The sequence below is a fragment of the Gymnogyps californianus genome, chromosome 28 (assembly GCF_018139145.2).
Source record: "Gymnogyps californianus isolate 813 chromosome 28, ASM1813914v2, whole genome shotgun sequence".
NCBI classification, from domain to species: Eukaryota; Metazoa; Chordata; class Aves; order Accipitriformes; family Cathartidae; genus Gymnogyps; species Gymnogyps californianus.
In genome coordinates, this window is record NC_059498.1 from 1,266,031 (window position 1) to 1,337,901 (window position 71,871).

The 71,871-nt window shown below is 44.6% G+C and overlaps 4 protein-coding genes across 4 annotated transcripts; 2 read left to right on the forward strand and 2 right to left on the reverse strand.

Moving 5' to 3' along the window:
• Positions 1-1,565: 1,565 nt before the first annotated feature.
• Positions 1,566-20,346, reverse strand: PLA2G4C (phospholipase A2 group IVC). The gene is made up of 9 exons (XM_050912017.1): positions 20,308-20,346; positions 18,890-19,032; positions 16,990-17,188; positions 16,602-16,719; positions 14,991-15,131; positions 14,384-14,437; positions 6,244-6,398; positions 2,449-2,617; positions 1,566-1,735 (listed from the first exon to the last, which is right to left on the reverse strand). The coding sequence occupies exons 1-9, from the start codon at positions 20,344-20,346 to the stop codon at positions 1,566-1,568; spliced, it is 1,188 nt and encodes a 395-aa protein (XP_050767974.1).
• A 15,037-nt stretch (positions 20,347-35,383) lies between these two features.
• LOC127026698 (olfactory receptor 13G1-like) lies at positions 35,384-36,319 on the forward strand. The gene has a single exon (XM_050912018.1). It carries the CDS (start codon positions 35,384-35,386, stop codon positions 36,317-36,319), a length of 936 nt encoding a protein of 311 aa, XP_050767975.1.
• Positions 36,320-36,454: 135 nt separating this feature from the next.
• Positions 36,455-50,043, forward strand: LOC127026710 (cathepsin G-like). Its single transcript, XM_050912022.1, is given in 8 exon segments — positions 36,455-36,504; positions 45,932-46,002; positions 46,407-46,560; positions 47,049-47,154; positions 47,157-47,192; positions 47,310-47,570; positions 49,866-49,957; positions 49,959-50,043. Coding segments are annotated over 8 exon segments (855 nt in total).
• Positions 50,044-53,087: 3,044 nt separating this feature from the next.
• LOC127026711 (olfactory receptor 6C75-like) lies at positions 53,088-54,022 on the reverse strand. Its single transcript, XM_050912023.1, is given in 4 exon segments — positions 53,088-53,315; positions 53,318-53,678; positions 53,680-53,764; positions 53,767-54,022. Coding segments are annotated over 4 exon segments (930 nt in total).
• Between the last annotated feature and the right edge of the window lie 17,849 nt (positions 54,023-71,871).

Consider the following 71,871-nt stretch of genomic DNA (forward strand, 5'->3'; position numbering starts at 1 on the left):
CAGATGTTTAGCCCTTTCCCGGAAAACAGAGCTTCATTATGCATAATGGTTACTTGGGAAGACAAACACCATAACTCTGAACAGCCTCCCCTTCCTCCTTCTTTCCCCCAGCTTTTATTGCTGAGCATGACATCATATGGTATGGAATATCCCTTTGGGCAGTTGGGGTCAGCTGTCCCGGATGTGTCCCCTCCTAGCTTCTTGTGCACCCCCAGCCTACTCCCTGGCAGGGCAGTGTGAGAAGCAGAAAAGACTTTGATCCTGTGGAAGCACTGCTCAGCAACAGCTAAAACATCGGTGTGTTACCAACACTGTTTTGGTCACAAATCCACAACAGCACCATGCAAACTACTATGAAGAAAATTAATTCTCTCCTAGGCAAAAGCAGTACACAAGGTCAGCTCAAACAGGTTGCCCAGGACCTTGTCCAAGAGGGATTTTAATATCTCCACAGATGGAGACTCCACAGCTTCTCTGGGTGGCCTGTTCTAGTGTCTGACCACCATCACAGTAAAAACAGAAAGTGTTTTCCTGTGTTTACACTGAATTACCTGGGGTTTAATTCAGTCTGAACACAAGAAAACACAAGAAAAAACTTGCAAGTTAAAGATTTCCAGGACAACTCAGAGGAGGTTGTTTTTTTTTTTTCAGTATCACTTTGATACACAACAAGTGTATCACAGATACACTTGTTCAATGCCAGGTTATTACAGACACATTCTTTGACTGGGATTGTGCAGTGCACTGTGGGACAAAGCCAAATATGGCTGCCGTTAGGAACCAGCTATAGCTCATGTATTTAATAAACAATCAGGTTTAAATATGACACAGAGAAAAAGCAGAAAAATGAACAAGCAAGAAATACAGAAAAAGAAAGAAGTTTGAAAAGCCAGTGTCATGAGCAAGCCAGAGCCTAGCATTTGGTTCATACAGACAGGCATCCTCCCCTTGTGCAGAGAGAGGCCAGTTTTACCAGCATTGTTTGTAAGTCTCTGACCAACAGACTTTTCTTCATCTCTTTCATGGTTCGTCTTCCACTGTCAAAAGCAAAAATTATAGCGGTTCTTTTTTTCCCTTTTAATGTGTTCATTTAGTACTTATCTGTCTAGTTCTTTATCATCTGGCACGCTGCCTGGTTAGCAATTCTCCTGTGGAAAGCCTCTCTCTCTCTTTCTCCTTCATCCCTTATTCTTCCTCTTTGTTATTTTTAGAGTTTTGGTTATTTTTAGGATTTCTTTGCCAAACACCAAGGCCTCCGTCTCAGCCAATTTTAAAGGGAACCTCTTCAGCCTTTCAGAAACTCAGGCCATCTTATTCTCACAAATATGTTTAAAATGTGCCAAATGATTCACTCCCTAAGAGCACCTTTTTGGTTCTTTGGACTATAGAGGAACTTAGAGAGGTAGCTGAGATGGAGAAATCTACATTACAGTTGTCCAGAGCGTGGTATGAAGACTAACACCAAATGGCCAAAATGAAAAGTGCGGTGGGGTAAAGCATACCGTTTATAGCGACTCACTCATAAATTCATTATCTTGTACTGAAGGAAAAATAAACCCTTGCATTCAGAACTGCTTTGTATGAGAGGAAGACCCAAGCCGTTTTATCTCTTGCAGAATCTTCCCACTATTGTTGGATACATTCAGCCCTGCTTTCTCAAGGAGATCTTCGATGTTTCCCTTGCAGAAGGACATGCAAAAGGTGGGAAACCGTTCTCTGTATTCTTCTATTTTATCTAGAAAAAGGTAGACAAAATATGTAAGTAAATGCCAAATGGAAAACTACAAGATCATTCAAGAAAAGCATGGACCTGAGGAAAAGGTTAATCCCTGAAGATCCCTGAATACGTGGCAGAGGTAAGAACAGGAGTCAGCCCGTCAGTACCTCAGCACTCCTGTTTCCAACCAATTAAAAAAAAAAAAAAGCCACAAGACTTTGCTGCCAGCCAGGATCACATTATGATCCTGCTGTAGCCAGTGAAGAGAGACGAGGAGATCAGTCAGAGTCTGGGGGTGCCTCTTTCATCACCTGCTTAATCAGTTGTCTGAGAGGGGGGGATAAATCTCTCTCCAGACCCGCCTGTTCTCACCAATAACTATAAAGGGATGCAGTGGTAGATATCCCAGAGGTGGATACTCTGGCTTCTAAATGTGATGCCTCTCCAACTCCTTTTTAGTAGGACCACAATTTAATTACACTGATTTACAGAACAAACCAAGAAGAGTGTAAAATCCTTATAGCTGAGGACATACATCCGAGAGGGTTGAGTGCATTAATGGCCATGCAAGCTTCTATCCATTATACATAGAGCCTGCCCTGTTCCTTTTCTTCTGTGTCCATTTGCGGCAGCAGCGCTGAGTAAAGAAGGACTCTGAAATGCATGGCACTGGAAGCTGAGAATATGAAATGCAAATATACAGAGACAAAGCTGCATAGAGTACGTGTTACCAGAACAATTCATGTTGTTGAAGAGCGGAAAGTGCATGACTGTAGGGCATGACTTGTCTCCTCGGAAGATATAGCAATCAGAAGGGTTGTTCTCATCCATTTCCTGATCCTCTATCTTGGGAAATGGGATACTGTTTTTCTGGCAGTATGTAGCTGTTTTCTTGATAGTCTGAGACACAGAGAAATTGTATGCATTTTTTAGTTTGTTTGCTTGTTTCCAAACTCCTAGAATAAAACAATCCTACCTCCAGTAATAAAATTGATTGCTACAAAACAATGATGGTTAGTTTCTTAGACTATACTTGATTGTAATGTACAATTTATTTAAAAGTCTAAGTTTTCCTCAAGCATTCTCTGAGGAACAGACTAAGTCTAGAATATAAATGAAAATCAAGCACTCACTTCTGGGGTCACTTCTAGCAAGAACCTTTGTTTAACAAATTACAGCTACGCCCAGAAAGGCAATGTGGCTGACGCTGAAAAATGTCAAAATTACAGGGATTTGGCCTCTATAAAACGGTCTGAAGACATCACCAGGTTCACAGACTTTCAGAACAAATTTACTTTCCAAAGCAACCCCTCCTGTTGCTCTACCACTCTAGCAAAATTCAACGCTCTGCCACTCTAACAGAATTAAAAACTCGCTATGTGTCGCTTATGGGGATCTGACCATCAAAGGGAGACAATAACCCACTTGATTCGAGGCACACATTAACTTTAATGTTGGCTTGATTTTGCGTGAAAGCGTTGACTGGGGTAGGCGTTGTGTTGGGAGCTTGCACAAACCGAGATTTTCTGTGGTGTCCCTGAGAAACATTACTCCCAACTGTTCAGGAGTTCAGAAGAAACAACCTTTGAGTCTTTTTCACTCTTCTCTGAATGGGTTTGCAATATTCTGCTCTAGATGGCACAAGGGTTGTGAACAGCAGCCACTTTATGTAAGCTTCCCAGAGTAACTGGGATCTCACACAATTCATTCCAACAACCCCTCCACAAAGAATGCACTTCACAACCAAAGATGGGGCCTTACGCACTAAGAACACGACTGGCCTCTCCCATAGACAGGCACTTACTGACACCTTGGTATTTCTGTCACCCCACCCAATTGCCTCGGGGGTTAGATTCTACAGATTTATCGCTTTTCCTTAACCACTACTGGGAAAAGGTGGAGTTGTAGCTAAAGACATGATGACTCTTGGAGTCACAAAAGACAATCAAGCTTCTCACAACATCTTCCTGGAATGATATGAAATAGCATTATAATAAGCAATTATAATATTAATAGTATAATTATTATTATTTTAATATTAATATTAATAATATAACAATATTATTATATTATAATTATTACTATAATTCTAATAATAATTATAATAAGCATTATAATTATTACAATAACATTGTGAAAGCCTAGCAAGTTCTTTCTTAATTCAAGCTCCCCAGATTCATCCCTTAGGCATATATCTTTAAATGGAAGCAATTACAGAAACAGTATTGTGCATTTGCCCTCATTTGTAATGAAATGTGTTTATGAAAGGAGAAAGCAAATGGAGTATATTAGGAGGAAAAAGCCTCCACAAAGGGAAACTGAGCAAAATTCTTACAGATACTGATATGAGATCTCCTCAAAGGTAAAAGGTCTATCTTGCTGTAAATACTGTCTGTCAAAAAGTGTTCTGCCATCTGATAGGGGCTTCTCTTACTTCTAATAAGGGTTTCTGCTCTTCTTCCTTGGAAAATTACATTTTCTAAACCCCTTTCGCTTTGTCCTTGTTGAAGTGTGAATTGGTAAGGACCAGATCCTTCCCATGGGCCCATGAACTCCATTTAATCTCAGGCCTCGTCATTCAACCCTTACATGAGCTATGTCCTAGGTGCGCTGGTCTCCTGCTCAGCCATAGTCATGCCCATGCCTTAGCCCTCCTGATCTGGGCCCTGACCCAAAGGCTGACTTCGAGCTTGACCTTGGAATGGTGTCATCACTATGGACCTGCCCAGTGATCACTGGACTGGTTACCCTCAGCAGACCTGATCCTTACCTGCCACCAATCCTGATCCGTACTGACTTCCCGAATGGACCTTGGACCCGCCTCATCACAGCAAACTTGCTTGATGATTCCAACCCTTGGTTGAACCTGACTGCCATCTCCAAGCCTACCCTGTTTGACTCGCTTGGATCCTGTGAAACTGGGCACTGGCCGGCAAGGCCCTGCCCTGCCTGCTCTGTTACCACGCCTGGCTCCCTTTCCCTTAGGAGCGGATGGCCCTTGGCAGTTAGCTCAGGCCTTCCTGAGCCCTGTGCCAAGCACCATGCAGCCTGGCCGACACCTGTGCAGGACCTTGCCACTATGACTCCTCCTGAGGGCTGAGCCTGGCCCTGGGCTCTGATAACCCCACGCTGCCAACCTCCTACCCATTCCCAGGCTCCTGAGCGATGTCCTTCCTCAAGCCTGCCAATCCTCCAAGGCTTGCCAGGGGCAGCTCAGAGAACCCCCTGCCCCACTCTCTTCACTCTCAATCCAGCCTGGACCCTGGCCTGAACACCCCTATCCAACCCCAAATCTCTCGTGCCATGTTCCCTTTCCAGTTGCCAGTCCCTGCCCTGGCTCTGTGTCCCCTGAAATAGCCCACCGACAACTACAGCAATGAAATTGCTCTACAGCAAGGCCCTTCTGAACCCAGACCTCCCAAGCATGAGGACACACTTTGCTGGAGTGGAAGGCTACTGTCAGGGTCCTGAATGCACTAATAGGCCTTAATGGTCCTGGGGCCTCCACCCGTACCCTTCCCATTGGCCCAGGGGCCTCTTTGATGTAGTACAAGTAGCAGTGTTCAGCTCAGCCACAGATGTGCCTGCCCATGGACTCCATTGATCCACACCCCGACCTTTGGACTGACTTCCCAGCTTGACTCTGGACCTGCCTTTTCACCATGGACTTGCCTGATAATCTGGACTCCCCATTGACCTTGTCTGGTACCCTCGGACCTGCCCTGCTTGTCTCTCTCAGGTGCTGCAGGGCTGGACCCTGGCTGGTGAGGCCCCCGCCCTGCTGGTCATGTTTTCAACGCTTACTGTAAGATGCCCAAAGGAGCCAGAGCCTCCAGATGCAGCTGCCTCCGCTGTCCCTGAAGTGACCACACCGAAAATACCCAGAGAAGCAGCAATTTGAAATATCCCAGCACATTTTAAATTCTTATGAGACACTAAACTTCATCAACTTGACTCAACCTCCAAAAGAAATTCCAAATCAAACACTATGTTTGGAAAGAACACAATCTACAGCAAGGACCAGTGATACTTTTGTGTAGTGTCCTTCCCCCACCTAATTCCTCCAACAATATGGAAGAATTCAATGTCAACACCATGTTTCCTCATCCTGCTCACCAGGATGAGGTTCTCTTTGATGAATGTCACCAACTGCCCTTAAGGAAGGAGTGATATCACTTACAGGCAGAAAAATTCTAGTCAGCCCGAAGGCAAAAAGGGAGGATAAGAAATTTGTGAGCTTTCCCCCTGATGTACCCTTGCTAGCCTGACAGCTTGATAACCTTGGTAGGTTACCATACAATACCTGTGAGCAAGACAGACAAAATGGCTCACGTTCTACAAGTATCTGTTTCTGCTAACTGCCTAGAAAAGAAGCCCAAACAATGTGATGATCAGCGTACCAACCTGTCAGAATCTCTTCAGACATTTCTTTGAAGATTGCTTTGACAATGATTGTAATGCATTTCTGCAGTCCCCAACCCAATGACCCCAAAGGACGTTCTCCAAAGCCACAGCCACACATGTACCTCAAAAGGATCTCCAGAGCTGAAATCAAAGGAAATGATCAGGTCTGTTCGCCGCTCTGCTCGAAGGACCAGAGGATAGGCGGAATTTATTGCCAGGCCAGCATCAATCAAAGAGATGATTTTGGTTTTGACCAGGTAAGAGGGCTGAATGTTAGCTAATCAAATGAAAAAAAGCAATGAGATTTCATAAAGACATATATGAGTATATATATATACACACATGACCAGCCCCCAAAGAGTACATTGGTCTTCACTGATGACGCACCCCAAAAACGTATTGAAACTTGCCTCTCCTTGCCTCTCCTGCCCAACCAGATGTCCAGCTGTATTCTGACAAGAGGAATCCACATCCCTCTGACCTACCTCTCTCTCCGACTGTGGTCAGAGAGAATCCCTGATGGGCTTTTCAAAGGTCAAGAGATCACACCCCTAGAACTAGGCACCCATAGTTTTAAGATAAGATCTTTGAGAGGAAAATGAATGCATGAGCCAGCTAGAGATCATGACACCTAACTGCAGTTGTCTAAATGCAGGTTTCTACTTATGCGCTAGGTGCCAAAGCTTCCATTATCATAAGTGAACCTCCAGCTAGGGCAGGCAAGGGAATCCAGAGGCCAATGTTACTGCTCCTCCATCAGGAGCACAACTGAATTTCATGAACTGAACTGTCCAGTTCCAACTCCTTAGGTTACTTCTTGCGTCCCCCAGGTTCTCCTCCAAAAGGGCACAGGGGTCCTATAGGTCTTCCAACTTAATGTTGTTGTCCTTTCTACGCAAGGGCCGTTTGTGTGACATCAGAGGCCTGTGTTTATGTGACAGAATTGAGCTTATATATCTGCAACGATGTTGCAGATCTGGATTCCAGTAGTGTGAAATAATTCTGTTTATGACTAGTCTATTTGCTGCCCATAATGGGATGCTGTTAAGAGAGGGTGGATCCTGGAAAGGAAAGCTATCTAACTAGCCGTTTTAAGAAGCTAAATGGCAAAGGCAGTTTTCTTGGTTTAGCATCACACAAACACAGCATAAAAGCTCTGCTAAACCCCATGCATTCTGCCCCATAGATCTGGTTGGATAGCGTAACCACTCCGTACTTTCTGAATATAAACAAATCCTGATATCATTGGATTTTCTTACAGCAGTTGTAAAGGAAGTTATTAGTCGTTCCCCATTTCCAGGTCGTCGCACAGCAGATTGTTTTAAACACCATCTTACTGACATCCCACACGGTGCCTGTGAAGAAGCAATAAATTCAGAACACAGTTGAATCTAGAGAACTTCACTTTTTGACTGGTGTGACAAAATCTGGGGGAGATGTGTGGTGGTAGAAGAACATATGTGCAGATAGTGTACAGACAGCCTGAGGGCCAAAGCCTCAGTGCTTCAGAAGAGAAAGAACCATACTCTCCACTAGTTCAAATAATTGACATTAAGCAATGGAATCTTACTACAGCTGAAACAGATTTGAATAAGCCACTCAAGGCACAAACTATACAGGACTTGGGCCCTACACCAGCTGGCACATTCACCATGCTTGAGGCTCGCAGGCTCTGGAGTGGACTGGTTACACCAGTGCTGTACAAGAGGCCTGATCTTTTCTGGGCCTCTTACAACATTCTTGTGGCTCAGAGGGATTGTTATTTCTCTTCGTCTTCTTTCCAGCTGAAAGTGCCCTGAATAAAGTGAGAGCCATGCTGCAGCCCAGTAGAATGACCTGTACGAGGTGGGGGATATTAGCTGAAAGCCATGAGAGCATCAAGAGGCCATGTGAGAGAACGTGAGGAGACCAGCCCAGTGAAAGAGTCTGGAGGGCTGTACTGCGCAGACAGAGACAATCCAGGCTTTATCTGTGAACACACTCCTTGGAACAGGCATTGGAGAGAAAAAAGACCTGTCTGCAACGTCGGATTATCTCAGAGCACCAGTCAGTTCACTCCAGAAGGAACTGGCCAAAACCTGCCCATACACCGTGGTTGATGGAACTAGCAGAGCCCTGGATCTAAACAGGTAATGTACCAGCTAAACATGAAAACGAGCTTCAGTTTAGATAACAGGGCAGAAATGCTGATTAGCTGCCAAGAAAAAAACACAGTAAGAATGGAGTTGCCTGTTAAAGAAAACCCAGTTTTGCTTTAGGATGTCTTGGTTCATGACTTTTTATTTCAAGATTTCTCTAGTGATGGAAGTTCCAAATGACACTTGAGATCAGGGCACGCTAGGTGTCCAACAGCAATCCACTCAGTAATCCACTACTTGCAGCTGCCGAGATCCTATACTTCATCAGTTTGGCATGTCTGAGAAGTCTCACTGACAACACAGACTCACTGAGGAGCAAAGATAGATGGGAAACAGTGATTGTTCAGGATTAGGCCTCTTATTCTATTGACTTAGGTAGGCAGATTCTAAGTGCTTTCATGCGACCAGAAAGCTTTGTGAATATTGAAAACTAGTCCCTGGATGAGAATATCACTGGCACGTATTCTGCAATACGGTTTTCACCAGATCTTCCTACAGTGTCCGTACCCAAGATTTCCCCTGGAATTTAAGTTCCCAATACTCCAACGCTGGAATTTTACAAAGCACATACAGTACAAAGAGTAATAAAAGATATTAAAAATGAGATAAACTTGCCTAGGAGGTTTTCATGGGATGGTTGTAACTCTCCTTCTAGAGTACCTTCTTCTCCAAGATACACTGAGGAAGATCAAGTGGAGAAAAAGCACAAAACCCAGTCACATGAAAGAAACAGATACATGGCAACCTACAGGGCAACTTTTTACTACAAATGCAGGTGGGCATTTCTACCTGGGCTGGAGAGGGCATCATCGTTATGATAAGCATTAATGTACAATACTTGCCTCCAAATTCCTTTTCTATCTCTTTGCCCAGTTCAGCACAGCTCTCCATTCTTTCCTCCTTTGTTTTCCTCGCCCAAGTATTACACATTTCAATGCACAGTTGGTAGGATGCACTTTTTTCCTTGTCTTCTTAGAAAGAGAAAAGAAGAAAATGAAAATATGAGAATGCACAACAAAGGAATCACCATTTGTAAAACCAGATTACTGAGAATGCAAGTGCTTGGAAATCTCAGCATCATTCACTTGCCTGACAATACATTCAACAATTTCTCGAAGACTTCCTTAGGATCACTCCCACTTACAGCACACAACTGAAGGTCTAGTAGAAGAAGAGCGGGCTGATAAGCCATGAAGGTATCTGAATTACTCTCTAAGAAAGATGAGACAAAAGTTACATCCAAGTGGAATTTATCTTACCAAACATCTGATTAGACAGTAACTGACACGTGAATTAGTGAAGATGCAGTGCCTGCATTCAGTGGAATCGTCCTAAAGAAGTTGTTTAAGCTGGTGAGAGGAATCATGTGCCAAAGTGAGTATTTCTCTCTGTGGACAATAAAAACACCTAACACTGAGCATTCACATCTGAACAGCTGCACAACCATACCAGGATTCAGATGGCCTTCGTGTTCATCTCGGAAGAAAAGTTCCGTGGAACAAAGTAGCAGGAGGAGGAGCAGAAACACAGTTTGGAGCAAATGGGAATTTTCTAATATGCGTCAAATACTTCATTCCCATTTTGAATTTAAAAATACATAAATAAACACATACATAAAGGAATAAGAAATGTAATGATGATTTGAGTGAAGCCTGGTGTGATTTCTTCCCGTATTACCAAGAGAATACTGTGGGAATGCATTTTGTATTTCACAGTCATTAAAATCTAAATTTTCCCTGTGAACATTTCATAGAATCACAGAATCATAGAACATCTCAAGTTGGAAGGGACCCATAAGGATCATCGAGTCCAACTTCCTGCTCCTCGCAGGACTACCTAAAACTAAACCATACGACTAAGAGCATCATCCAGACGCTCCTTCAACTCTGACAGGCTTGGTGCAGTGACCACTTCCCTGGGGAGCCTGTTCCAGTGACCGACCACCCTCTCAGTGAGGAACTTTTCCTAATGTCCAATCTGAACTTCCCCTGACGCAGCTTCATTCCACTTCCTTGTGTCCTATTGCTGGTCACCAGCTGGTCACCAACGTGAAACACATTATCTGGTATTTCATGCTGTGTGTGTGCGTGCATATATGTGTCAATATGGAAGAAGAACCAAAAAACCCAAACCAAAGCAAAAAAATTCTGTGGGAAATTTGTATGTTACAAAGGCAGAAAGAGAACAGAATAACAGGTCCATGAAAGGTGCCATATTATAATTTACTTTGTTTTCCTTGAAGTCTATTGTCAACCAGCAATGATGGTTAGCACCATATGATTTATCTTCTGCTAAATTTATGTTTGGAAGAACATATGTGCTGACTTGCACTTACTTCAGGAACTGGAGCTGAGCTGTTCCTGATCTGGATTTTAATGTCTAAATTTTAGGTCTAGGTTCTCACACCAAAAGAGCCACAGACAGTGGCATACAGACTGCCTGTAGCGGCAGACATGAGGCTGAGCCAGATCTGCTCTTTCACCCGCTCGGCCATCCCTGCTGTCCCCGAGTTTCCCAGGTGGAAAGCTCAGCTGGCGTATTGCAATCTAGAGCCAGCGCTAACTCACAGTCAGTGTGGACAAGGAGGAAGTTTGGACCTGAATGTGAGCGGGAGCCTTGCATCTGCGTGGTGCAGGCTTCACTTGTACTCCTCGGCCACAGCATCTACACAAGAGTGCGGTAACACCACCCTCCCAGAAGCCCGTTAGTAAAGTGCATCTGACATGAGTGAATCCCTCCAAATTGTCAGGGTGGTTATTTCAGTTACATGTTCAAGATCTCACAAATCATTATGTCTATGAGAGACAAGGAGGCCTAGATTTCCTTGTGCCTCGCTGACACTCCTGTCAGTCCCCTAAGGAAAACATGAGGCAAGCAGAAAAGAATGTTAAATTTTAAAAAATCATTTAAAAAGTAAAGAGCAAAGAAACACAGTAACCCACCAGGTGCACATGAGGAGATGCCTTCCTGTAATTGAAATATGTGTTGCAGACTGTCTGTGAAGAAATAAAAGGATAATTAAAATAAGAATACCCCTTCCAATAAAATAGTCATTGTCTGCCAATGAAAGACATCAGGAAAGCTAGCCATGCACCTAAACATAGATGTACAGTGCTATTTCAGATTCCTTGGAGGATCTCACCTGCCTTGTGGCTGACACTCCAGAAGAGTACTAATCTCCTGCTGGTTCTGTTCATCACTCATAGCTCTGTGTTCAATGCCTCAGATACTTGATGGCATCTCAGTCACCTCTATTATTCCCCCAGCAGTTTTGATAGCCTCCTACCTCAGAGTTTAAGGTATCATCTCTGATGCTTCCACATCACAAGGAATCTAATGTGAAGAAGATCAGTCCACATTCACTGACATGATATTTAAACTTTCCCCTGTGGTACTGGCAGAGATTCACCTGACCAAAATTCATCTTCTACAGTCCACGCTCATGCTGCCATAGATTTAGACTCAATGGAGAAGCATTTCTAGACAAAGTTTCACCACATCTTTAAGCAGGTATCTAAGTGTATCTGTGAAGAGCACCTGTGAAGTTCTTCTTTCTCACTTACAAAGAGACCTTAAGGTGAGTAACTCAAATGTTCATACCGATGTTGTAAATGTCTAAAATGACATGCAAGAAGCAGTGTTTTATTTTGGCCATTTTCAGAGGAATTCAGTTGAGGTTGGACGGGGCCTCTGGAGATCACCTAGTCCACCTCCTGTGCTCAAAGCAGGGTCAGACACAGCAAGTTGCTCAGGGCCATATCCAGCTGGGTTTTCAAATTGTTCCAAGAATGCAGACTCCACAGTCTCTCTGGGAAACCTGCTCCAGTGTTCAACCATCCTCACAGTAAAAATGTTTTTTCTTATGTTTAAATTGAATTTCTTGTATTTGAGTTTGTGTTCGTTGCCTCTTGTCCTTTCAGTAGATATTACTGAGAAGAGTCTGATTCCATCTTCTTTGAATCCTCTCATCAGGTATTTATACAAATTGACAGGATCCCCCTGAGCCTTCTCTTCTCCAGGCTAAACAGTCCCAGCTCTCTTAGTCTCTCCTCATATGAAAGATGCTCCAGTCCCTGACTCATCTTTATGGCCCCTTTCTGGACTCCCTCGATTATGGCCACATCTTTCTCGTACTGGGGAGCCCAGAACCGGACACAGTACTCCAGGCGTGGCATCGCCAGTGCTGAGTAGAAGGGAAGGATCACCTCCCTTGACCTGCTGGTGGTGCTCTTCCTAATGCAGCCCAGGATACCATTAGCTGCCTTTGCCACAGGGGAATACTGCTCGCTCATGTTCAACTTGGTGTTCACCAGGACCCCCCTGTCCTGGTGCCTGGGGTTATTCCTCTCCACATGCAGGACTTTGCATTTCCCTTTGTTGAACTTCATGAGGTTCCTGCTGGTCCATTTCTCCAACCTGTCAAGACTGCTCTGGATTACCAGCCAGTCCTCCCAGTTTCGTATTATCTGCAAACTTGCTGAGGGTGCACTTTGTCCCATCACCTGAGTCGTTAATGACGATAAAAGTACCAGACCTACAATTCAGTCCTGTAATACACCACTAGTGCCTGGCCTCCAGCTGAACTTCTTGCCACTGAACACAACTCTCTGGGCCCACAAGTTCAGGCAGTTTTTCAATCCACCCCACTGTCCAGTTAGTTAGACTGTAATTCCTCAGTTTGTCCATGAGGACGTGATGGGAGACAGCGTCAAAAGCCTAAGAGGACAGTAAACAGCATCTGCTGCTCTCTGTTCATCTACCAAGACAGTCATCTCATTGTAGAAGGCTTTCATGCTGGCTAAGCGTGATTTGCCCTTCATAAATCCATGCTGACTAGTCCTCATCGGCTTCTGATCCTTAATGTGTTTGGAAAGGTCTTCCAGGAGGATTTGTTCAATCACCTTCCCAGGGACTGAGGTGTGGCTGGCTGACCTGAGACTTCCCAGATCCTCCTTCCTGCTCTTTCTGAAGACAGGAACGGCATCTTTCTTCCAGTCATCAGAAACCTCCCTCTATCGCCATGAATTTTCAAAGATGATTGAGAGTGGCCTTGCAATGACATCAGCCAGCTCCACCAGCAATTCTGGGTGTATCCCGTCAGGTCCCATGGACTTGCATATGTCCAACTTGTCTGCATGTTCCTTGACCTGATGCAATTTGTTTACATGTTCCCAAGGATAAGGGACTTCCTTGCTGCAGACTTTCCCACTGGTCTCAGGGACCAGGGGTTCCTGAAGGCCAGTTGAAACAGTAAAGAGTGAGGCAAAGGTGGCACTGAGTACCTCAGCCTTTTCCATGTCCTTTGTCACCAGGACTCCTGCCCCATTCAGCAGCAGGCCCACATTTTACCTAGTCCTCCTTTTGCTGCCAATATACCTATGGAAGCCCTTCTTGTTGCCCTTCACACCCCTCACCAAATGTAGTCATGCTTGACACTTCGGGTCTCATTTGGCAGTTACCTTAGTGCTCACGATGAGGAGCAGTGGGGGGTGATATGCTGAGGGCCACACAAGCAACAGCTGCCTCTCCACAAGGTCTCCCGAATCCAAGCCCCCGAGCAGCAAACCTCCCTGGACAAGAGATCAGATCTGCAGATGGGGGTGTCCGTCCACTCCAGCATGGGCCTCTCACTACTATCACTCACCACTTCCTTCTGTTGGTGGTCAGGCTCATCTGGCTCTCACGCTTCATTTGACAGAGCTCTTAGTCCCTCATGCTTGCAGTCCCTCAACTTTTCTGAGTGTACTAAACATAGTCCTTAACTGGAAATCTTCAGGTAGAGCAGGAGCCTTCCTCCTGGTGCCAGAAGTCACCAGCTTCCCGCTTTTGCAATTGTGAGTCTCGACTTTCCAATCAGATACCCACAGAGTGCTCCTCCTTTGGTACAGTTGGAATTTTGGCTTGTCAAGCTGGACAGTCCTGGACAAGATCTGGACAATCTCTGTCTTGTCATCTCTGATGATGACAAATGGGGTACCAGTGGAGCTTCTGTTAGGCACAGCTGTATTTCTGTTTGGAACTAGAGGACTGCGGGGATTACTCGAGGATAATGTGAAGTATGTGCTCAGTTTCAGCAGGTGCAACGACTGATTTGACCGTACTGGCAACAGAAAAAATGTCATACCTCGTATAAACTTCAGATTTTCTTCCATGCTTCCAAGAGCACTCCCCCATAAGCCTGAAACAAAAATAGAAAATGTGCCTGAAGTGCTTGCTTTATAATACTCTCGCTAAGAATTCAATCCAAGTTTGCCTTTCAGTAGTACCCTTCTCTTACTTAACTTTCAAAATCTGTAAGACAGATGTCTAAATCGAAACTCCTTGCCTAGTCTTCCCTTATTGTCTACTGAAAGGATTATACACCTCCTGAGATTATTTACTCCCTCTTCCTCGTGCTAGGTCTACACATTTTTGTGGACCAGCTTTTTATGTTCCTGGAGGCCAGAATCCCGTGGAAAACATTGGTACTCTCACACTGCAGAACCCTTGTTCAAGCATGTCCCTGGGCCAGCCTCACACATGAGCCTGGAGGCATAAGTGGACAGTGGAGTGTAGAGAGGCATTCAGATGTTCCAGTTTGAACATTTAAAGTGAGACAAACTGCTCTCCAGAATTCATATACTATTATGCATGCATTCATGGAATAACAGATGCTGCCTTGTTACCTACAGAAAGATACAGAACAGCTAAACCCGTATTTTTTTCTACAAAGCAGAATTAGGAAGATTCACCTTGCATGTAACAAATGTGTTTCTTCTTCTTCTTTTTCTTCAGCTTACCCTTCTCAAATTCACTTCCAAAGTGTTTGGTACTGACAAAAGCACCCAAGGCAGTATATCCAACCTCATGTGGAGTGAATTCAAACCAGGTCCCTGATAAAAAACAAACAGCTTTGTCACTCAATATTTGGAAGCATAGCTGACCTCACTGTCCCAAAGTAGCATTTTGGTTGTTTTTCTCTTCCTTTCTAAAACCACCTGACATTAGCTGACAAAGATGAATGGGGAACAAACTAAGCTGTAAGCATGCTACCACCTGCTCTTTGATATGCTCTTGGTATCCTTCCTACCCTGGCCTCCCGCTGCCACACCAGAAAGGTCTTGGTTTCCCACAGATCATGTGTCATATCGTACAGCTCTGTGCAGATCTCTCAGATGTGTTAGATATCCCAAGGGCCTCTCGATGCTTATGCATAGGTGACAGAGTCTGCCTGCCGTAACATTCTTTAGAGTCAATGAAGAGAAGAGACTGGGCTTGAAACAAGTACCCACAGATATGTAACTAGGAACCCATGGTACCTAGGGACCTATGGTGAACTGAGTCATCTGCATGGGGCCAACAGTTATGACACAGGACTGAAATAACACTCGGACTCTTTTAGAAAAGTAGGTGAAGTACGCAGAGTATGGTAAGGCATCGCAAATGGAACCCTAGGCCTCTGTGTGGACAACTGAATGAAGTCTATTTGCTCCAGAGAGAGACCAATTATTTTAACAGGTATGGAAAATAAAATTTGATAGCAATGGTGAAACTTTTTCTTGGTTGTGACTATTATCCCGCACCCAGCCGCCTTAAGTGCAAAGCCACCTACTCTTCATTTCATAATCCTTTCCTTGATCACATTTCCTTTCCAAAATGAAGTTCCTAGTTCTCACTCAGACCTTCCAGGTTTATCACAATTCCAGGCCAGCTCGTGCTTTATAAATCAAGTCCCATTGCCTTAAATCAAAGCCTACCGTTGGGAAGTGGAAGGAGATGATCTGTCCTCTGTGCAAGGAGGGGTAGGAGAGACAGTCAGAGTTTTAAATTGCCGTGAGGGAAAAGTCAGTGTAATGGGACAGGGTAGAACTAGTTGTTTGAAAGCACACTCCTCCATGTGGAGGCCTTCTCCCTAACTACTGAAAAAGGATATAGTTGCCTAGCTCAGTCTTAGAAGCACTGGATTATTTTGGAGCTCCACATAGGGCTGACGGATATGACAGAGCATTTACAGGAGATCTGCACCCTGCTGAATGCTCAGATGGAGGCCAAGGAGATCTATGGTGGCACTAAATGCCTATATTCAGGCTTCTACATTTTGAAGATCTATTTTATTGATGTTTCATTTAATCTGTTTAGCCCATTCTATTCTAGGGATGCCTCACCTTATCCTAACAGGAAAGCCACTTTTACAGAATGTGATTCAGCCCCTGGAAGTGCATGTTTTTCTCCATTATCTATAAACAAAGACACAGGCTGACAAACTGCGATTGGATGTCTGCACAGTTAATGCGTGCCATTAAGTTAAAGGAACCTAATGCATGGTATTTAAGATACAGTTAGACTAGGAGCCCGCGTTTTACCTGGAAAGTTTCTGTCGTCTTCACTCAGTTTTTCCTTATCCACTGCTGCATAAATCGGGTAAGGGTTTATTCCATTCTCTGAGGCCTCCTTGTGGTCAGCCAGCTCATTCTCATCAAACTGGAGGTAAGTATGGACTTCTGAAGGAACATAAAATGCCCCTCCCCTCTGCTAATAGCACTGAGGACACCCCCACTTGGGAGACTGGATTAACCAAGGAGTTGGATTAACCGCTTCTACCTTTCCATATCTAGAGATAAGATGTCATGCTCTAAAATATTGCTTCAATTTATACAACTCCTCAGAAAAACACCCACTGAGGTCAAATTTAGTTGCAGTTACTCTGAGATCTTCAAAACACTCCCAAGGTGTTCACAGCTAGTTTCTTACCTGCTGCAGTATTTGGTATACAAGACAGGAGGCCCAGAAGTCAGTGAGTGAGTAATGTTCATCTTTTGATGACTCCTCTAAGAATTTTATTGCCTTTCTAATATGCCAGGAGAAATTACTGAGGTTTTCACACAGTTTCTTTTCCAAGGACATCAAATTTTCTGACCATTTTCCATCTCCATACAGGAGGGACATGCACCTTTTAAAGAGAAAGAAAAGTCCTATCTCTAGCAAGGCACTTTACATCATAGAAAGGTGTCCTTATTCCCTGATCACTTACTTCCCAGCTGCATACTGATAATGTCATTTCATTAGTTAGATGACCTGAAGCTGGATTTCAGCTGGCAACGTGCCATATATTAAGGGTGAACTGCTGCAGGAATACAGATTTTGCAGAAAGCTTTAGTGGGAAAGATGTGAAATCTGTCAAGACACAGATAATCCATCAAAGAACTCGGAACAAACTTAAACACGTAGAATGATTTACATCACGTCATCATTTTGCACTAGAGACTTGTGACTTTTTTTTGTCTTTTATTAGGACCAATAAAGCTGGTACACTTGCCGAGTGACATCCTCTCCTACTAAACTTACAGCTCTCAGCTAGCTACCTGCAGAGATGTAAAGGCTCGCTCTGTTCCAAGACCAACTCCACAGCCTAACTCAGGTATAAATTAAGGTGTGCAGCATTACCGTCTTCATCTAGAGCAGCATGTGTCTTGACTCCGTGCAAGGAAGGAGATGTTCTGAATTACTGCAGACACCACATACGGTATGTAACCATAGACAGCGACAGTTGAGGTGGCCTAAAGTGTTCAAGACTTCCACCTTCATTTGACCGACAATAACAGAAGATCTGTGGAAGACCTGTGTCCTCTTGAACCAGCTGCTGAAAACCAGACAGGATTTCCTCCTAGGGCATCTGAACTGTCACTGGAAGTCTGTCTTTAGAGAACATAAACCTATCCCCTTCTAGTAAAATGGAAGGAGAGGTGTGTATGTTGCATACAGATACACGTACTGAGACATCTACATTTAGGAATGCTAGATTCAGACAGAGTTCTGTCCTTACAGGGCAGATGTCTGTATGTGACCTATAAGCTAGACTCCCTTCACAGTCACTTCAGTGTAACAAACAATCCTGGCATGACATTGACATGCTGCACATGGGCCTTAAGGTAAAATGGCTCATGTTCCTGAATGTCATTTCTTTTCAGTGCATATAAGGTAAGCCTAAAAAAGTAAATGAGGTATAAACATTCAAGACCATAACCATACATAGATAATGCCATTTAACCTGCCACAAGGATGAGTGACATCACCACAGATTTGGTAGATTTGATGCAGTATGTGCAGGAGGCCCAGTGCTCTTCAAAACTGGCAGGGGGCCGGCAAAGTAAGTACCTGAAATGGCAGCAGGTATTTACATTTAGGCACCTGACTCATTCCCATACACTTGAGAGATGTAGCTTAGTGGCGTGGGCCCCTCTTAAATATACCACAGCCTCTATTTAAACAAGCCCTTGTGCTTCCGAGTAGTATGTTACCTAGAAGTTTGCAATGCTTTCCTGGCTGCTCCTCATGGCCTGTGAACAGGGGGAATTGTCTCCTCCAGAAGGTAAGACTGAATGGCCAAGTGAGCTCTTTATTTGAAGCACCACTGAGAGGCACTAATTTCTTCCTTTCTGGACATGAAAAGTCAGTCTTGCTGGACTGTAGTTAATGTCACAAATATTCCCTGTGCCTCCCACCATTGCACAGGCAAATACCTCACCTGCCGCTCGGTTCATCCGTTGTGAGCCCAACAGAGAGTTCCGAACGGTGATGAAAGTGTCAAATTGCTATTGAATCTATGGAGCAGGAAAAACTTTCACGATCATACCAGACAACAGGAACCTACCAAGTGGATCCCGACACCCCACACAGATACATGACAGCATCCAAGAAATTCTGTTTCTTCAGCTCAACCAAGGTTCCCAGCAGAGCTATCATGGCACGCAGGCCTCCGCCTGATCCCAGAACAACAATATTAGGCACATTATTCTGGGGAGTGGAAGACAGAAAACACATTTCTTTTAGAGCAAAGGCTTAACAAACAGACAGGGGTAAAGGCTATTGCAATTCTCACCTGACCTGCTTCCTTGCTTTAAGACACATTCCATAATCTGCCTCTCTCCCCCTATTTCTCTTTTTCCTTTACAGTACAGGCACAGGATGGGTTCTCCTTTGTACTGTGCTATCACATGTCTTCCTGGTACCGAAATTTGTTGTGACTGTGTTTCTGTGCTGTAGCTTCAAAATACAACCTTGAGCAGTACTCATTGTGTTTCTCTAGATGTCACCCCCGTTCCCTTTTTGTCACCAAGAACTTTTTTTCCTCCCAAAAGATGAAGGTAGAACTATTACAGCCAGCCACAGAAATTTCTCAAGAAATGTGTTGTACTGGATCTGGCTGGAACAGAGTCAGCTTTCTTCACAGCAGCCCATATGGTGCTGTGGTTTGGATTTGTGGCTAAAAAGGTATTGACAACACACCAATGTTTTGACTGTTGCTGAACAGTATTTTCTCCCTGTCCCATGGGAGAGGGGAGTGAGCAAGCAGCTGTGTGGGTGTTTGGCTGTTGGCCAGTGTGCATGCCATAAGGACAAAATGAGCACGGAGTCAAAGAAAGATGTGTGCAGAGTTATACTGTATGCCTGTGTCCACAACAGATGAAAAAACATAGTGGCAGGTATTCCTGTATCATTGTACGTGACGGTGTGCATCTGAGGATGAAAGGGTTCAAAGGTAGAGATGAATGTGTGCACAAGAACGCACAGAGAGATGAGAGAGAGGTGTGTGTGCGCGCTTATTAGGATACAAACACATTCGGGTGGTTAACTGTGCGTGTCTTCTGAATGGTGCATTCATATATACACATACATACAGATTTATAAAAATATGCATGTATATAAATATATGCAAAAGCAAATAGATTAACTAATTACTTAGCTGATAGATACAGGAATTGCAGCTGGGAATTCCACTGAAAATTCTGTGTCCTGCTCCCTTTTTTCTCCTTGGAAATTCTGGAAAGCCTGAATCTTTTTCCCAGCAGTGGACAGAAGGCCTGCACTGGAAAACTTGTGATGACAGATGATGCTTCCTAGGGACTGGACCTCACTTCCAATGGCACTCTGTGTGCCTTTCACATCACTGGAGTCTTATCCTTCTTTCCTTAATAGGACTGTCAGTGCTTACCTGGTCACAATGAATCCCAAGGTTTTTCAGACACATCAGTACTTTTTCTCTTCTCTTGTGAGTGGCTTTTATCTCACCTTCTGAGAGATCATGAGACAGACGGACTTCATCGCCATGCTGGCATGCAAAGTGAAACACATTCAGGGTAAGAATATTTCTCACTGCAAGAAAATCAATATATGGGATCCATACAGATGACCCAGCTTTCTGCAGACTAGCCAGTGTTCACTCCGAGTCAATACCTAACAGCATTGTAGAGAAGATCAGGGAACTCATTTTTGTAGTACACTTTAAATACCGGATGAAAGAGGCAGTATTTATGAACCTAATAAAGCAAAGAGGAAGGAACACAAACAAAGATTTCAGTTCTTCCAGTTTAAAAAGTCCTCAAACTCCTGAGTGAACAAAACAGTCCATTTTCTAAAAAGACATGTTGGTTTGCTTGTTAGCATTTTTTCACAATAGTAACCGCAAATCTGAAATATTTTTTCTCGTTAAAGCGATTTATCAAATTCAGCGAAATTCTCTAGTTGATATCCTTGAGCCAATGGCATATTTTTCATTAAAAACGATTGTCTAACTTGCACTAATGTTCACCATAGCCTAAAGAAATACAACTTTCCCAGGTTTCTATTATAGATCAGGTATATGCCTGTGGTAGCATTCATCTCATTCTCATTCTCTTTAACTCCAGCCTGAAATCTGCAGTCCCCTGAACATCCTTAAACATCAGTGGAGAGCAAGAAGCACTTCTGGAGTACCACTCCTAAACCATATTTCAGACACCCCAGAGGTGCCTGTTTAACTCCACTATGAAACGCATTCACAACTAGCTCATATGTAGAAATCTATAACGCAGATGTTTAAAGTCAGGTGAGACGAATCCTACCCTCGTTCTGATTCATGTCCTGGAGGATCCTCTTTAGCTATCATCTAGAGGGGAAGTCTCAAAAAATACTGTAAGGACAAGCAAGTCCTTACAAATACTTTGCAGAGTAATATTAACATGAAGCACATAGAACATCTGTTTTATAAAACAATCATGACACAAGTGTCATAGGCAATGAAGCAGCCAGAAGAGGGATTAGGAAATAGAGGGGAAACCCAGGGCAGAAAGAGCATACCTTGGTAGCCATTGAGATGTCTGTCTGCTTCCTGGAGACCCAGTGAAAAGGGAATGTACAGCAATGTCTTAGCTCAGAGTAACTTTCAAACTGCAAAGGAGCTGAATTTATTTTCCTACTACCCTGTTCCAAGGTAAAAAAAAGAACCAAAACAAGCAAGTATTTAAAAGAAGGACTGAGTAATTATCATATTGCATCATACTAGTCATCACCTAGGTTTAATGATTTGCAGCCTAAGGGCTTTGACTGCTCCACCTTGTCAATATTGCCAAGACCTTCTTGCATCCATTCAATACATAAAGGTGGCTTCTAAGAAAGATGGAGAGAGACTTTTTACCAAGGCCTGTAGTGACAGGACAAGGGGCAACAGTTTTAAACTGAAAGAGGGTAGATGTAGATTGAACACAAGGGAGAATATTTTTATGACGAGGGTGAGACACTGGAACAGGTTGCCCAGAGATGTTGTGGATGCCCCATCCCTGGAAGTGTTCAAGGTCAGGTTGGACGGGGCTTTGAGCAACCTGATCTAGTGAAAAATGTCCCTGTCCATGGCAGGAGGGTTGGACTAGATGATCTTTAAAAGTCTCTTCCAACCCAAACCATTCTTTGATTCTATGAGTACTTTGCCAAGCAGTATATATCATATTCACAGAGAACTCCTGGGATGGCAGCAGTGTAAAACAACATCCACTTAATTCCTCCTTCCACCCTTAGACATGAGCTTAGGACAGAGGTTAACTGCTTCCCAGTTATATAGTTGTATAGTCTAAAGCACTAGACAGTTATGCAAGTGTCTCCTGTTTTATGCCCACAGTCTCAGAAAACGCCTATGCAGACTGCATCCTGAGTGCCCAGCACAGTGCTCAGCACAGTCAATAACTATAGTAAGTGGAAAACAGCAGATGCATAATTTAGATAAAGTGAGATTTCCTTTGGGAGATCGTAAATAAAAACATGCTTGTTTTCCTCCTTTGATTATGTAAGGAACATAAATATCTCAACGATTCTATGTGAACAAAATAATTTTCTTGGGGTCAGACACTTAATGAAAAAGTAACCAAAACGGACATATAGGAAGGACAATTAGATGGCAGAGTCAATGGTTATGTGAATTTGTGCCTTATTTCTGTGTACTAAAAATTCTCCCTAAGATGAAGTCTATCTATTTCATCTTTACTATTCTTTCAAATGTTGCCAAGCTTTAAATGTTGTGGTATAAACTTTAAATGTTGTGATATAAACTTTAAATGTCGTGATGAAAATCACCCTCTTTCTCAGATTCACGTTGGTTTTCAAAGTTTTTCGCTATTTCCAGAATCTACAATGGTGAGAAATAGGTCATATGGACAACACAGATAATTTTCCAGTAGGAGATGGGAGACTATCCTAGAGCTAGCTAAGAACACAAATACGTGGCATTACCTCTCCTGACCGGAAGCTTTTGTCCACAGTCTAGGATGTGGGAAATAATATTTATGTCACCTCAACAGAGTGCCCTTGATGCCCTTAATTAACTGCATGGATTTCAGAGAATGTTGGCTGAATTAGCTAAAGAGATTCCCTTGGAGCTGTCCCTGTTGAGCTGGAAGGAGAGACATTAAACAGTTACATAGCATTGCTTTTTCCATGATATCACATATTAAACAGATTTTCCTCATTAACGAGTATGTGCATACCAGACTATTAACAGAGAGCTGGTGAACAGAGATGTCTATCCTACCTTTTAAGCAATTTATTGCTGCTAATTCTTCCACATTGGAATAGTAATAATTCAACAGAAGGGCCGGTGTGCACTTCAATCTTTGGGTTTTTTTCCCCTGCCTACATGAGTTTCTTCAACAAAGTATCTTGCATGTCACAAGAAAAAAAATTCCTCAAAAATCACTCTGAACATTTCCAAAACAGTACTACTGAACAAAGCTTCAGATGTCCGTTGTAAAAAAGGGTCATGCGTCCACTTCTCTATTTCACAAAATCAGGTTCTACTGAATAACACAAACCATTTGTACCACTGTAACGTGGACCTTGGACCTTAGGCCAGTTTGTACCAGCTGGGATCTGGTCAGGAATAGAAGCCCTGCTTCTACCAGGCCATGGAAGGGACAGTGCCTGATGCAAAATCTCTGGCCAACGAGGATTATAACCAGAGAACATCATGTTCAACCTGCCTGCCTTTCAGTAATTCAGTGAGACACCTGTGTGGGGGCTGAATGACCCCAGGATTTCTCTAGGTCTACCTGGAAGAGGAAGAAACCTTCTTAGGAATCTCACCCCAGCTCTCTCAGGCAGGGTGCCAAGCAAGTGATAAGATGCTTATCGCCCTCCCTTAAATACATATTAACCTACCAGTCCCAAGGAAGCTGGTGTAATTGTATCAGAGAACCATGTTGCACAGAGGTACTAGGTGGACCTTATAATCGAAAAAGATACCTCGCTGAGACTACTCAAGGACCAGCAGAGAAGAACAAGGGTATGGCTAACACTGAAACATAAATGATGATACGTTGAGGTACCGTTGATCTTAAATTGAGTATTTAAGAGAGAACATTTATAAACCTATTGCAGAAGCCATAAGGAAACTCATCCGGAAAATACAAAAAAACCCAGAGAAGTCACCACATACCAATTAATACCAAGCTCCTGCCCAGTCTCAGCTTGACTTGTTAATGAAGAGCAGCAGCATGACATTGAGTTGAGTTGCTACCATTTTACTCATAAGTGACAGCAACCCTCTGGTGGGTGCCCATTTTTATTAATTAGCTGCAAAGCAAGTGGCTGCAATGCAGAGAACTGTGAACGGCCGGAGGAGAATGGGGCAAATGAATCCTAACTCCAGTGCCCTCACAACATTATCCTGCCGTGGCTTGTTGAGCCAGGACTCCTCCCACATTTCATGTGTCCTCCAAGCAGATGTCTGCACAAGAGCTGGAAAGGCTCCCCTCCTAGTCAATGGAGAGATTTAGGCATTTTAGTGCAATTAATTGGAGCTAATTCCAGTTCCACATGAGAGTAACCATTCAACCACTGCAGTGCTCTTGGAACAACAGGCTTCCAGCTTCAATAGCAGAGAGGGGTGCATTTCATCTATGGCATGCGTCAGCCACACGTGAATGGCTCAGATACCTTAGAGTTCTTAGAAGGACACTGTACATTTGACATGCAGCCTTAACGTTTAGCCAGAAGAACCTCAACCTTTATGCAAGCATCAATAAAATAAATGAGAAACAACGGCTTTTGTTTGTTTTACCAAGGAGATGTTTTAAATGCAGGTTTTTTTCCTCTGCACTCATCTGCTCACTGTCACTTATAGGTTCATTACCCACAAGCCAAACAAAACCACATTCAAATGAAGAAGATCGTGCCTTCCTAAGACCAGTAGGGGTTAATCTTTGTGGGTCTTAGGAAAGCATGAGCTTTTTCCTTTCTGCCATAAGCTTCTGGTTTTTTCTGATGTGTTCATCTTTCATGCATTCCTCTGAAATCCCATCCATCATAAGAGATCAGGTTCGAGAGCACCTGAGGAACATGAACGTACACAAGTCCATGGGATCCAACGAGGTACATCGCAGGGTCCTGAGGTAATTGGCTGACCTAGTTGCCAAGCCACTCTGCATCACATTTGAAAGCCATGGTAGTCAGGAGAAGTCCCCAGTGACTGGCAAAAGGGAAACACCACACACACTTTTAAAAAGGGTAAAAAGGAGGACCCTGGGAAATATCAGCCAGTCAGCCTCATCTCTGTGCCCTGTCAGATCATGGAACAGATCCTCCTGGAAGCTATGTCAAGGCATATGGAAGACAGGGAGGTTACTACAGTCAGCCAACATAGCTTCACGAAGGGCAAATCATGCCTGACTAATCTGGTGGCCTTTTACGAGGGAGTCACTGCACCAGTGGAAAAGGGAAGAGCTATGGATGTCATCCTCCTGGACTTCCGACACAGTCCTGGGCCTTTGACACAGTTCCATACAACATCCTTGTCACTAAATTAGAGAGATTTGGGTTTGATGGATGGAATATTTGAAGGATAAGGAATTGGCTGGATGGCTGCGTCCAAATGGAAACCAGTAACAAGTGCTGTCTCTCAGGGGTATGTATTGGGACCGATACTGTTCGATACCTTTATTAATGACATAGACAGTGGAATCGAGTGCACCCTCAGCAAGTTTGCAGATGACACCCAGCTGAGTGGTGCAGTTGATTCGCTAGAGGGAAGGGATGCCATCCAGAGGGACCTTGACAGGCTGGAGCAGTGGGTTCATGTGAACCTCATGACGTTCAAGAAGACCAAGTGCAAGGTCCTGCACCTGGGTTGGGGCAACCACCAGAATCAGTACAGGCTGGGAATGAATGGATTGAAAGCAGCCCTGTGGAGAAGGACTCAGGGATACTGGTGGACGAGAAATTGGACATGAGCCGGTAATGTGTGCTCACAGCCCAGAAAGCCAAGCATATCCTGGGCTGCTTCAAAAGAAGCATGGCCAGCAGATCGAGGGAGGTGATTCTCCCCCTCTACTCCACTCTCGTGAGACCCCACCTGTTAGAGCAGGTCCAAAGGAGGGCCACGGAAATGATCTGAGGGGTGGAACACCTCTCCTATGAAGAAAGGCTGAGAGATTTGGAGTTGTTCAGCCTGAAGAAGAGAAGGATCCGGGGAGACCTTATTGCAGCCTTGCGATACTTAAAGGGGGCTATTAAGAAAGGTGGAGAAAGACTTTTCACCAGGGAACTGTAGTGACAGGACAAGAGGCACTGGTCTTAAACCAAAAGAGGGTAGATTCAGATTAGGCAGAAGGAAGAAATTTTTTATGAGGAGGGTGTTGAGACACTGGAACAGGTTGCCCAGAGAAGGTGTGGAGTTCAAGGTCAGGCTGGATGGGGCTTTGAGCAACTTGACCTAGTGGATCTTTAAAAGTGTCTTCCAACCTAAACCATTCTATGATTCTATGATGTTCTGTATTATATTTAAGGAGGCTTACTGCGGTTCATTTGTGTGGTCAATGGAGATAGGTGGAGAATGATGTGAGTATGGACCAGCTCTATGGAATCTGTTGAAACTGATGTCCTTTGTGTGGGTTTCATCTTACTAGAGAATGAATACCCTCAATCCTGTTCAAAATCACAACTGGTTCTGAACACTACATTATTTCAGCCTAACAGGGATTCGGGTCCAGCATACATTGGGTCTGATCTGACCAAGCATAATCACATGAGTTATTGTGATTCACACAAGAAATCACATTGTTTGCACCAGGAACTAAAACTTTTGCAAGGAGTGTCTCAGGTTTACTAGCAAATTTCTCTGGAAGGGCACAAAGAATTACTTTTCACTTAACTTAGGAGGGGTAGTGCAACCTTCATTCATCTAAGTGGTAAGTAACCCTGACATGCAGAGCCTGAAGAGCCATGGAACCAATTATTACATGAGACATTATTCAAATTAAGATTTTTCATGTGTTTATTCTTATTTTCTACTTCTTGGATACAGCCCACCTCAAGGAAGGGAATTGAAACAGAGAATACCAGGCAAGTTCACAGGGTTTTTTAATTGAATTCTGTGAGATACCCTTAGACACACGCTTTGATAGTTAGAGGACTCTATGGAGACATTGAGAAGAAGAATTTTTGTACTCTGACTGGATAAGAAATCTTTGTTTTCTCAAAGAACAGCCGTACTTTTCAGCTGTTTCGTTGGGTTTTTTTGAGCTGAGCTGTCACACTTACAGTACCGTAGTGTTGCTTCTGTTCAACAGTACTTGAACCATGATCTTTCCGTTAAAGACCTACAAGGAGGGGGATCTCAAAGGGAAACAGCAACAACCAGTTTGGAACTGGAAAAACATGCACAAGTCCCTGTGTTTGAAGGCTGAAAGAATGTTCCATCTTCTTTTCCATTTCCTCTCTGCCTGATTGACAGGATCTTTAAATTGTAGTCTGAAAGAGTGATTTGAAAGACAGAAAGAAAGTAAAACCTATGTCACAGAATTGTGACCTTTCTCAAGTTAACTGCTTATATGTAAGATAGTTATTTGTAGTCTATAAAGCCACGAGAAATAGGAATCTGCAGAGAATGATTCATCACATAGCAAGACAGTCATCAATTAAAACTAGGACAAAGCATCCTCGTTCTATGAGCTTAATAAAGATATTAGGATAACTATGCTTATACATTAGAGTTTTCACTTAAATATACTCGAGCTATGGGACAAAAAAAAAAAGAAGATGCCAGATGCCTGTATGCAATAACTTTCCCTTAACTTCTTTATATTACTATTTGTCCAGCTCATACAAAATGACTGAAAGTCTTTGCAGATTGGGTGTACTCTCTGAGTTCACATCGTCTTGGCCTATGTTTGAAATCCTGGGTGAATCCTGAGCAGTTGCCAGGGCCTGAGTGCACCAGAAGGTTCTGCAACCTCTTCCTCCTCCTGCCCATGCCCCAAGGCTTCGCTGCCTGTACCTAAGGTGAGCTCTGACCTGGCACCTTGAATCAGACTAGTAAACAGCTATGCTGTGAGAGACCTCATCAGGGACCATCATCCTTTGGCCTGAGAGCTGCTTTTAAGATCAAACTCTTGCTTTGGTTCCTTGTCTGAACTATATTGTAGGTGTGCCTGTGCCCAGCCGCATGCCTTGCTGATCCTGAGGCAAAAAAAGGCATTGACTACCTCTGCTTTTCCCAAGTCCTATGTCACTATCTGCCCTGCACTACTGAGCAGCAGGCCAACATTTTTCATAGAATCACTTAGGTTGGAAAAGACCCTTAAGATCATCGAGTCCAACCGTTAACCTAGCACTACCAAGTCCACCACTAAACCATGTCCCTAAGCGCCACATCTACATGTCTTTTAAATCCCTCCAGGGATGGCGACTCCACGTCCCTGGGCAGCCTGTCCCAATGCTTGACAACCCTTTCGGTGAAGAATTTTTTCCTAGTATCCAATCTAAACCTCCCCTGGCACAACTTGAGGCCATTTCCTCTCATCCTGTCACTTGTTACCTGGGAAAAGAGACCGACACCCACCTCCCTACAACCTCCTTTCAGGTAGGTGTAGAGAGTGATAAGGTCTCCCCTGAGCCTCCTTTTCTCCAGGCTAAACAACCTCAGTTCCCTCAGCCGCTCCTCATAAGACTTGTTCTCTAGACCCTTCACCAGCTTCGTTGCTCTTCTTTGGATGCGCTCCAGTACCTCAGTATCTTTCTTGTATCTTTCTTTCTTTTCCTTTCTTTTTGCTGCCAGGGAATTACAGCAGACTTCTTGTTAATCATCAAATCCCTTGCTGCTTTCAATTGCAGAAGAGTTTTGTCTTTCCTAACCCCATCCCTATATATCCTGTATTTCTCCTGAGTAGCTCATCCCCACTTCCACCTTCCATGTACTTTTTTGCATCTGAGTTCAGATGGGAGTTTTTTATTCATCCATGTCGGCCAACCTGACCACACTTGTTCGACTTTCTACATGTTGGTCAGGACTGTTCATGTGTTTCGAGGAGGTGTCCTCCTCAGAGATCAATGAGAGGTCATCTTCCTCACCCGTTTCAGGTCTCTATGCCTGTTTCGTAAATGCAGATTTGCAGTCCAGGAGGGGACATTTTTTGAAATGCTGGAAGTGACAAGCTTCTACCCTTCCCTCTCTTGGAGGCTGACATGTACCACTTTTTTGAGGGTAGTGGTGTCCCTCCTTTTCAGACATGAAGGGGCTCTGGTTTTTGGCTCTGCTGCACAGTGCCTTAAATTCCATGACCTTTGTAATGCTAAGGAACTGGCATTTGCAATTCTGTAGTTTGCCTCTCCCTTGCAGCTCTGTAACCGTTTATCTTGTTATTGCAGCAATCTTCTTCTGAAGCCTCTGTTTGAGTATCCTTTCACTTACTGTACCGTGCTGTTAATCTCCTCGTGTTATCTTCATGGCCTTGAACCCACAAGCCCAGATGGTGCTTTTATGACGGTTTGTCAGAGGAAGCAAACAACATCAACGTAAGAATCCCTCCTTCTTTCCTCCTGTTATTTTGTAACCCCTAGTTTATATTGGCAAAACCAAAATTTAGTGCATGACAAGGAAGATAGTAGTCATTTAAATTCACAATAAGCATTGCCCAGTAACACACACGCACAAGATCTTAGCAAAAAAAAGTAAAAAATAGTCTGCAACACGGGCTATCTTTTTACTTTTATTTCTTTCCCTCTAAGTAGAATGTGAGCAGTAGAGTATTGACTGACGGCTAAGCACAGGCTGACCACTGGCTAGTAATCTGGGTGCCAATAGATAACTGAGTGCAAACTGACTACCAGCTACTGAGCCCTGGAAGTTATGACATTGATCTCCAGCGCTTGTAAAGACAAGTGGTTTAAGTGCTTTGAGAAGAGTGCTTAAGAAATGCTGTGCCTTTCTTTCTGAAGACTAGTGCTAGGACCCCAGCTGCGCTCCTTCCAGCAGCTGAAAGTGCAGAAGGGGGCAAGAGGCAGGAGCTCTAGAGCTCCTGTGCAGCAAGCAGGAGGTGAACCATCAGTAAAAAGTTGTGCATGTGGGACTGTCTCAGCATTCTTTGTGCGGCAGCTATGCAGATGATCAATCACTGGGGAAGGTGTGATTACACCTTTGAGCCCTCTGATACCATGCTATGCCAGTGTTCAGGTTCTCAGCTACATCCTCCTCATTAGGGTTTTTGTGTCTGAGTGTTTATTAAGTTTCCTTAATTTTCTCTTATCTGTCTCCCTCTCCTCCCTCTTTTTAATGCTGAATAGCTGCTAACCAGATATCCTCACAAACTAGATCAACTTTCTACTCCAGGTATTTTTACAGAAAGCACAGAGAAACAGGCTCACCTACACTGACAGAGATTTAAGAACTGGATTATTCCTTAGGCTACAAGGTTAGCCTTTAACCCTTTTTCTGCTTCCTCAACCCTTGAAAGAGGAGTTAAACATGGATGTGTCCTTTCGTTCCTGCCTAGGAGCTGATGGACAGTGCTGCTCCCTTGTTCTTCTTTGCATTACAAAAATACAGCTTGGGGATGTGAGAAGGCAATGTGTCAAAGACTTGCCTATGAATGCATCATCTTCACATGTGTAAATCCACCGGACTCCCTAGTTGATTATTTGAAGGGACCACCTTGCCTATCTCCCATCCAAACTGTGGACTCTTCTTCGGTATTTTCTCAGTAGCTTTTTATTCAGCTCTGTTGCAGAACAGTGTTTCTGCTGTGTAGGATGAAAGCAGAGCAACACCTTGCCTCTCCTTGCTTTCTGGACCTGGAGCGTTGGGCTGTTTGCATCTTGTTGTGCTGTTTACCCACCCTCCTTGCAAGACAACTAAAACCTAATCTGTATCGTGGGATCACACCTCTTCACCTGTGGCTACTTCCTTCCTAATTTTTTCCCCTACTATTACCACAGCCCACACCCTTCATATAAATTAGGAGTTTTATTTGAAATTCTTTTTTTAAGAAGCTTCTACAACTTCTGGGTGGGAAAACCAAATGCAAATAGAAGCTCATGTTATATTTGAATAAAACCTGAAAGTATATCTATAAATATGCTATGTATTTATATATAGCTATGTATTTATATATAGCTATGTATTTATATATAGCTATTTAGCATATATAAAGCTAAATAGAAATGGCTGCAGCTCCCTACAAAAACCCTTTCATACGTTTAATTGGTGATGTTGTTCTAAATAGACTGCTCTCCTGCTTCTCAAACCTTTGAGCAGATTGAGACATGATGTTGTTCCCTTGATGAAGTAAAGGAAAAATTATATTTCAAATACTTAGGCTCTTTCTTTGTGGCCAATTGAGACTCTCTTTAATTTCTCTGCAGAGGTTTTCCCCTGTGGTTTACCCAGTTTTCACTCTCCCTGTACTTATTCATTGGGACACATTTATTGAAGACAAATCCTTAAACAACACATTAGAAAAGAACTGTATATCCTATATATGCTTGTGACACAGTCCATGGTAACAGGAGATGAGATGGCCCTTTCTAGATTTAGGCCTTCTTTACACTTTCCACTTGTAATTTGAACACAGAGTCATGGCAGGAGCAAGGAACTGGGAAAGGGACATTACACGAGAGACTTGGCGTTGTGTAAGGGGGGGGGGTCAGGCTACCCATGAGCAGCCCTGGATTCAATCAGATCTGTGCTGTATGGGAAATGATCCCTAGCGGAAATGAAACCACTTCACATGTTCTATTCATTGACGATCTAAACATCAAATATTGTGAAAGTATTTTACCTTTTGAGTTTAGATGCCTAAATTTAAACATCTGATTTCAGACTAAATCCTACCCTACATTAAGCCAGTTGAATTCCTTCAGAAATATAAATCTGGAATTTATCAGGGCCTCAAGCAAGCACGGATGCCATGACCAGCCTCACCTGGGACCTTCATCCTCTGCCCATAGCTCCAGCAGCTCCACATAAGCTCAGGCCTGGATGTTCTTCCCCCTACCTCCCCTCCCACTTGTGCGAGCTGTGTTGTAAGCAGTCCTGTGCCTAGCCCTGTCACCTACTCTTCCTGACTTGTTTCTAGGCTTCCTGGATTGACCTTGGGCCTGATTTGTCACCGTGTGTTTATCAGATGATCGCTGGCCCTCAAAGGAACCTGCTAACGTCACTGGCCCTGTTCTGCTCGCCTTTTGTGTGTGCTGCAGGATTGCAGGATTGCACCGCCTACTCACTGGCGGGGCAGTGTGAGAAGCAGAAAAGGCCTTGACGCTGTGTAGGCACTGCTCAGCAGTAACTAAAACATCCCTGTGTTATCAACACTGTTTTCAGCACAAATCCAAAACATAGCCCCATACTAGCTACTATGAAAAAATCTAACTCCATCTCAGCCAAAAACAGTACACACATTCAAAAGATTATTACAAAAAAACAGCATCCTTGGGCAACTACACAGCCCACATGCCACTTCAAGCACTTTCTATTGAAACAATACCAGATAAAGCACCAAGTTGCCTTACAGCTCAAGCCCAATGTAGCTGAAGGAGAGGTCCCTGAAAAGAGTGGGCACATGCTGTTCTCTACCGCTTACTCTGGGGACCAGAGATCACTCTTGAGGATTCATTCTCTGAGCAAGGAAGATGGAGCTGCACTGAACCACAGTGCTCTGCAGGGTTTATGTGCCACACCGCTGTAAGGAAAGCAGCATGGATGCCTACTGTTCTCAGACAAAGGGGAAGACTAATCCCCAGAGTGGTTCACAAAGATAGTACAGACTGGGCCTCAACCATCTTCCACATCAGATAAGCCAGACATCCGAGCATTTCGTTACCGCCAGGAAGCTTCTTTTCGTGGGAGCCTGGCGCATGTCACGTTGCTCTTTAAAAGACTTGTCTGCAAAAGGTCAGAGAGACCATGGGATTCCAGAATCATCCGGGCATGAAGGGGCCTTAGCAGTCAATTATTACAACCTCATGCTCAATTCAGGATCAACACTCAATTCAGACCAGGTTGCTCAGGGCTTAGCCCGGTCACATCTTGCAAGCCTCCAAAGATGGAATACCGTGGACCACTTTCAATGCATAATTATTGTCAGAACAATTTTTTTTCATTATATTCACTTAGAATCTCCACTTTTTCAGTCTGTGATCATTGTCTTGTCCTCCTGTCATGTACCTCTATAAAGGACCTGTGTTTGCCTTCTCAGTAGCCTCTCCATTGGTACTGGAAAGCTGTCATAAGGTCCCACTAAGCCTTCTGTTCTCCAGGATCAAGAAACTCAGTTCCCTGAGCCTCACCAAATACAGTGTGTTCTTCCAGCACCTTGGCCATCTTGGTCATCTCACCAGACTCACCCAAGCTTATGAACATCTTTCTTATACTGGAGGACCCCAAACCGGATGCACTATTCCAGAGTCAGTGCTGGGTAAAAGGGAATAAACACTTCCCTCCATAGCCTGCTGACTATGCTCCTCATGATACAGTTCAGCACACTGTTAGTTTTCAAGCCCAAGAGTCACAGACAGAAGTTTTGAGCAGAAATCAGCTTTACTGATACCAGTGTTGTCAAGGAGGGAAAACGAGGACAAACTTCTCCCCTAGTGGCAAATTAGCTAACAAACCCATCTGGGTCCCACTCCACTGGACATTCTCTTCAGTTATTGCAGGTCATGACTTCAGTGCTGAACTAAGTTACCACCACTTGGCTCCTCCTCTTGGGGCATGCTTTCGAGCTCATTCTAGGCTACATTCATGCGGGAGGAGAAGTGTCCAGAAGAAACTACCTCGATAGACGGGGCGTATGTTAAGATACTCTTTCAGAAAAGCTTGTGAACACTCTTTGTGCCTCTGATGAAAGGTGAGAATATGAAACCTTTGTTGCTGGCTCCTTTTCTATTTTCTTTGCTGTCTTCTCTTTCGTATGTTCTTCACTGGGTCAAATAATGCAACGAGTTATATTCCATGTCCTGTATTTGTCTGACTCTTTCAGTGTCATAGGTAAACAGAACTAACTGTTACAGTTTTAAATTAATATTTTAGTGTCATGAACGTTAATATCACCATCTTCAATTCAATGGAAAATGAAGAGAGACTTGCTCCACACTTGTTCATCCCAGTAATCCCTTAGTATTGTATGAAAAACATGATCATTGGAGATTCATTCAACCTCAAGTTAGTCACCTAATTCTGAGCTAAGTTTTAATCAACACAGGAGAGGAAAGGCTGGCGCCTCTGCACGGTGATTCAAGTAAACCATCTTAGACTTGCATCTTCATCAAGAGATGACTGATGCTATAGAAGAGTCAGTCTCTCTTCGTTGACACTAGTGGAAGGGGAAACCACCAGCAGAGTCTGTTTGCAGATCTCCTGGAAGTGCAATGAGATGAGGTGAATTCTACTGAAGATCTAATTCTGTGCCATTAGGCTCCAAGGCAGAAATTGTAACTCTACTTGTTGTGCCTGAGTATTGGAGCCTCTTCTTAGACATTTGGAATGGAATTCCAGGCACAATTTTGGATGGTCAAAATTAGGTGGACCAGACAGAACTACCTAAAATCTACTAGAAACGAGGATATTTGGGAAGATCTCCAGTTGCCGCTAGCAGCACTCTAGCTTGGTGAAACACAAGCCCAGAGACAGCTTCAGCCTTACACTGTTGAGTAAATCCTCATGCAGACAGTCTCTGATCTCTCTGTTATCAGCCAGATTCCTGGAGGACAACCACCAGAAATGGTCAGAAATGTCACCCTTCTCTGCTTGCAATTAATAGGTTTGCACCTTCAGTAGCTGAGATCCCTTCATAGCCCTGATTGGTCATAGTTAGATAAAGTATGTAGGGTTCATGATGCACAGCCGGTAAACATTGTTTCTCTGTTCCTCAGGTAACTTTAAAATTCTTTTAGAAAAGTGGCTATTTAAATTGCATATTTGATTATAAATTAGTAAATTGATATCTCTGTTCTCTTCTGTCTACCTATCACCCTGTGGTACAATGATAACACTATTCTCTTTTCCTCTCCTTGCTTTCACTTCTGAAAGGTCTTGCTTTTAGCCCAGTGCAGATTCATTTTGTACCCAAACAGCCCTGGTGGAAATCAGGTCTCAGCGTCTATGTTTTGGGATTCACGTGTAGAAGTCTAAGTCCACACCAGTCAGGGAAGATCCACCCTGCAATGTGATTGCTTTAAAATGTCCCTGATACTATTTTGGGGGGGGGGGGGGGGGGGGGGGGGGGGGGGGGGGGGGGGGGGGGGGGGGGGGGGGAGAGAGGAAAAAAAAAAGTCCTGTTAGTCCTTTGAAGAACTGCATCCATAGATTAATTTATCGTATTTATCTATTATAATTATTATTGCTGTAATATCTATCATTCTATTCAAGTACTGATATGACTTTCCTTGTACACGGAAATATTTTCTCCCTTATTTTTTCTGTTGTGGGTTTGGGGGATTTTTTTGCCTTTGGAAACACCTCTGTCTCCCTCTCTCTCTCTCTTTCTCTATTTTTAACATTGGATTGAGTATGTTCTGGCCATGATGCGGTAATGTCTTTATTTTTATTCCTACGTAGGGGACACCAAGGCAAATGCATCCACGGAATCTCACCAAGGTCTCTGAATTCATCCTTGAGGGTGTTTTCGACAACCCTCACCTCCAAGGTCTCTATATTGTAATATCTTTGTGTCTCTACCTCACTGCTATCCTCAGCAACTCATTTGTCATTATAGCTACCGTTGTCCACCCACCACTTCACATCCCTATGTACTTTTTCATCTCCAACCTGGCCATCCTTGACTTGGTAGGTATCTCCTCAGTTCTGCCCAAGATGTTGGAGAACCTGATCCTGGGCAAGAACACCATCTCCTTTGAGGGCTGTGTAGCACAGCTCTACACCTTCACTTTCTCAGGCTCAACAGAGCTTATACTGTTAACAGTCATGTCTTATGACCGGTACCTGGCCATCTGCCAGCCCCTTCACTACGTAACCATGATGAGCAAGGGGACCCGCATCTCTTTAATGACTGGTGTCTGGGGCATCGGTACTGTCAATTCCCTCATAAACACCCTTCTTGTGGCACAGCTGGACTTCTGTGGGCCAAATTTAGTCCAAAATTTCTTGTGTGAGATACCCTCGGTCCTTGCCCTGTCCTGCAGCTCAACCTATCTCACTGAAATCATGGTTTACATGGCAGACATCATCTTAGGCATGGGAAACTTCCTGCTGGTCATCCTTTCCTATTGTCTCATCATCATCACCATCCTGAAAATCCAGGGCTCTGCAGGGAAGTGGAAAGCCTTCTCCACCTGCTCCTCACACCTTGCTATTGTTGGCTTGTTCTACTCCACTGTCATCTACACCTATATCCAGCCAACTAGCACTCCATTAGAGAAGAAAAACAAAACAGTGAGCATTATGTACACTCTGGTGACTCCCACTCTGAATCCTCTGATCTACAGCCTGCGCAACAAAGTGATCAAAGCAGTGTTCTGGAAAATCGTAACATTTCATAAGACAAATTAATGCACAGAGCCACATGCCCATACTTTGCAGCCCTGTTCTGCATGGTCCACACTAACGGATAGTTGCAGTGTTGTGTCAACCTTTGCTGCCAATAAAGGTGACATTGCTTTTACTGAAGTTCATGTGACCGCAACAATGGTAGTTCTTAAGGAGAAATTATCTGAACTGAGGATACGCAGAGCAGGGTGAGGTGAAGTGTGCCTCACAAGTGTCTGTTACTCTGAATCCTCTAGAAAGGGAAGCAAGAGCACGAACTCAATGGAGATGACTATATGGTAGCTTTGATCAAATAAGTTTACACTTATTTATGTCAGCTGAAACTAGAGTTTTTTAGCAACCATAGATTTCTTTTCTGTAGTCATCTGATGGAATGCAAATACTGGTGATCTCTTGAGTCCATCTCCCTTTTTGGTCAGCAGAGACGAAAAAGCACTTTAAAGATGGAATTCATCTGATGTTTCCAGACCTCCCTCTGCTTCTGAAATTGTACCTTAAAGGTCTGTTTCTCACTGTTGTAAAGGACAATGCCCTCCTACAGTTACCTCAGCCTACCTATTGATAAACTATCCAACATTTATGTTTTTAATGTTTTTTAGTATAAAATCAGATCTTTACTTAAGAATATAGAAATCATTAATCAAATCATCATTTAACATTATGAGAAACGAATCACCATAATTACGTGCTCAGTTTCAGGCTATTGGTCATGATTTTCCCTCATTCTTCCCTAGATTTACTTTTTTTAAGACACTGAAAAAGAAAACAATAAAAAGAAACAGCCTAACTAGATAACAACATTGTGCTGGAAATACATTATTTTTAAGATATTCCTCTACAACTGTTTGTGCACCCTTGGGTTTTTAGATGGTGTGTAAAATCCTGCCCATAATTGTCTTCTGAAGGATACACTGTATGCCTCAGAATACGCTCCTGTCCTCATGTGGTGGTAGACATTTGTCCACCTGAGATGGACTTCTAAATCCTTCTCATAGTTAGTGGAACTCTATCTTGTTGAACAAAGTGAAAAAAATGTTAACAAAATTACTTAACGCTTTGGGAAAGAATTTTTAGGGGATGTGGCTTCACTTTCAGTAAATTGATGATTACTTCCACTGCTTTATTGGTGGCTTTACCTTTTATTGCCATAGTAGAAGGAAGGAAGGAGGGAAGGAAAGAAGATTGAGGGACTTAACCATCTAAAAACAAACATTAAAAAAATTTAAATCTTCTCCTTATTGCCTTTGCATTTTGATTAACGTTTCAGACAATTTATCTTCTTGGGGAGAAGTACTTTTTGGAGTACTTTGGTGTTTTTCCTACAGAATAAGAATCATCTGGTAAAAGAAGAAATTCTTACCCCTATAAAGTTTATAAAACCTTATAAAGTTAAGAAACTCATGAACCTTATAAAGTTTAGAAACTTTACCTGCTGTAAGGAGGGCACTGACCTCACCAAACTTTAGAAACCACCAGTGAAGAGAGATTCCTCTGATCTCATCATCTATGTTCTTTCGGTTCCAATGGGAAACAATCTTGGAGACAGCCAGATGAAGTACATTTAGTTCAGAATCAGCTGCTTCAGGGAAGGTTAGGAGACACCCAGCTGTTTCTCCCTACACCTTGATCTTACAAATATTTCTCACTGAATACATAGCCAATCCTAAAGCAAATAAGTACACTTTATTTCAAATGGCATGCTGATTTTGATCAGGAGAGTCTTTATTTCTTGTGGGTGAAAGGAATGTTGTATGCCTGTGTCCTCACCTTAAATATTGAACAGTTTCACATCCCTGCCAGGGCTCCTGACTTGGGACTCTCTGTCGAAGCAGTGCAGAGAGAGACTTCTACAGAGCAATGCCATGCCAATCACATTAGGGACCTGTGACAGAGCCTACTGTTCATAGAAGGACCCAACTCCCAAAATGTCACCCCAAAACTTCTTTCTGTCCAGTTCTACCTGCTGCCCTGCCACGTCCTTTACGCTAGATTGTCCAAGCTTTTCTTCCACAGATACCCTGGGCCCTCCACTCACTGGGACAACCTCTTCTGGTTCTGCCTCATCGCTTCTTCCCACTTTATCTTCTCTTTCTTTGCATAAAGCTCTTTTCTCCAGGGAATCCACAATGCTGAAGGAAAGGGCTGGCTGGACCTCAAGGCAACAGCTCCCTTAACACTGTCAGTGGGATGATGTGGAAGATGACGTCATGGGAGGAAGGAACCTGTCACTGTCAGAGGGCAGACCCACTTGCTAGTCTTTCACGGCACTGCAGAAAGAAGTCTGACAAAGAAGGTAAGTCTTCTTCCTGTTCCTGCCGGCCAGAAAGCCTGGGATCTACAACACTCTGATCTCGCCTCTGCGTAGACCCAGCTCTGTGATTTCTATCAGCGTCAGTATCTGCAGTTCTGTATGGAGGTCAGCCTCTCGCCAGTTCAGTGAGAAGAGGTGATTTAGCTCACCAACTCTGATGCTGCCTGGGATCTAGGGCTGGGATTCTTCTCAACTACTTTTTGGGGCACAACTTAGTTACCTAAAAATAAGCATTTGGTAACATTTTGGATGACCTCAAGTGTTCTTTACAGCCACCAGCTGATGCTCCTGCAGGGCACAGGTCTCCTGTGCCTTACCTGCCAGCTCCCATGAGGCCATGTCTCATCAAATGGCACAAGATGCTCCTACTTAAGCAATTCAGCCCAAAGAGAGGTAATAATTAACTCACCCAGCTTTACAATTCTCAGAACTACAAAGCAAAGTCAACCTAGAGACCTTAAGCTCTCATTTGAGCCAGGGCAGCAAGGCAGGCAGGGTCCATCCACATGGCAGTCACATAACTCCACCTTTTTTGAACAGAAATGTTAAAGAAAGGAAACAATTCTCTCCAGATGTCCATTTCTCTACATTGCACATCAGGGAGGAAAGATTCCAGGTTGACTGCTGGCATCTAGAAATAATATTCTTAGCTTTTCCAGTTATACACAGAGCCGAGGTCAACCTCACTGCAAAACTGAAGGTGTTAATTACAGACAATGATCAGGATAGGCAGAGTCGCCTCTTATTGTGAGCCAGTCACAGTCTGGCTCTGGAGGAATGGGATCCACCTGCTACTCATGTTCTCCTCATAGGCACAGCTGAACTCTGCAGTGTTCTTGGAGAAAGCCTGTGAGATCCTGAGCACACGGGTTCTCCCAGCCCTCATCCCTGTCTCCGTGGGGCAGATCTAAAGCCCTGAATTGCCTCAGGTCAGCATCTCCCCATAGCTGCTGAATGGTACCCGGAAGGACTCAAACATAAACTGCAGATGGGCTCCTTTTCCCACTACACTTGAGAGGTGACACTCACAGCAGTGGTGAGGGAGGAGAATTTAAACAGGAAGGAAAAGGGTTGTCAAAGAGGTCTGGAAAGAAATGAACTTGGTGGGCACCTCACAACACACAAAGGCCAGCTTTCTCACCTTCCTTTCTGAAAGAAGCTAAATTTCATCCCATTGAGATGAAAGTTTTGTGTTTCATTCATGGTCAAAGGAATCATTGTGAAACCTCTTTTCCTCTCTTCTTATTTAATGTGAATACAGGCTTTACAGAAGCCTGCATAGTTTGCACCTTCTGGGGGGGGGGGGCGGGGAATGTGTGTGAAAAAATGAGAAAAACCACACTAACCCTTCTGAAAATTTTATGGGAACTCCTCCTTTTCCCTTTGGGAATTATTCCTATTCCAGCCTTCTTCCATAGTCCCAACTAGGTATTACAAAAAATGAATAGGCTTTATTTCTTTGTTCCACCCATATTGTTACAGTTTTTTACAATATCATCTTTGGTGCACAATCTAAGAACTTTTTACTTTGTGCCGTCTGGGAAGGATCGGTTTGTGTTTATGTTGGAACTTCTCAAGGACCAAAAATTAGAGACTTTCTGACTGGTGAGCCTGGCATGGTAATAGACGAGTTAGCTATATAACAGACTGGCTATGCCCAGGAATTTCTCCTTGCTTTTTTATTACATTAGTTGAGTTCGGCCTTGGACCAGAGCTACCTGTTACAGTAGCTTAAACAGAATCCATCGAATAGTCACTTCCTAGCTTAAACGAAATCCATTGCATAGCATTAATAGAAAGACTTGCTAAAGCCTTAGGCCACAAGCGGTGAACTTATGCTGAACTTATACTTGGTTACATGAAGGGAGGCCCCGAGAAGGTGCATCCTGTGAAAAATAAGGTAGCCACATCTGTCGGCAGAAGCTGCATCCTCGAGATAAGAAAAGGAACGGCCCGCCTGGAGACAGAAAAAGGATCCAATGGGGAACAAGAAAACCCCAGACCTAAATACTACTGTTGGACCGAACCATCGCGTGAGGGGAGGGGAACTTAGATTGTAAGGGTATAATTGCTGAGAGATCTCTTTGTTCAAGATCCCTCTCTGGAGGCACCCAGCTCAAGCTGTCCTATACTGCTGTACCACTCAATAAATTCGTCTGATGTACGTCATGTCAGAGACTCTGCTTCGGGAATCCTAGGGTCGAGCCTGAGGGAAGAGGAAGTGCCCGAGGGTGAGCGTGTGCATGCGAGGAGTCGGAATGGGCACCCGTTGGCTCAGTGGAGCCGCCCGCTGCGAAGGGACTCCGGTCATAGCAGTTAAAGTCTCGGGTGCTGTGTGTGCAGCTCCTTGAACGGCGTGTGAATGCTCGGGCAGCGGCTTCTCCCTTAACGCTGCCCATCTTTCTATTCAGTCCTCATTCACCTGTGTTGATGTATTTCATTAAAGAGCAACTAAAATTCTGTGGATTGCCTGAAACCTTACACTTGATTTCAACTTTCCGGAAAGAACGGGCATTTGGAAAGAAAAGTACTCTCCACGAGCCAAGTCAGATTGCCTATTCTAAAGAGACAGAAGGTGCTCGTGTGCGATTTCATCTCCTTTTCATTGTGCTGGTTGAAACGCTGTCTTTTGCAGCACAGGCTAAAGGGTACTGATGAAGAAGCAAACACTAAAGAGAGCTGAAACCGTAACTTCCTCAGTTCCCTCATCTAAATTTGACTTCAGTAGCTAGAAATAATGCAGATAATATCTGTGACTCAAGACAGACCTTACCATAAACTTTTGACCTCACCCGTACTACAAAATACTCCTCTCCCTAATCATCCTCACTGATCTTGAGCTTAACCACAAATGAACAAGATGTTTAATTGGAAGAAACTGTCAAGCCCCCCTCTTCTGCAATACTGTTGCTCTCTGCTCTTGGACAACGTGTAGAAGGTGAGGGTACAGGACACTTGGTCCAGGACAATTGGAATGATGGCTGCAAACAATGGATGGAACAGACCCCTGAAGGTCCAGCTCCCACTCATGCCTGGGCCAGCTTCAAATATCTATCAGGTTGTTCATGGCTTTGCTCAGACAGATTGATGCTTAACTCTCATCGCCAAGATTTTTTTTCCTCATATCTATTCAGAATGAAAAAGGAACAAATTATTATTTCCAGCATGAGTCCTGTGATCCAGATCATCTCCTGCTGAGATGATGATGATCAGTTCCTCTCTCTTTCCCTATGAAGGCAGCACAGGTGTAGGTGGACAACTCAGTTGAAAGTGTCCAGAATAAAATTAGGAGCTTAGAGTTGGATGAAGAGCTTTATTTTTAAGGACAATACAGATTAAACACACCCAGCTGAAGTACTGGCAAACCCACGCAGCTCAGTACGTGTAAACCCGTCTCTCAGACTGACTGACTGGCAGAGCAGTGAAGTCCATAACCGCAGTGGGGCCTGGACCATTGTTCCACCCGTATTCTGGTACTATGCCCAGGTGAATTCTCCCACGATGCTGGGACCAGGCAGGGGCATTGTAAGGTCAGGGATGCATCCATGCCTGGGACCAATCCCTGTGGTGCTGATCTTGGATCCAAAATTCCCAGGTCTGAGAGAGCCTGCAAGCCTGAAATAATGAAGTTGCACTGTGTTGGCCTAGGAGTCTCCCAGACGAAACTGGAGAATGCCCTGCCCACCCTGCTCTGGACAGGGGATTCACTGGGGAGTGCTGGTGGAAGGAATCTGAAGCAGGAGCAAAACAGGTCAACTAGTAATCCGTGAAAGGTCCATGATGACAGCTGAGGTGAGACCAGGGCAGGAACAAATGGAAGACTTCATGCAATGCCCAATTTACTGCCACTTCTGAATGGGTGCCCAAAGTTCGTTTCCTCTCATGCCAAAGCAGAGGGAGCTGTTGGAGGTGGCGGTGTCCAGAGGGCTGGGGACCTAGAGGGTGCCTTGCTGTAAGGCCTGGACAGGGATCTGTGGGAAGCAGCTACAGCAGCTCCCACCATGTCTCCCCAGTGTGGCTCAGACCTTCCAGGTACACTCAAATGTGCACCCCAGGCACAACTGCACATACACACCAGGGACATCGCTCAAGGGAGACACAAACACTCTGCGAATGCTTATGGCACCAGCAGCCTCATCCCATTCACCTCTGGCTGATTGGGATGAGGGTCTGTCAGTGGGGCACACATACGTCTGTAAACATGTATACATATACACATACACATACAGCGCAGATCTCCCAGTTACTGCCCCAGACACTCAGGGTATACAGTGCCTGCCCTTGAATCCCCGGGTTCTGGCACCTGGGCATGTGAGCCCTGAGGGCCAGCACAACCACAACAGCTGGAACAGACCCTCCTGCCTCACCCACACCAACCTACCACCCTCACACAAACACACGCAACCCCCTGCCACACGGGCACACTGTGAATCTCCCCACAGCTGTGCTGAGGTACTCAGTCTATCCAGGAACTGACCTGGAACCCTTCCCCCTCAGCTTTCCTGTTCCCTTGCACGCACACCAGCACCCACACCTAGGCACAGGGGTCCCCCAGGAACACTAAGACACTCAGCTTTAGACACTCAGTTGACCCAGTAGCCGCCCTGGATCCCAGATCTCCCAGTTGCTGGCACCTGTGCAGACAAGCCCCTGAGGCCCCCAGCCGCACTCCAGCTGCTGGCACACAGACCCACTTGCACACACAAACACATCCACACACATGTATGTGTGATGTATCCCCCCAGTAACCAGCCCTAGATGCTCGGCCTACGCAGTAGCTGGCCCTTGGATCCTCCCATCTCCACTTGCCTCACGCACGCAGCCACACACACGCAAATGGGTCTCTCAGGTCAGGTGACCTCAGGGTCTCTGCAGTGTTTGGCTTGGTCCTGCTGGTCCCTCCAGCAGCCAGCTCTTGGACCGTGGAGTATGTCTGGCACCAAGCCAAAATTTAGGCCACTTCAATACCTGGTTTCCAAGTCTCCTACCCTACTCAGACAGGCTGGCTGGCCTCTCCAGTTCCTGGCACATCAGCCACATGGAGCCTGGTGACTCATGGTCCCCCCGCTCTGGTTGCTGGCACTCAGACAAGACTTTCATCTTTAACCAACCTTTAACCAACCTTTCACCTCCGAGCAGTCAGGTTTTCCTATAGGGTTTCAATGGTTAAAGCGCACCGTGCTGCAGCCAGGAGAGGGTAAAAAGGCGCTGGCAAAGCAAACAACCTTCCCGTGAAAGACCCATGCCCAGCTGACAAGGTTAGGCTTTATCTTCAAGATAAGGCAGGTATTTCTATTCTCACTCTAAGTTGTGTCTGGAGGAGTTCTCAGTTTTGCAATTTTTCACCAGGAAATGAAGCTGTCAAACAACCCTTGTGTCTTTCTTGGAAGGAGCCGTAGATCGTAGGAAAGTGACACAAGTCCAAAATTAGGGGAAAGGAGTTTTTCCACCCTCTGCAGCTTGAGCCAGCCCTTCCATGTCTTTTGTATCCTTTCAACCTTCTGTTGGTTGCAGAGACTGCATCAGTATATTCTTCCCCTTGTGCCCTGCCGGAATGATCATGCTTCAGGTTTCACAGTGAATTCGTGCCTCCTTGCTTTCACACCCAGGCAGAAAACAGGCAAACTTTAAAATCAACATAGAGCTTGATCTCTCTCTTTGGATACAAACATCAACGGAGTGTGAAAAGCTGTGGAAATCCTTGTAAATGCTGAAAGGAAGAGGCTGACATTCTTCCAGGAGAAGTAAATATGTGTGAGGTAAGGGTGCTGCCTGTCTGAATGAGCCTTGCGGTCTAGTGCTGGGGGAGGGAGGTGCGGAAGCAAGTTTCGCACAGCATGTATATGTGGTCTGTCAGTTCCCACAGCACTGCGACAGAAGCGTGGTTCCCACTCTTCTCATGGGCTTGGGGCTTAGAGAACTCATTCTCAAAATCATGAGAGAGATGGAGTTTCATGAGAAGACAAGGCATGGCCAGACAAGTGCACCGACGAGCCGCCTGTTTAGACACGACCAGCTCCTTTTATCCCCTCATCCCCCCTTTCCCACACACATTTCTCCTCAGACCACCTTGGTCCTTCCCTTTCCCCACCTTTAGCCCCTTGCTTTAAACATCCCATAGTATCTTTCGTACAGTCGAAAATGCTGCTCCAGGCATCCCATAGTAAGTCCCTTCAGCCTGCAGGCAGTAAACTTCCTCAGCCTGCAAGGGGCCAAAATCAAAGACAAAGTCATGTGAAAGAAACTGCAGGTCAGAGCTGGCTTCTCAGCTTAGTTGTGTTGCTGTTGAAAGACAGTGTCTCCTGCTTCTCGGACAAAGCCCAAAGCCAAGCACAGAGACACAGTGGAAGGACCCTTCTCTCTCTTCCACATATCCCCAATCCTAGCAGTTCATGTTGCTTCCTATCACATGGAAACCTGGGAGGCCACCTGGCTGAGCTCTCACATTTTAGAGGGAATGAGAGCTGAACACATTTGTTCTAATTTTCTGGCTCCTGTGATTTCCTTCAATGAAGGTATAACTGCAGCTCTGTGACTTTGAAGTTTGAATTCAATGTTTCGGTAACGGGCTTGTTGTGGGCACGACTGCATGCACGCCCTCTGCCCAAGTAGGGGAGCCAGACCCCTTGCAGTCCCTGGAAAGGCAGAGGCCTAGACTGTTTAGGGTTCCATAGGGTTTCAACAATTAAAGTGTGTAAAAAAGTGTGTGAAAGGCCAGGAAGGGTGCTCACCCCAGGGCAGCAGGACCTGGAGCTCTATCTTCTCAGTCTCTCACCTCCACCCTCTGCCAAAGCTACGCGCTGCTCCACCACTCACAGGCATTAAGAGTGAAACTTTCCCTTCTGATCACAACCAGGGGAGGAAGTCTCTGCCTTTGCTGTGTGTCAGCTGCACTCCCTCAGCACTTTAAAGGTGTCCTGTCCTCAGTCAGTACTTCCAATGGCCTTTCAATTCATTTGCAGCAGCGGAAGGATGTGCCGGGGTTCACCTTGCTGAAATTCAGCCTTTTAAAAGCCATCTACCTCTGGTACACTCCACTCCACTCAAGGCAAGGGACAGACAATGTGTCTTCATTCTCATGGAAGTTAACCTCCAGCTCATGCCCAGGTTCTGGTCCTCTGAGCACCCACAAAGCATGGGTTTGCTTTTACAAACCCACAGTCTGGGGTTTGTAAGAACAAAAGCAGCACAGGACACAAGCTGAAAGCAGGCTGAGGTTTCCTGTTTCAGCTCCAAACTTCCTATATACAGATTACCATTCTGTACCTGTCTCTTGCCTGGCCATAACTGTTTTGGCTCTTCAGGACAGTGGTAGAAGATGCTGCTCCTCTTCTGCTCACAAGTGCTTTTCTCCTTCTCCCATGGGCTGGGGCTGGTGAGTACAGAGTGACGGGATTTAGATGAGGACATGCAAGGGCAGAAATGAGCACTGAGTAGGCAATCTGTCTGGTGCCTGCCTTGCCTTTTCTCAACTCTCTACTCTCTACTCATATCTTGCAGCTCAAACTGTGCCTGAAACCAGTGACGTGTTACAGGTACTAGTGTCATGCCCTTTGATAGCATTTTAGACATCCAGAGTCAGCTGTGGTCAGTCATCCCTAGGAAGTGCTGTTTTTCTCTCCATTGTGCATAAACAATGCTTTGGACAGCCCAAGGAAGGAGAGCTATTGGGGTCCTTGGCATCTGACATCAGAGGATGACCCTCTCTCCTCATGCAGCTCCAAATTTGATGGGAAATAGTGGCATATGTGATATGAACGCTTCTCATCTCTCTTCCAGGAAGGATCATTGGCGGATGGGAAGCTAAGCCCCACTCCAGGCCCTACATGGCTTATGTATCAATTGGAAGTGAGTCAGGTAGATCTCAATGTGGAGGGTTCCTGCTTTGCCAAAATGCAGTGCTCTCAGCAGCTCACTGTGTGGCTGGAAAAACGTAAGGCCCTGTCTTTCTTGTACATGGCTTTTTTCCAAGTCTCACACAATCCTGAAGAGCCGCAGTCCTGGTCTGGGGTGAAAGAGTACTCTGTGTCTCTTCAGGCATAGCAGGGCTCTCTGTAAGTCAAGCCATCCGCTATGAGTTGCAGGAATTGTCTACCAGGGGCTGTGTGCCCCCGGGGACAGGACTGCTCGGCAGTGGTCTCCTGGTCTGTGGTTCCTACCATGGCTCAGAGCTACTGTTGGAGAAGAGAGGCCGGTGTCTCCCATTCCCTGCTTCCCCTTCATCTTCAGAATGGGACACCTCAGCAGGGGGTAAGGGACCCTCAGCTGAATTGTGGAAGAAACCGAGGCTACAGAGGGCAACTTGCTGAGAACTAATTTCTGGGGAGGCATATCCCACCATCTCCTCCCTCACACCACCTGCCATGGGGGCCTGTGTCGCTGTGGTCACTGCAGCTGGAACATGTTGGTGTTTTCTGGCAGGAAAGTGAGTATCACCACGAACCTGGGAGCCCACAACTTAAGTAAGAAAGAATGGAGCCAGCAGGCATTCCACGTTGGCCACTGGGTCATCCATCCCAACTATTCAGGAGATACACCATTGAAAATAACATCATGCTGTTGAAGGTATGCTCTCACACATCCTTGCTGCCCGAGGGATCTCCCTCTGCTCACTTCCCCAACCCCATGAACTTCCTCCCATTCCTTTGCCTGCTCTAACCCTATGTTCTCTCTGCTTGGCAGCTGAAGCCAAGGGCCAAGCTGACTAAGGAAGTGAGTCGTATCTCCTGGCCCAGTCACAACGAGCGTGTGGAACCAGGAACTACATGCAAAGTGGCTGACTGGGGCTGGACATCAATGACACGGGATAAGACTAGTGTGCTGATGGAGGTGGACCTGAAGGTGCAGAGTGAGGAAGTGCGTGAGAAGTCTTTCAAAAGGAACTACCTGCGTCAGTCTATGATCTGTGCTGGTGATGAGGATGGCAACAAATCAGCTTTCCGTGTAAGTGTTGTTTTGGGCTCTGAATTAAGGAATGGAGTTTAGTATGGCTTGAAGGTTTGCTTGACATAACTAGGCCGCTCTTAAGCATGAGTTAGCAAATACTGTGAATTCTTACCCTTAAAAGGAGGCATAACGATACCAGACCAGAGTTGCAAAAGAATTTAGATATAGATTAACCAAGTATGCAGAAGTTACACCATTTCTACACCTGCATCCTTGAAGAATATCAGAAACTGGTGAGAACAGACAAAGAAAGGCAAAAGCTGTGACAAACTGCATACCAAGGGCAAGTAGGCCTACATACCAAAGATTAGCAAGTCTGCATACTGAAACAATACGTTCTAAAAGGGCAAGATGTTCCTCAGTATCAGTGTTGTACCCCTGGCTCTGCTGACTGAATTACAAAAGGAGCCAAACCCGGAGAAGTCCTTCGTAACTAGGGGAAAAGTAAAAGTGACAGGGGAAGCACGACCACCGACTCAATTCAAGACCCAAGAAACTTGCCCCGCCCCCCCCGTAAGGAGCATGCGTGCTAATCTACATCGCAAGCGGAGTTGATTTAAATACGACTGACCCGTAATGAATGAAATGTTTATCACTAGCCAATGATGACTGTAAACTTAGGCGTGTTTTTACTAATTGTTACTAATTAGATAACCGGATATAAACCTTGTTATCTAGGGAATGTTTGATAAAACTGCTATATAAGCTGACTGAAATTTTACCTCGGTGGAGATGCAATTTTGTAGGATGGACCCTATGCTCTCCCCACTAGCGAAAATAAAGGTGCTTTGGCTTACAGTCCGTCTGTGAGTCGGTTCCTTTGAATCAGCTCCAAGCTTGGGATGAGGCTGCGAGTCGTCGTGGTTTAAGCCCAGCAGGCAACAAAGCACCACGCAGCCACTCGCTCACTCCTCCCCCCGCGCCGGGATGGGGAGGGGAAAATACAGCAAAAGGGCTCGTGACTCGAGAAAGGACAGGGAGGGATCACTCATCACTTACGGTCACAGGCAAAACAGGCTCGATTTTGGGGAAAAATAAACCAATTTAATTTGTTAACAACCAAATCAGAGTAGAATGATGAGAAATAGAACCACATCTTAGAAACACACCTTCCCCCGCCCCTCCTTACTTCCCGGGCTCAGCTTTGCTCCCGATACCTCTGCCTCCTCCCCCCCAGCGGCGCAGGGGGCGGGAATGGGGGTTGCAGTCAGTTCATCACACATGGTCTCTGCCGCTCCTTCCACAGGGAGAGGCCTCCTCACACTCTTCCCCTGCTCCAGCGGGGGTCCTCCACGGGCTGCAGGGGAATCTCTGCTCTGCCGTTAACCCTTCATGGGCTGCAGGGGGACAGCCTGCCGTCTCACCACGGGCAGCAGGGGAATCTCTGCTCCAGCGCACCTCCTCCCTCTCCTCCATCTTCACTGACCTCAGTGTGTGCATGGTTGTTTCTCTCACAGCCCACTCCTCTCCTCACTGGAGCTCCTCTTCTTCTTCCATCTTCTTCCTCTCCTGCGGTTTTTTTTTTTTTAACTGTAGCTCCTCTTCCTCCCCCTCCTCCCCCTTACCCTAACCCCCACAGGAGGTTGGTTTGGCTTGGGTTTTTTTTCTTCTTAAATATGCTACCACAGAGATGCAACCACGGTTGCTGATTGGCTCGGCCTTGGCCAGAGGTGGGTCCGGTTTGGAGCCAGGGAAGCTTCTAGTAGCTTCTCACAGGAGCCACCCCTGTCGCCCCTCCCTTGCTACACAAACCCAACACAGGACTAGACAGTCAGGTTGGTTCTCAGGTGGGTGACAAAGGGGATTAAAAGGAACTGGGTTCTTCAGGATGATGTGCTGAGGCTCCTCTCAAGAGCTCTGAAGCTGATGTGCCCCTGAACCGGGGTGCAGTTGCCCAGCTGTCAGCATTGTGTGCCTTTTTACATACCTGGGGATATTCTACTCAGCCTAGCCACGGCTCCAGCAGGCTGCAGATGTCGTGTGAATCCTTTGTCACATCCTCCTGACACAGTGGGAAGGCTCAGATATTTCCACATGTCTAAAGCAGGACTAGATTCTTCTGTTCAGCAATGTAAAGGCAGTTTTTGAATGTCAGATGGCCTCCAGGCCTGAATGGCTTCACGGATCGGCTTAGAGGAGTAGTAAGGCAGCTACAAGTCCTGAGGAGCCGGGCCTGGAGGAAGATGGTCAAAAGAGGAGGTTCTTCACAGAAAGAGGCAAGAGGGCCCGTTTCTTCCATAGGGCAGCAGTGCTCTGACATGTCTGACCCCTCCCTCTCCTTTTCCCTCACAGGGTGATTCTGGTGGCCCATTAGTCTGCAATGGGAAGGCTCACGGCATTGTTTCTTATGGACACAGAAATCATATCTTCCCTAAAGGATTTACCAGTCTCCTATTTTGAGCCCTGGATACATGAAGAGCTGAGGAAGTTTGTGCTCCAAGACCTACCTGCCTCTCCCGCCTCTGACTAAAATGCTCAGTGCCCCGTTTCCACAATGCATCAAGCATCTGCTGATGCTCAGAGGCTTCCAGGGGCAGCTGAAACGGAGTCAGAGATGCCCTCATGGCATAGGCACAGGCTTCTGTGCTAAGGAATGTCTCCATGGCAAGGTAAAAACGCAGGTCCCAAGCACGCATAGTTTCACATTATTGCCTTCCTGCCACTGCTGCCCAACAGTGCTACCTCCTGCTCTGCTTTCTGGCCACCAATAAAAGCGTGTTCAAACTTGTTTGTGTGTGCAGCCTTCTTGGGAACGGGGTGGAACGCCTGAGCGTGAGAATGAGGAGGCTCAATGCAATGTGGTAGTGACAGGTAGTGAGCTGATACCTGCAGGATATTGTGATCTTTAATGTACAGGATGCTAAAGAGAAGAAAGCTATTCTGTGTTATTTCCCTTATCTGCTGTTAATGACAGAAAGCATGATTAGTAAATCCGAGGGACAAAAGTCCACTGAAAGTTACTGAACAGAAAGGAGAGAACAATTAATTTTGCCAGTTCTAGACAAGTGGTCTAAACTGCCTTTGTATCACGGGGGAGATACAGACATTTCTGACACTCTGTTGGCAATTCTATGTCATGAATCCCTACGTGCTAAGCAGACTGTCTTTCAGATGAGAAATACCTTGAACATGCTTACTTCTCTTTATTACTCAAAAAGCATATTGGGGCAATAACATTTCCTGGGGATTTAGGGCCTTTTTAGATGTCCCAGGCTACTCCATTTTGTCTCCAGCTGCTGCGCCAGCAGGTACATGGTACATCCTGTGTTGTATCACCCAAACCATGACAGTGACTCTGATACCCTAAAACACTTCTATTTAAGCCATTTTTGAAACTCAGAAGGATCATTCCATTGAGCTGTTCTGGTATATTCAGCTTGGCTTGCAGCTTCTACTGTACAGGAGCTGAATCTTGTGGAGCCCCTAAGCCATATCTGCTAGCCCTGTTCAGATGGGCTCAGTTGTAGTCCAGAGCATCTAAAGTAGCACAAGATGCCAGTAAAAGAGAGTTCTTCACTTGGAAGTCAGAATGCCTTTCCTGTCCCCTAGGTGTTCCCTCACCAAATTTAAGGAAAAGACACCAGGTCTCCCAACCATGAAGGTGTCAGACATAAATATGGCTATGACTGCAACAGGTTTCTTCTCCTGTTCCAAACTCCACTGATCAGGAGCAGGGTTGTTTGACAGATGTACTGAACAACCCCCATCACATGAGTTGCTTCACTTGATATTCTTTTCCCCTCCCAAGTTCTTCCTCTTTACCAATAGCTACCCCTCTCAAATAAAATGCCCACCTCTGCTTACCCTTTCCTCATTAGCCTAGGTTTTTCTACATTTAAAGACTTCTTTGATATTTATGACATGGTTGCTCTGGTAATTTCTACCTCATTGATTAGTTCTGTTAAGCTCGTACTCCCCATTTGTTATCAATAGTGTCCTATCATTTCCCATGTTGCTGTTGTGTTAGCGGTGCCCTGAGTCAGGTCAACTTATATACACATTACACCCCTTTTGGTGTCTGCAATGCCTTCTGTTATGTTGTTGTCTTCTTAGTGTAGGCCAGGGATGGCCGTCTGTACCCATATCCTAATGCCTATTTTTAGATGCCTGTATGTCCTGGTGTCAGCTAGGACAGAGTTAATTTTCTTCCTAGTAGCTGGTACAGTGCAGTGTTTTGGATTTAGTATGAGAATAATGTTGATAACACACTGATGGTTTTAGTTGTTGCTAAGTAGTGTTTATGCTAAGGCAAGGATTTTTCAGCTTCTCGTGCCCAGCCAGCAAGAAGGCTGGAGGGGCACAAGAAGCTGGGAGGGGACACCATCAGGACAGCTGACCCAAACTGGCCAAAGAGCTATTCCATACCATATGACATCATGCCCAGTATATAAACTGGGGGAGTTGGCTGGGAGGGGCGGATTGCGGCTCAGGAACTAGCTGGGCATCGGTCGGCGAGTGGTGAGCAATTGCATTGTGCATCACTTGCTTTGTATAGTCCAATTCTTTTAGTATTACTATTGTCGTATTATTATTATCATTATCATTATTTTTCATTCTTTTCTGTCCTATTAAACTGTCTTTATCTCAACCCACGAGGGGGTTTTTTCCCGATTCTCTCCCCCATCCCACTGGGTGGGGGGGGAGTGAGCAAGCGGCTGCGTGGTGCTTAGTTGCCGGCTGGGGTTAAACCACGACATAGGTCCAAATCAGGTGCTGAATCCAATCACTGATGTTAGGTAAGATTAGTCCCGTCCCAGTTTCCTAAAGCTTAAATAAGATGGGTTCCAGCAAGCATGACATGAATTACTAAAACCTACAAATGTTACAAATTGGACACTACTTCCTTCATGAGTGAACAAAAAATATACAGTTTGTTTCAGAAAACGTCTAGCATTCTCCCCACCTTCAGTCACTGGATTATAGAGGTAGCCAATACTCTTCATCTGCTGAGGCTTAAACTGAAGTATGTATACATCAGAGAAAGATGTATCACACACGACATATCACTGAGACTCATGAGGATGGAAGGCTCAGGCATTTATTCACAGATAGCTGATGACATGATTTTTCCCTCTGTCCCATACCTTTCCGTGCTCTCTCATTACATTCCGTTGAAGGAAGGAACTGTTCTGTGTGTACAAGTGGCTCCTTAAATGATGTGGTGATGTTGTTTGCATAAAGCCCTTTGTACTTCCCTTCATTCTTCATGTGGACTTGGACTACCCAGTAAGAGAGTGATCTGTGGACTAGCCACTACTATCCTAAATCATTCAACATGGAGAAAAGAAAACCAGAAAGCTTGTGGCAAAAAAAAAGGAAGGAGAAAGAACTGAAAGAACAGGTTTCAGTAATTTACAAGATTATTGACAACTGTTTGTAGATGGATTGATGAATGCATGGATGGATGGACGTGTAGGAATAGGTACGTCGGTGAATGGATGGATGTCTAAGGAGAGACAGAAATGTTATTAATTTTCTTTCACTTTCTTGATTGCATCCACATTCATCACCACCTCAAATTTCTGGGTGTTTAGAAATGGCTATACTCCATTTGATGCTTTCCCTTAAGGCCTTCTGAAACTGTGTGTTCCTCAAGCTATAGATGAACGGATTGAGCAGAAGAGATACCACAGTGTTCAAGATGGACACCATCTTGCTGAGGTCCAGTCTGTTGGTCTGGGTGGGCGTGAGGTACATGAAGAAGCAGCTGCCGTACGTGATAGACACCACCGTCAGGTGAGACACATATAGGTGGAAAAGGCTTTCTGTCTGCCAGCCACAGAGGGGATTTTGACCACAGCAGTAATGATGTTGATGTAGGATACAGCTGTAATAGCTAGGCTACCCAGCAGAGTGAACACTGCTGAGATGAAATTCATGCACTCTAGGACCTTGGTATTTCCACATTTGAGCTGAATCATTGGTGTGCTACCACAGAAAAAACAATTAATGACGTTTGAACTACAGAATGGCATCTGGAAATATACCACTGATGGAAAAAGAACGAGGACAGCCCCACCAATCCAGGCAGTAATCACCAGCAGGCTGCAGACTTGTGAATTCATAATGGCCACATAGTGTAGAGTTTGCAGATGGCACATAGCTTACAGCTAACGGGAGAAACTCGGTGGTACCTAGCATGAAGTAGAGAAAAGTTTGAGTGAGACAACCCCTTAAAGAAATTGTTTTTTGCCTAAAGCCAGGTTGGCCAATGCTTTGGGGATGACAGTGGTGGTAAAGCCAATCTCTAAGAGGGAGAAGTTCCTGAGGAAGAAGTACATGGGAGTCTGAAGATGATGGTTTATCAGGGTGACGGTGATGATGAGAATGTTACCTGTTAAAGTCAAGATGTAGATGACTAACAGGATGGTAAAGAGCACATACTGGAGTTGACCATCATCAGCAACACCCAAGAGGATGAACTCCATCACTGTTGTTTGATTCTCCATCTGTAGCTTATCTTTAAACAGATAAAAATGTTTGAGGAAAGCACACAAAAAATGAAAAAGTAGTGAGTGAGATTCTCCACAACCTTATTCCTGAAATCAGCCAGTGCTCCCTTTTTACTGGGTGTTCTTCCAAAGAAGAGGATTCATCAAGGCTCAGTAAGATCTCCACTCTGAATTGCCTGCTGCCCCTCCTCACTGGTTTCTAAGATGAAGTCTACACTGCCTTTCTGAGCAATACCCAAATTCAGTGCTAAACATGTAAAGGCAAATGAATCCACACTGCAGAAGAAGGTCTTGAGTATGAAGCAGTGATCCTTCCTTCTTCTCCTTCTGTGTCTGATCTTCAGAGCCTAAAGAGACAGTTAAAATAAAATGGGACATGTGGGGGGGAGTGGACAGTTAAAGGACTGGAGCTTTATGGTGGGTGACCCTGATACAACATGTAAGCATAGGCATACCCAAGGGGAGCTCTGAAAAGGGGCATCACTTGATTGAACATAGCCTTTATGAATACCTCCACTACCAAGGTTTAACTAAACCTCCCAACAATACTCCTTGCCCTTGGTGTCAGATTCTTAGTTCAATTCATTTTACACAACTCTACTTTACTAAAAATAAGGTGCTAAATCTAAGTAGGCTATCATACTACAAGTATCTAGTACTTTCAGAAAGGAATTTGTTCCCTGATGAAATGAACATGATGATTAGCCCCTGGATTTGCTGAGGAGTGATTCAAAGAACACAGGAGTCTATCTCCAGAAACAAACAGAAGATAAGAGTCTGCTCATCCACCTTCAAGCATCTTTCCTTGTAGAGAGCTACATGACCAAATCATCTAGAAACCCTTTTTGAACAATGGATATAAAAGGCATTTGTAGGACATGATTCATCTCATGCAAAGGTAGAAACCTTAATTACATGAGAAGAATTGGCTTCCTGGATTGCCTATAACTATCCCTTAACCAAAAAGACAAGAGAGATCTAGATTTCGGTTTAAGTGAGAAAAATCCCACTTGTGGTGAGTAACTTGCACTTGGACAACTGGGATGGAACTCAGTTGCTGAAACATAGATGTCAAATAACATCTTAGGCACCATTGAGTATTCAGGACATCAATACAGTGCTGGCAGATTGGACATCTGTTTATAGGTTTCTGCAACCTGGAGATGAGATGAGACATCGTAAGGCATGTAAAATGCCACTAAGTTGTTCTGCTGAGTTTTAAACATTGTCAGAAGGATCCACTTGAATTCCTAGACTCATGGGACATCTGCAGAGGAGTGGCAGACACTGTGGAGGACCATTGCCCCTAGGGGACACAATGGGAGGCTGGTCAGGTAACCCTGAGACATTTCAAAACAAATAGGCACCTGTATGTATGCAACCAAATCAAACATTTAATGCTGCCAAATGCCCTAAATGAGATACCTAAAACATGTGCAAGTTTTGCATTAGTCACAGCAGGTTTTTCTAATTAGTTGATAACAATAAGCATTGGCAGGGATAACTCATCTTCATCGTAAGCAGGCAATGAAGATAAGTCTGAAAATTGCCTTCTGGACCTCTCTTGCTCTCTCCACTCACACTACACTGAACCTAAAGTACTTCCTCAGACTTGGATGTCTAACTTGTAGAGATGAATACTCCCTGGACTCTTAATGAAAATACTTTAATTCATGCCTATTACAATGAAAGAAGTATGAATTACTACTGAAGGTTAACAAGAATCCTGACATTAACCGATCACCAAATCTTGAGTCAGAGCAGAGGTAGTAATGATAGTAGTAGGAGTAATAATAATATAGAATACTTAAATTGATAAAGTGACTACTTCTAACAAATTAATTGGACAGCACCTTTAGAGAAGTTTGCAAGGGCTAAAAAATCTCTTCTTTTGGGGAGAAGACAATACACATTGTCTTAATAGACATGTTTTCATCCCCTTCAGGGAGTTGGATCATATGTCATGCTTCCGATCATCTTTGTTATGGTACTGGTACAAAGGAAGAGAGAAGTACTCACCATGCAGATTGAGAAAATCAAATATTCCGGGGAGGAAGACCTTTTGTTTTACAAACCCTTAGAAACATCTTTCAGGTCCTATCAGCGGGTTATTGTTCTGTCACCTAATCCCTTGAAATTGCCTTTTAGCCAAAGAACACTCCTCCTTCTCCTGAGATGCCTTCTCTTCAGAGGAGGTTTTCTTATGCACAGGTCTCAGTGACCTGTCTCATGACAAAATCACATCTTGTTTCCTAACATTTCAAGTATGTAGCTTTCTATAAAACTAACCTCTATCCAGCAAAAAGATCTTTTGCATGTATACTGGTTATATGCATGTATAACCTACTTTTCCAAGTACAGTATGTGTTACTAAAAGGTTCAACACTAACTGCCTAGAAGGAGAAAAAGAAAATGCTTAATTTAGTGCCATTAACATTGCTTCCATATTGCAATTACTTTAAGGGATACTGGCCTAGCTTCTCCTCAGAGCTTTTCCTGTGTGAGTTGTTACACCAGTGCCATTTAAGTTGGTTTATTCTAGTTTTGTCCCTTCCCAAGATGACGTGTGATGATCTCCCTAGAAAGATCCTTTGTGGTCTTCTGGGAGTGTAATTGTTTGTCACAGACATGCCTTCTTTCTTGGCTTATTCAATTGACTGGGCTTATGGTTCATTCCAAGAGGTAAAAAGTTTAGACAGCAGTGGATATGATTCATCTTATGTGTCTTTAATATCAACACTGTGGAGCTTTGATTCAATTCCCTACACGTAGCTATCTAATGGCAATTTATACCTTAGGGTATCCAGGCTTCTTCTGCGGTTTCAGAAGGGTTCAAGAATCTCAGCCAAAGTATCGTCCATGTTACCTAGTTGTCAAATCCAACAACTGCATGAGCTGCAAAGTAAGGACAGGATTAAGGATAGGATTCATCTCAGTTGACAGTCTAAATCCAAGACAGTGGTTCAGGGACTGTCTTCAGCCAAGAGAGGAATATTGATCCCTCCAAAGGGTGATTTATGCAGTAACTTTAGCCATCAGTCTTAAGAAAAACAAATCACACTCCATAGATTCTTTTTGACCATGCACAGAGCAAACAACTCTAACTTAGAAGTAAAAGCCAGAGGTCACAAAAACTTAGGAAGATTTACGCCACTCTTTATCTTGGCTCCATCTTAAGTACCTTCGTTTTTGAAAACGATGCTGACTTGTAATGATCAGGCAATGGGGGTGACAGGGACACAAAGCACTGATGTAAGTCATCCTAAGTTGCAGAGGGGGAAATCAGCTGCAGATGCAGACATCTGGATTTAGGCATGTACAGTGAAGCTTTGTATCTGTGAGGTGAGTGTCTCAATACCTGATACAGTGTCGCAGATGAGTGATTTAGACCACTTAAAGAATCACCGTCAAAGGTATTAGCAAAAGGTGATTTCAAAGTGAATTTGTAAAAGTGTGACTTAACAAAGTTCGATGGCAAGGCTCAGTCTATTACTTACTACATGGAAGAAACATACACACGAAAATTGAGTTAGAATCGAGTTAGAATGATTCACACAGAGACCAGAGATGCAAAAGGTTAAGGGAGATCCTTCCGTTGAGTCACGACGTTCAGAGTGGACCCCCTTGCTTTCTAAACTCCTGATGGAGCTTAGGTGCGACTAGGTCCAAACTTAGTCTCAGACTTGTCTAATTGAATTAATACAAAGGGTAAGGAAAACCTCCTGTTGAGTTACTACGCCAATTTGTCAAGGAATGAGTGATTATGGATCCTACACAACTTGGAGGTAGCAGCAATTTAAGAGTTAGTAACACTATTACGGTAAAACACAAGACTAGGTCACATGATTTTTAACAATACTTAATCGTCAGACAATTATCAGAGTGGTTTAATAAAATTTGCTATAATCAACACTACAAAGTTTCCTAAATTGAATCCCACACACACAAACACACACACACAGATATAGAGGTTAACCTACGATCAAGATTTTTCTGTCTTGGCCAATTGTAGTAATTGTTGGTACCAAATGATCTTTGAAACTTTGCGAAATCTAATTGTAGTGAATTACTCACTATTCTCCTTTGTCAGCATCTGTCAGCAGATGATCTTTGACCCCTTCTTCTTTGTCAGCATCTATCAGCAGACGATCTTGGAAATCCTCGCAAAATCTACTCTTTGAAATCCTCGCAAAATCTACTATTTAAAATCCTCGTGAAATCTACCATTTAAAATCCTTGCGCAATCTACCCTGAGAGGCGTCCCTGCTCAGGGGGAGATATCACTTGTGATTAAGAAATTATTTTCAATGCATTCCAAGTGTCTCCTGGACTGCTTACAGCTTGCTGCTGTGCTTTTCCAAGAGATGTCAGGGTGACTGAAGTCCTCCAGCAGGATCAGTGTGATGCTTCCTGTAGTTGAAGTAAGAACGCTTTGTCAACATCCTCCTCTTGATTGGATGGCCTGTAGTAAACACCAGCCATGAGGTCTTCTTTGTTGGCTTGGCCCCTAATTGTTATCCACAAGCTCTCAACCTGTTCATCGCTGTTTTTCAAAGACAGTAATAGGCAGTCAGGTTGATCATGTTGATCAGGTTTTACCCTTGGTACATGCAGCCTGCCTTTTCTCAAATTACCTTTGTCTCCTATATGTGGCCTGAAAAGTGTTCCAGAGAGTAGCTCCTTCATTTTCTAGGAATTTTTGTGTCATTTGAGATGCTAGAGTTTATGTAGGGCATCAGTACAAGACTGTAGAGAGAGCGTGGACCAGCAGAAAGTCGAGTAGCAAGGTATGATATCCTGGGTTATTTTGAGCATCCATTGTTGCATGCACATTTCTGTGGCAGGTGAACCTAATGTTAGTGAGATGATCGCATGTAAGTGTTCACTATTGCATGTCTTTATTCTTTTGAACCAATGTTCAGTCCAACTTCATGCCTTTTAAGACTAAAAGATTACTTGGAAGGCAGGAATCAAGACACACTGAAATGTCTACAGTAGTGTTCAAACAGTGAAGGATGCAGAGAGGGGACTAGGAGACTGTGAGATCACCTGGAGTGTCAAAATTGTATGACACAGAAGTGTTTCTGAGATCATGGCTAACACCTCCCAAAGACTTCCAGTCCCCCTCAGGTCCCTGCACAGACAGATTGAGCTGAGAACTGGGAAATCTGACTGAGATCATATGACTGATTTACTTGAAAAGGTCAAAGTAGAGTATCACATTGGCATTTTCTAGCTTTACCTGTAATAAATATAGTAGAATTTTACTTTGAATCTCTGCTCATGAACAGTACAGGGCTCCAGGGACTATGTTGAAGAAATCCTTAGAAATAAAGCCTCCCATTTCGTGCCTAAAAGCCAAGAATATGAAAATGCATTGCTCACTTGAATAGTAATTCAGACTGGCTCTGCCTGTCAGTTCAGACTCAAAAGGAGGAGCGGGGGATTTGAGCCATCTTATCCAGCAGGCAGCACAAGGAGCGGAGGGAGGAAAGTCAGATCAACAGAGGACACGAGCCATGAATTTTGGAGAATGGGATGCATGTGAAAGAAAGAGCTGGTCCAAAGACCAGCACAGTAAGTTCTTCATTCATTTCATTAACCTGTTTGAAAAGGTTACTGAAGGAGAAGTGCAAAGGCAGACAGAACATGAGATGCAGAGCTCTAATGCTTCCAGTATCAAGGGTTGGGTTCCACACCATCTTCCTGTTGAGGTTGATTTTCACTGATCAAGTGTGTGTCTCAGCTTGGGCAGGATGGTTTCCACAATAAACAGCTGAATATTGTTTTTAAATTGATCTCACCAGGCTGCTGGTATTTACTATGCCAATGCCAAAATGTGACCCAGTAACCCTTAGGCTATCTCCATTGTCAGTGGTGAACTGACAGAGTTGGACCATCCTTCACACTTGTTTTTTGATGTAATTCATGTTAGGAGAGATCTCATCCTTCCTGTTGCAATAAAAGGAATTTAGGATAATTGGCTTAGACCTGTACTCCTGACATTTTGGACGCTTTTGTAGAGATGAAGAGACCCACCCAGAACCACTGAACAACTAAGAATGATCAGGGAAAAAAATACCAAAAATTGCACCTTTCATTGTGAACTTGACCTAAAATGCTTGTTGTATGAGAACAGCTGCCCCACCTCAAAGATCACAGAGCTCTTTCACTGATTGTAAGCCTGGGATGACTAACTGCATTTCCTTACTTAAGCACCGATTCTTTGGGTGAATTCTGCCCCTAGACTCAAGACGGGGATGGGGGCGGGGGAGAGCAGAGGGGATAAGAAATATGAGGTAGAAGACAAAGCCTTTCTCTGGTGACTTTGTTACAGCAATTTTAGCTGGACACAAAGAGGCTCAACAAGCAGGATATGCGTACCTTAAAGCATAAAGCAATCATTTTTGTCAAGCGCACATGAAAGATAGCTAGAGTATAACAAGCCATCATGCTTATGCCCTCCGATACAGCACTCCAAGAGTCTGTGTTGGCAAGGTAAGCATCAGTCAGGAGGGGCAGAATTAGCCTCCATCACTCCCTGGAATGCATCCTTGGGTCAGGGCAATTGAGGCTTATTGGTACACTCATGGCCATGACAGTGCTGCAGAGTTGTGGTCTGCCACGAACTCCATCAACACTGATGACACTGTGTATTGGGTTTACATGGCAAGGATTTGATAGCAGGGGACTCCAGGGGCGGCTTCTGTGAGAAGGTGCCAGAAGCTATCCCCATGTTGGACAGAGCCAATTCCAGTCGGCTCCACGATGGACCCGCTGCTGGCCAAAGCTGAGCCAATCAGCTTTGATGGTAGCACCTCTGTGATAACATGTTTCAGAAGGGGTAAAAACTGCTGTGCAACAGCAACTGGGAGAGAGGAGTGAGAATATGTGAGTGAAACAGCTCTGCAGACACCAAGGTCAGCGAAGAAGGAGAGGGAGGAGGTGCTCCAGGTGCTGGAGCAGAGATTCCCCTGCAGTCCATGGTGAAGAACATGGTGAGGCAGGCTGTCCCCCTGCAGCCCATGGAGGTCCATGGTGGAGCAGATACTCACCTGCAGCCCGTGGAGGACCCCATGTCAGAGCAGGTGGATGACCCCTGAAGGAAGCTGTGACCCCATGGAGAGCTCACGTTGGACTAGGCTCCTGGCAGGACTTGTGGCCCCGCGGAGAGGAGCCCACACTGGAGCAGATTTTCTAGCAGGACCTGTGCCCCATGGGGGACCCACGCTGGAGCAGTCCATTCCTGAAGGACTGCACCCCATGGAAAAGACCCATGTTGGAGAAGTTTGTGAAGGACTGTCTCCCGTGGGTGGGACCCCACGCTGGAGCAGGGGGAGAGTCTAAGGAGGAAGGAGCGGCAGAGACAACATATTATGAAGTGCTGGCAACCCCCATTCCCCATCCCCTTGCGTCACCCAGGAGGAAGAGGTAGAGAATTCGTGAGTGAAGTTGAGCCTGGGAAGAAGGGAGGGGTGGGGGTAAGGTGTTTTTAGATTTGTTCTTATTTCTCATTATCCTGCTCTGATTTGATTGGCAATAAATTAAATTAATTTCCCCAAGTCGAGTCTGTTTTGCCTGTGATGGTAATTGCTGAGTGATCTCCCTGTCCTTATCTTGACCCACGAGTCTTTCATCATATTTTCTCTCCCCTGTCCAGCTGAGGAAGAGGAGTGATAGAGCGGCTTGTTGGGCACCTGGCAGCTAGCCAAGGTCAACCCATCACACACTGGTGAAGGACCAAATGGACTGACGATTCCTGAGCAGCCTCTGACTAGCCTGACTTGCATCTCTCCTTTTTTAGGTTTTAGACCTTTTGTGTGGTTTTTGTGTGTTTTTGAATCCTTGAGTTAGCCATGATCACATCTCCACAATTCCACTTCTGTCCATAATCAGACAGTCCTCCTTTCTTCTCTATAGACTTCCTCACAGATCTTTTGTAGCTGTCTGAGTGATGATTACGCAGCTGTGCCATAACACAGCTGTGTCTTAGGTCCCTGATACACCAGTAGCTGAATCCTGGCTAGGGTGGGGGCTTACAGCAGGGTCTGTAGACATAGGATTACAGCTCTTTCCCCCTGGTGGCCTGGTATCTTCTGATCATCAGCACTATCACTCTATTTGTTTAATATTAGAGTCTGGTATCAGGCCAAGTTTCTGCTTATACCCCTACGTAGCAGGCTGCAGACACGAGAATACCTAAGCTCTTCTCAGTGGCAGTGTTTGTGGCTGAAGGCCATCTTACCCCTGCTTCCATGGTTCATTCATGATGTCATTCTGCTCAGGTCTTGAGCTGTGATGCTTTAGCTTTGCTAAACAAGCCAGCTGCATTAATAAACATTTGACAATACCATGAAAATTTATTATTTCAGTACTTTAAAAATTAAGTTGTGAGAGCCTCTCTCTGGCATAAGCATATGCAAATGTAATTTTATGTGTGCACACTATAAACCAGTATATCATTTAATAGCTTTAAATACACAAAAATATTGATGCTAAATGTTTGCTATTCAGTGATAGCATCATACGCAATTGCATATGATGCTCTAGTGCATACTTAAAATAAATTTGTCATATCTTGTTGCAAACATCAGTGACCTATACAAATATCAGTAGTTTGTAGTAATAATATCATTAGTTCTTTTGCTATCCATTGAGCAGTTTGCCCTATTGTCAGTTACTTCATTCACAGAGCACCAAAAATGTCTCATTCTACCTTTTTTTTAATTAACTAATTTTCTCTCCAATGACCTACGGTTTTCTGTGATCTTTTGTTGTTAATTTGCTTAGTTCCCTTTGGTTTCATCTTTCCCTTCTAGCAAATCAGTAAATTTTATATTTTGTAGGAAATAAAAACAAGTTGAAAAAGCTCATGGGTCAAGATAAAGACCAGATCACTTACCAATTACAGTTACGGGCAAACCAGACTTGACTTTGGGATAATTAATTTAATTTATTGCCAATTAAAACAGAATAGAATGATGAGAAACAAAGACAAAAAAACACCTTCTAGCCACACCCCTCTTCTTCCCAGGGTCAAATTCACTCCTTCACTCCTGACTTCTCTACCTCCTACCCAACTCTAAGAGGCACGGGGAGATGGGGAATGGGGGTTGTGGACAGTTTGTAACATTTCGTTTCTGCCACTCCTCCCTCCTCACGCTTTTCCCTGCTCCAGCATGGGGTTGCTCTCACGGACTGCAGTCCTTCAGGATAAACCTGCTCCAGCGTGGGCTCTCCACAGGCCACAGTTCCTTCAAGGCATATCCACCTGCTCCACCATGGTGTCATCCATGGGCTGCCGTGTGGATATCTGTTCCAGCATGATCCTCTCCACAGACTGCAGGGAAATACCTGCTCCACCATGGTCTCTCCCACGGACAGCAGGGGAATATCTGATCTGGCACTTGGAGCGCCTCCCTCGCCTTCTTCTCTGACCTTGGTGTTCATACGATTGTTTCCCACACTTTGTTTTTCCTCACTCCTCACTGCCATGCAGCATTTTGCCCTTTTAGAAATACATTTTCAGAGAGGTGCCACCAGCTTCGCTGATTGGCTCGACCCTCGTCTGAGGCGGGTCCGTTGTCAAGCTGGCTGGAACTGTCTGTGTCTAGCATGAGGGCAGCCTGAAGGCAGCCCCTGGTCTCTTCTCACGGAGGCCACCCTGCTGAACACCACCTCCTTGCTGAACACCACATCCATTTCCTACTCTGGTTGTATCACCCCAAATCTTTGTTTTCTGTGCTGCAGCCAGCTTAGCCTTTCTCACTATGATGACCTATGACTGTTAGGTCAGTATCTGCAAACCACTGAACTATGAGTCGTGAACAGGAAACCTTGCATGCAGATGGTCGCCGGCGCATGGATTACAGCTGTTTTCTACTCTGTGTTGCACACTGACAATACCCGAGAATCACAGAAACACAGAACGGTTGAGGTGGGAAGGGACCTCCAGTGGTCATCTGATTCAACCCCCCTGCTCAAGCAGGACCACCTACAGCCAGTTGCTCAGGACCAATTCCAGATGGTTTTTGAATATCTCCAACCATGGAGACTCCACAAACTCTCTGGGCAACCTGTACCAGTGCTTGGCCACTCTCACAGCAAAATGTGTTTCCTGATGTTCAGGCAGAGCCTCTCATGTTTCAGTTTGTGCCCATTGCCTCTTGTCCTGTCACTGCACACCACTGAAAAGAACCTGGCTCTGTCCCCTTTACACCCTACCTTCAGGTATTTATATATATGGATAAGATCCCACCAGAGCCTTCTCTTCTCCAGGGTAAACAGTCACAGCTCTCTCAGCCATTCCTCATAGGAGAGATGTTGCAGTCCTTTTATCACCTCCATGCCGCTTTGTTGGACTCTCCCCAGTACATCTATGTCTCTCTTTTACTAGGGAGCCCAGAACTGCCCACAGTACTCCAGGTGTGGCCTCACCAGTGCTGCGTAGACGGGAAGGATCACCTCCCTCAGCCTGCTGGAAGCACTCATAAAATCATAGAACAGTTTGGGTTGGAAGGGACCTTTAAAGGTCATCTAGTCCAACCCCCCTGCAATGAGCAGGGACATCTTCAACTAGGTCAGGTTGCTCAGAGCCCTGTCCAACCTGACCTTGAATGTTTCCAGGGATGGGGCATCTACCACCTCTCTGGGCAACCTGTTCCAGTGTTTCATCACCCTCAGCGTAAAAAATTTCTTCCTTATATCTAGTCTGAATCTACCCTCTTTTAATTTAAAACCATTACCCCTTGTCCTATCACAACAGGCCCTACTAAAAAGTTTGTCCCCATCTTTCTTATAAGCCCCCTTTAAGTACTGAAAGGCCACAATAAGGTCTCCCCAGAGCCTTCTCTTCTCCAGGCTGAACAACTCCAACTCTCTCAGCCTTTCTTCATAGGAGAGGTGTTCCATCCCTCTGATCATTTTTGTGGCCCTCCTCTGGACCTGCTCCAACAGGTCCATGTCTTTCCTGTACTGAGGACTCCAGAGCTGGACGCAGTACTCCAGGTGGGGTCTCACGAGAGCAGAGTTAGAGGGGCAGAATCACCTCCCTCGACCTGCTGGCCATGCCTCTTTTTCATGCAGCCCAGGATACGGTTGGCTTTCTGGGCTGCGAGCGCACATTGCCAGCTCATGTCCAGCTTTTCATCCACCAGTACTCCCAAGTCCTTCTCGGCAGGGCTGCTCTCAGTCCCTTCATCCCCCAGCCTGTATTGATACTGGGCGTTGCCCCAACCCAGGGGCCAGACCTTGCACTTGGTCTTGTTGAACCTCATGAGGTTCACATGGGCCCACTTCTTGAGCTTGCCCAGGTCCCTCTGGAGGCCATCCCATCCCTCAGGCATGCCAAGCACAGCACTCAGCTTGGTGTCATCTGCAAACTTGCTGAAGGTGCACTTGATCCCACTCTCTTTGTCATTGATGAAGATATTAAACAGTACTGGTCCTAATACGGACCCCTGAGGGACACCACTTGTCACTGATCTCCATCTGGACATTGGAACGTTGATCACTACCCTCTGGATGTGACCATCCAGCCAATTCCTCATCTACCGAACAATCCATCCATCAAATCCATCTCTCTCCAATTTTGAGAGAAGGATGTTGTGGGGAACTGTGTCAAAGGCCTTACAGAAGTCCAGATCGATGACGTCAGTAGCTCTTCCCTTGTCCACTGAGGTAGTCACTCCATCATAGAAGGCCACTAGGTTGGTCAGGCAAGACTTGCCCTTGGTGAAGCCATGCTGGCTGTCTCGAATCACCTCCTTGTCCTCCATGTGCCTGAAGATAGCTTCTAGGAGGATCTGTTCCATGATCTTCCCAGGCACAGAGGTGAGGCTGACAGGTCGGTAGTTCCCAGGGTCCTCCTTTCTGCCCTTTTTAAAAATGGGTGCAACGTTTCCCTTTTTCCAGTCACCGGGGGCTTCACCTGACTGCCATGACTTCTCAAATATCATGGAGAGTGGCTTGGCAACTACATCAGCCAGTTCCCTCAGGACTCTGGGATGCATCTCGTCAGGTCCCATAGACTTATGCATGTTCAGGTTCCTCAGGTGGTCACAAACTTGATCTTCTCTTACAGGGGGAGGGACTTTGCTCCCCCAGTCCCTGCCTTGGGGTCCATCCACTCGAGAGGAGTGGGAAGAGAGATTGCCAGTGAAGACTGAGGCAAAAAAGTTGTTAAGTACCTCAGCCTTCTCCTCGGCTGTTGTTACCAGTTTGCCAGTTGAGTTCATCATGGGGGGGTACACTTTTTCTGGCTGACATACCTGTAGAAGCCCTTCTTATTCTTTGCATCCCTTGCCAAGTTCAGCTCCAGCTGTGCCTTGGCCTTCCTGACTCCATCCCTACACAACCGGGCAGCGTCCCTCCGCTCTTCCCAGGACACCTGTCCCTGCTTCCACTGCCTGTGCATTTCCTTCTTGTCCTTTAGTTTGACCAGCAGGTCTCGACTCAGCCATGTCAGTCTCTTGCCTTCCTTTCCTGATTTCATACACCTGGGGATTGAGAGCTCTTGTGCATTATGGAACTCCTCCTAATGCAGCCCAGGACATCATTCACCTTCTTTGCTGCAATGCCACATTATGATTTTGTTCATTCATTTCATGTGTGGAAATCATTTCATGACTTTAAGGATGCATCTCACTTGCAGCTACATTTTGTAATATTGGTGTCTCCATGTGAGTTAGGCCTCTACGCTTCGAATATACTCACTGGAGAGCAAGAAAATGAAAGGACTTGAGAGAGACATTCAGGTCCCCATAGCAAGAACACCTATATTTGATGAGCTGAATCATTTCTTTGGCTCCTCTGATTGTTCTGACTGTTGGATGCCTGACTCACAAATACATACCAGCATTTGGGTGCCCAGACGTAGGTCTGTTAATCTCTCCTCAGGTCAGCTAGGAGGAGTCCCACCCAAGAACATCCACAGAAGGTCAGACTGAAGCCTTGCCTTGCTTGGGAACTTGATTCTTTAGATAACCACTAGCATATAGGCAAGACTAGAAGAATAAGTCAACGTGTACTGCTAGGGCTACAGAATATTTTACTAGCCTCCAGAAACTTGTGCAGCGGTATACGCTGTCATTCTTAGACACCATAGCTTGTTTAATTCCTGTGACTGTATTGACTGGACCTGCAGGGATAATAATGAAGATTTAAATGCCCAGTTTACATCTTCATTTGGATACCTGTAGTTAAGTATCCTCATCTTCACCTGATTCTTGCCCATGCTGACTACACAACTGAATCATGCTGTCCCCTGTAATGAAGACTTCTTCACTGACTATAAAGTAACTGCAGATATTTTGAACACATGAAGTCATCTACATTGGGGTGTCTTCATCAGCAAATGGAAACTAAGCATTGGCCTTTTTCTTACTAAAAGAACTAGGAAAGGAAAATATATTTTGTCCCCATTTTGGTGAAAATAGTTTCTTCCCTACAAAGTCTCCTGGGGTTTGCCTTTCCCAGAAAGAAATGGATTTTCTTTAGTGCTGTCAAATAACTCTTCTGTTCACCATTGGCACCTGGTCCTCTGAAAGTCCACAGGGTAGAACTGACTGTTAATTACTTGTCTCCATCTGGAGTGAAACAAACGCATTTGTAGAGTAGATCACTCCAGGAATCCCTTTCAAGAGGCAACATGAATAAGATTGGAACAGGTTTTGTTCTTTCTGCCCTATACAGTCATCCAACACTACCTAGCTAAGCTCTGCAGTGTCAAACACCTGCAATGGCTCTCAAGCAATACCCTCAGTGCTACAATGCAAACCCTCAGCTCCATGTCATACAAATTTTCTCCTGGGTTTGTTTGGTTTGGTTTTGGTTTTTCTGGTGACTAAGCATAGCCCTCGTAGCAGTTCAGGATTTTTGAACAGGGGGGAAAAAAAAAGGCCCTACACAGGCACACACATAAATTTAGGGCCACAGATGCACCGTGTGATATTCAGAGTAGATACTCAAACAAGTGCTACACAGTGATGGGATGTCCCACCATCCATGTCTTAGCGGGTGGAAGTCATTCCTTCCTGGGAACTATTTTATCAGTTTGAAGAAGCTATTAGCTCTGCTACAATCAGAGGCCATTTAGTACAGCAGGATTAGGTGGGTACAAAACAGTGTGTGCTCAGCTAGTAGAGAGGAGATTCCACTGTACAAAGTGAGTGTACAAAGTGTTTGTACAAAGTGAAAGGGTTTATGTCCACCCAAGCTGTTCCATAAGCTGAAATAATACAGTTAGAGAGGATAAGTTAGAGATTCTCTTCTGAATCACACCCCTACCCCAAAGCAAACCAGTAAGCTAGACACTGCCACTGCCTGTGCTGGGAGAAGTCCACCACAGTAGGTTATCTTTAGTCGTCGGTTTTCAGGGAAAAGAACGTGACCAAGCATCTTTTCTATTTACCAAGACAAAAATGAGGCTGAGGGAACACTGGAAAAAGTGAGTGCAACAGAGGTGTTGGAGCTGAAGTTTCCCCACTTCTTCAGCTGTATAAACACAACCTGGTTGCCTGCACAACAACAAAAGGATTGTTATTAACCATTCTGGCCATTGACGAGATAGGAACCTGGGTTGCACTAGGAGAATGAGTCAGGTGACAAAGTTTAGGTATCTAGGGTCACTGGACTTGCCTTGGGATAGCCAAGTGGGCCTCTATGTGTCACTCCAGAAGGACAAAAGTCCTCTTTCTGCTCTTTCTGGCCCGGCCCCACTGGCTTGTCTTCAGGTATCCTGAGACATCACAAAGGGTATCAGGCACCTCTCTGCAGGAAATCAAAGCCTCATGTAGAACCTAGTAGAAGTAGAACCTACTCTCTGAAGTAGAAATCTACCTGCCAGTCAGACCTGCCAGTTCCATGCCTGGAACTCAGATGGCTGTATTGGCTGGACCTCCAATAACTATTGGGAAATGTGCTTATAGATGCCTTAATGTAGATTGCTTAATACTGAAGGAAATCCTGCCCTTGGGGTTCTAATCTGATGAATTCCATCCTTTCTGAACTTCAAAAAATGCTGTAGGTCCCCAAATGCAGTTTAAACATTGTGCCTGTCAAAGACATCAGTGTAGGCCCTAAGAAACGAGCATTGGGTCCAAAACAAAACCAGAGAATGAACACAGAAAATGGAAAATACAGCTTCCCTGGTTCTCCCCCAACAATCAACAAGAGGCATTTCAGCATAAAGCAAGCAGTTTCTAATTATTTTGCACAATATACCGTCTGCCTTCATCATCTGAAGTGCACACTGCTGAGACAGATTCAACACCTTGTTCACCAGGCCTCCAGCCTGTCCTCTGGAGGGGGCTTATTTTGTCCCAGGTGCAGGACTTTGCAAATGACTAGCTATACTGCAATTACAACAGGCTCTGGTATTATGTAAACACCATAAGAGAGGCTTTTGGTGGATTTCAGCTAAATCCCCTAAGTTCACTCAAAATACCCTCAAGTCCAAGCTGCCTGTGTAGGCTCTCTCAAAAGTCAGTCTGCTGAGAACATCAACTGGAGTCTTGTGCACTTTTCTAGAATGGTCAGAACATGCAAGGCTTGGAGAAGAAAGCTACTTTAGTCCATCCCTGAAATAAATACTGATACACAAAAGTGAAATGTTATGAATGCTTTAATAATAAAAGCAAGAAACACGCAATAAACTTCAGAAGGAAATACTACTTCACTCCGCCAAAAGATTTTTTTTTAAGATCCATACATTTTTCACTGTAAGAAATGTTGCTATTTACCTCTTTCCCATCTGTCTGTTGTTTTGCTCATGATTATATTTTTGTTTTGTTTTGCTGACAATGGTTCTTTTGGCTATAAATAGTATATGAATTTTAAATTAACAGTTCCAACAATTAGTGTGACATTTCCAAAAAAATTCATCCCTCTATTTCAGCTGACTCCACTGTTCACATTTGAAATTTCTTTGTTATAACTTCCCATGTTCCATCATGGAAATGTTGAAAAATGGTGTTAACTTTAGAGAAGAAAAGCCATCCCAAGGGAATGCTCCAATCCGTACCTCTACCTCATTAACTCTGTAATTCCTGAACCTCTCAAGTTGATACCCAGTTGCCCTGTCCATCTGCTAAATTATCTGGCAAGCCAATGACATTCTCTTCTGCATGTGCATTCAGTTTTTCTTAATTTATTTCTGTTCATTCTATTGTTTAAACATTTCTTAGTCTAAACACCTCTGAAAATTTCTATCACCTGTCCATCTCTCCATTGAGCCAGCTCTTTTTAGGGTTCATGTCCTGAGGAAACTGGAGTTCAGGGGGACCAGAGTAAAAGGTATAACCTCTTTTAAATTAAGATTTTTTCTTTCTTTCATTAAAAAAGGTTTTGAAATTCTTTTTCAATGGTGATGAATATTCCTTCTGTTTCTGTGCATAGTGAGTAGAACAGGTAAAGACAGTGCTAATTAGAACAGACAAAGGCTTTGCAAATAAAGCTCTTGACGCTGCTGTGGGCTGCAGTGACAAGAGAATAGACTGTAACAAGAACTCTTATTGCCAGCACATGAATCAAAGTTTGGCTCTGGCCACTCGTTGCTTGATCACAAAGATACTTTTCCTCTCTCTGCCTGATTCCCATCAGGATGTAAGCCGGAGTAATTTCCTTCCAATGTTTCTTCATTTCCACTCTTCTTGTCATATGTAATTAAAACAAATGACAAACAGAAATTATGCTGTACATATTCATTGAAACACATCTGGGAGCTCCCTAATTAGCTACACAATGCTTACAACTCTACGGGGAGTGGCAGAAAACAAAACGCAGAGCTCATCATGGTTGTCAGCATTTTAACAAGCCCCTTGAGAAATGTGGTGCTCCCTCCCTGTTACTTTGTAGCTGTGGCAAAATCTGGCAAGCTGCCTTGAAGAAATGACAGGCAGAAGCAGAAAGAAAAGTTACTTGGAGTTTTAATGGAGCCCAGTGTGAGATGCGAGACCAGAAACGTGGTTGGACAATGTGTTCCCACCAGGGCTCATTAGAGCAGAAACTCACAGACTTTGATCACAGGCAGCACAGAAAGCCATAGACTTCTCCTGTATCAGCCTTCCCTTACAGAAGTCAAACAGCAATCTCCAGGTGCCAGGAAGGTGGTCCTTTCAGTCAGCAATCCCCACACATGGCATGTGGAAAGGAAATGCCATGGACCCACCTCTCCAAACCTGCTCTTCCAAGACACTGGCAGATGCACAGGTCCTGCTCTCCAGGCTTCAGTCATAATGATCAGCCAAGACACTGACTGCAACACACACTGCTGATACGTTCATGAACCACAAGCCTGCTGACAGGCTCCATCCTAACTCACAGCTCCCTCCTTCCACCCCGATCTGGGTCATCTCTGGATTCAAACACATACAGGCTTAAATGTTGCACCTCAGCCCCCGTCCTCTGTTACATTAGACCTTGAACACCTCCTTCTCTGCTCCGTGAGATCAAAACCGTGGGCTTAATGGCTTTTCTTGATGCCATGTATCCCACTACCTCTTGCCAGAGCTCTGACAATGCTCCAAGTAGGGAACTACAATAGTCCACCTTGTGACTGATGTAAGAACAAATTCCAGTAATGTTCATTATCTCCTTGTTACAATGGAGATAAAACAGACTGAACAAAGGACTCCTTGGCACTGCCCCTCTGCTTCCCAGGTTCTGCTCTCTGCCACTCACGGACAACACTCACACATGATCCCCTGTGATCATCGCTGAATCAGCATTTGCTCACTTCTTTGGAGTGAAACCTCAAGTCTACCTCATAACAAAAGCAGAATATGGGCTTGCAAATAGTTTGAGATGCCCTGGAGTACCCCACCTGGCATCCAACTGCCTATTCAGAA

Coding starts and splice junctions, on each gene's coding strand:
- PLA2G4C (XM_050912017.1), bottom strand. CDS start 20,346: ATGGCGATGAAGTCCGTCTGTCTCATGATCTCTCAGAAG. Junction 17,189..18,889: donor GGGGTGTCGGGATCCACTTG/GTAGGTTCCTGT, acceptor TCTCTTTAAAAG/GTGCATGTCCCTCCTGTATG. Junction 16,720..16,989: donor TATACCAAATACTGCAGCAG/GTAAGAAACTAG, acceptor ACTTACCTCCAG/TTTGATGAGAATGAGCTGGC.
- LOC127026698 (XM_050912018.1), top strand. CDS start 35,384: ATGCATCCACGGAATCTCACCAAGGTCTCTGAATTCATCCTTGAGGGT.